Source organism: Gopherus evgoodei, chromosome 5 (assembly GCF_007399415.2).
Source record: "Gopherus evgoodei ecotype Sinaloan lineage chromosome 5, rGopEvg1_v1.p, whole genome shotgun sequence".
Classification (NCBI taxonomy): Eukaryota; Metazoa; Chordata; order Testudines; family Testudinidae; genus Gopherus; species Gopherus evgoodei.
This window is the reverse complement of record NC_044326.1, coordinates 9,286,241-9,358,329: the sequence shown is the minus strand read 5'-3', so window position 1 is coordinate 9,358,329 and position 72,089 is coordinate 9,286,241.

Sequence of the window (72,089 nt, the reverse complement as noted above, 5' to 3'; positions counted from 1 at the left end):
AATCAGTCTTTACCTGTTTGTGGCACAGAGGCCCATTAGTGGTTTGCTACTCTCTCAACTCTTATCAGGCCTGACATACTCACTACACCTAACACACTGTTGTCGTGCTAGATACCCAAGAAGTGGCATGTAATCTCACTGGAAAACTAGTAACTCACTGATTGGTATTCATGTGTGATATAGATACAATGTGTGCACAAAGTTATAAATATGTACTAGAATTATGTTCTTAAAACACATTTGGCAGGCAATGGGTAAGCACAGTCTGGCTTACACAAAGGACTGTATTTGCTTGTCTGACCAGCCTAGTCATCAAGCAGAGACAATGAAGTTATATTTACATAAAACAAAGCCATCAGTCTAACAAATGAGGGAGATGTTATCTCGGGTTTTCAGAACCCACAGCAGTGGTAACTTGCCTGTTTCACTCCAGGTGGTGTCTGGAGTAAATGAATGGGAACACCACAGCAATTCCATCTGGAAAGATTAATGCAAATAAGCATGCTCTAAAATTGCAGTTTATGGGACTTAAGCACACAGATAAAAGCAATAGGTTAGAGCATCCTAAATGTTATCTAAAATTTGGAATGATATTGAGTTATTACCAGCAGGGTCTCAGTGGCCAGTTTCTTACTGGCTGGGGAGAAAAGGTGTCAGGAAAAACCTCTCAAGATAGCTTCAGAGAACTGTTCCAAAGTACATTATATTAGCTAGTCTTTTATAAATAATGTCTACAAAGCACAAGTTATAGTGACCACCACTTTTCCAAACTTTCAATAAACTACTTGACAAACATTCTTAACAATCTTAAGCGAAATACTACTTCTATATCAAAGGCACCCAAACACAAGGTTTTCGTCCACTTCTTTTCTTTCAGTTTCAGTTATTGCCTCTCTCTCCACTCCTACCATTCTGAATAGCAGAAACTGCCAGCTAGTTTTGACCTTGCTTCTGAAAGCCTGCATTCAAATTAACTCTGTGGTGTTCTATTAATTCATGATGACTGAATGTGCACATAATACGGTTGCAATCAGCTTGATCATATTCTGGGGTACACACCCCTCAAATTGAAGGTAACAGAGGGCTGTAAAGACAGGGTCTGAACCTCAAATAATACAATCAGTGGATAATATTTGGAGACATATCTATCTCACAGAACTGGAAGGGACCCTGAAAAGGTCATCAAGTCCAGCCCCCTGCCTTCACTAGCAGGACCAAGTACTCATTGTGCCCCAGATCCCTAAATGGCCTTTTCAAGGATTGAACTCATAACCCTCACTTTAGCGGGCCAATGTTCAAACCACTGAGTTATCCCCCGTTTATATACATTATCACTATTATAAAACTGTTATCAAGTACACTTCTCAAAATGGAGTCCAAAGGTTTACTGATTATAAGAATGGGGGTGGGGGAGAGGAGAACTCTCAGTTATCCATCACTTGTGGGATTCTAGGGCCCAAGCTCTTGGCATCAAAGCACTTTGAGTTCTTCAACCAATGGGCCCAAAGTCCCTGGAACTAAAGATTGGTGAGAAATCTACTGAGGCAAAGATTGTAACTTGCCGGAGTTAGTTTTTGTCTTAGTGTATTTTTACTTTTGCCTGTTTGTAACCATTTCTATCCTTACTCTTTACACTTGGTATCACTTAAACCAATGACTGTTTAATAAACTCATTTTACAGTCACTATAAACCAGTTCAGTGCTGTGACTGAAATGTGTCTGTCAAACCCCAGCTGAATTAGTGAACCATAGCATATTGTCTCTTTAAAGGAGTAACAAGATTAATAACTTCTGTGAGTGTTCCAGGAGAGGTCTGGACACTGCAGGGAGACATCCTTGGAAATTTGGGATTCACTGCTACCCACAAAGCAAAATCTGGACTGGCAGAGCCTTGAAGAGTTTACTGGCAAAGCCGACCAGCATATCCGGAGTTGTCACGCAGCTCAGAACAAAAAAAAACCTCACTTGCTGAGGCTGAGAGGGGTAACACAGTAACTTCCAATTCTGGAAACTTCAGCAGATTGTCATGTTTGCAGGGCAGATGATTTTGGGGAAATTGAGGACAGGAAGGGAGCGGGGGGTCACTTTGCAAAAAGTAACTGGGCATTGATAGCCAGGGCATGGTCTGCAGGCAGGCAGTTGTTATCAAGGCTGGGAGCCACAGTTGTGTAGCATTTAAGACACCCAGACTTGCAGGGCAGGTGGTAACACAACCCCATGCTCATCTGGGTTGAATCCCAAAATGCCACATTCTCCATATACTGAACAAAACAAAAAATACCTCCAGTCTCAATTACCTTTGTTTTTAGATTCATAGAAAGGATAAGCCAAAAGAAAGTGCCTTTGAGACTCCATATGATGGACTTCTCTTCTGTAGCAGCCTGCATTATATGGCAGGGACAAGGCATCTGATGAACTCTGCACTCCGAGACAGCATTTAGTAAGATAAAGACACAGCACACAGAAAACAAAAAGCTTCAGAATTTCCTAGCTACATTCCAGGGTTAAACATGTCCCTATTGGGAAACCAGTAGCACCTGGCAAACAGATGGCTTACCGTACAAAACAGAAGAAAGACTTAAGCCACCTAATAGTAAATAATCCTTAAGTCTCCACCCACAGGTGCACACTTCACCATGATCACAGCTATAGTACACCAAAGACTAAACACCAAAATTTGAATTCCCTCAGCCCATCCTTCTCCACAGGGGCGGCTCCAGGCACCAGCATGCAAAGCGTGTGCCTGGGGCGGCAAGCCACTGGGGGAGCTCTGCCAGTCTCTGTGAGGGTGACAGGCAGGTTGCCTTTGGTGGCATGCCTGCAGAGGGTCTGCTGGTCCCGCAGCTTCGCTGGACCTCTCTCAGGCTGCTGCCGAATCCTTGGGGTGGCAGCCTGCCTGCCATGCTTGGGGCGGCAAAATACCTAGAGCCGCCACTGCTTCTCCACATGCCCCCTTAATAAACTATCCTCTCCTAGCACTATTACTCATGGATGTTTATTGTGTTAACAGAGGGTAGTGTAGTAAAGTTATAGAATTCTGGCATCCCTAGAGGGGCACAGTTAAGGTTATGTTGTGTGGTACACAGTAAGCATGGTGATGGGAGTCATGAGAAGTAGAAGGTAATATTGATAGATGGCTTAACATGCCTTTTAATTTGGTGTCAGCTATACTATGCACATTTAACACTGAAGATTGTGTGTATTTCCTAAGCTTCCCCTCCTGCAATATTTATACAGTGAGGAGGGGCTGGTTACATGGCATGGACCTGTAAGGAGACAGTTCCCCAAGTTGTGCCACAGAAGTGCAGCTGGATAAAGTTTTTTCCAGTAGTGCATGTACTTTCCAGGCAAACAAAGTTTTCCCTGGAAGCCACTACACATAAAACTTCCATTGTAGGATGAAATCTGATAGAAAAGTGCAATTGTTTACTGTATGTGGCCAATTGGGGAGATCTGATCCCTAAGCGCCCATTGCATATAAACTTTTGCTTATGATGAATAAATGGATAGGAGCATCCCTAGATATTTTTCATTGCTACCCTTTACACAAGATGTACTCAAGATTCATTTCTCAATCCATTTTTGTGTAAATGGAGAGTTTTTGAAAAGGACGTCAATTGACAGAAGACAAATCAGGCAGATAAGTTTCAGCCACAACTCAATTACAAATACTTATTAAAATTTTATGTAATCAAACAAAAATGACACAGAAAATGCAAAGATTAAAATAAACAAGTCTACTGTGAAATTGTACACTTCACCACCACCTATGTTGAGGTATGCATGACAATAGAAGTGAATATTTCATGCTAAGCATATTTCCCGAACATAAATTTAACTATGGAGCCATGACTAGGATCTGCTTAATGTGTGTTGCAATTAGGTCCTGTTGAAGGTTCAGGGAACAGTTGCTGCACCCTACTCATGGCTGGGTATGGCATAGTAGTCACTGTCTGTGCCACCCTCAGCTCCAGCCACTCACTGGTCTGGTCTCTCTTGTACCTCAGCCCTCCAGCCAAGTCACCAGGAACCTCACCAGTTCCAGGCAAATAGGAAAGTCCAAACAGAAACCCTGAAATCCAGCTACCCCATACCAGGTCTTCAGTCTCAGTGTATGTGCAATAATCCCTGCCCATTGGCTCCCAGAGCTTACAACTCCCCTCCTGTAAGGGGTGAGTGGGTAAGAGGAACCCAGGTTCACCCTCTCCTCTGGGTTCCAGCTCAGGACCTTTGCAATAAGTACCTATGGTGCATTTCTTACAATCCTTTGCTAGCTCAGGAGGGTGGGGGATAGCTCATTGGTTTGAGCATTGGTCTGCTAAACCCAGGGTTGTGAGTTCAATCCTTAAGGGCCATCTTAGGCATCTGGGACAAAATCAGTACTTGGTTCTGCCTAGTAAAGGCAGGAGTCTGGACTTCATGACCATTCATAGTTCCTTCCAGTTCTATAAGATAGGCCCCCTGGGCTGCTTCCTACCTTTGCTTGTTCATAGACATCCATCCTAGAGCTGTAATCTCAACCTACCTTGCCTTAGCATTTCTCTCAGCTTGCTACTGGGATATTTTCTCAGTCACCCTCAGCTGCTGTCCAGCTAGTCAGTCACAGCTGGAAAAGTAACTGTCTCATCTATTAACCCCTTCCTGACTCCCCAACAGGAGGTCTATATGCTCTATTTCAGGTCCCAGGGTTTTGCACCAACCACACAAAATGAGACTGATCCCAGATAATCTATCCTAGGTTTTAAATTTCACCCAGTGCATGCTAGGGCCAGACTTTGAGAATTTAATCAGTGCCGTTTGATTCCCAGAGGTTTAAGGCCAGAAGGAATCACTACATCATCTACTCCGACCTCCTATATAACAGAAGCCAAAGAATCTCACCCTACTGCTCTTGTATTAAGCCCAGCAAAGCTTTCTTTCAGAAAGGAATCCAGTCCTGATTTCAAGACACCCAGGGATGGAGGAGCTATCCACCATTTCCCTTGATACTTAGTTTCGATGGTTAATCACCCTGACTGTTAACAATGTATGCCTTATTTCTGATTTGAATATGTCTGATTTTAACTTCCAGCCATTGGTTCTGGTTATGACTTTCTCTGTTAGATTAAAGAATGCTTTAGCACTCACCAGGCCCTGTTAGAGGTCCACAGAGGCCCGGGCAACTTCCAGCTTCTGAGGCCCCTAGCCATAATAAAAATAAAAAATGATGACACATGAAAACAAAATAAGGCATCAAAAAAAAGTGAGACATAAATTGAATATTGTTTTAATTAATAAATGCTTTTCTAGTCTTTTTCTGTGCAAATGCGCTAATTATTGAAGAAAAATCTAGCTTTTGTGAGCATAAAAACAAGTTGTGAAACTTATCAAATGCCAAAAAATGGATGTGTCTAAATGTGAGAACCCCTTTGAGCTTGAGGCCCAGGCCCAATGGCCCTCCTGCCCCCCTCCCTCCCTCTCCCCCGATTGGCCCACGCACCCACTCTTTTCTTCCCATGAAGAACCTCTCAATCTTTTTGATAAACAAATTAAGCCACTTAAGTCTTTTGTAAGGCATTTTCTCCATCTCTCAAATCATTTATGTGGTTCTTTTCTGTACCCTCTCTGTATGCATGTGGATAAGCATACTGTGGAAACCTGAGCAGTAAAGCCCCAAATATATGTACTGTAGGTAGATTCAGCTCACTATCTAATCTCAGTGTCTTGATTCCTCATTAACTTGGGACATAGCTGTCATAAACAGATAGCTAAGGGTTAATGTCTCTTTCACCTGAAACACCTGACCAGAGAACCAATCAGGAAACTGGATTTTTTCAACTTTGGGTGGAGGGAAGTGTGTCTCTGAGTCTTTTGTCTGTCTGCCTGTTTCCTCTGAGCTTTGGAGAAGTAGCTCTATTTTCTAGTCTTCTGTTTTCTAAGTGTAAGGACAAAGAGATCAGATAGTAAGTTCTATGGTTTCTTTTCTTTGGTATTTGCATGAATGTAAGTGCTGAAGTGCTTTGATTTGTATTCTTTTTGAATAAGGCTGTTTATTCAATATTCTTTTAAGCAATTGACCCTGTGTTGTATCATCTTAATACAGAGAGAGCATTTGTATTTTTTCTTTCTTTTTTATATAAAGTTTTCTTTTAAGACCTGTTGGAGTTTTTCTTTACTTCAGGGAAATTAAGTCTGTACTCACCAGGGAATTGGTGGGAGGAAGAATCAGGGGAAAGCTGTGTGTTGGATTGCTAGCCTGATTTTGCATTTCCTCTGGGTGAAGAGGAAAGTGCTTTTGTTCCAGGATTGGAACGGAGAGGGGGACTCACTCTGCGTAGTTTCACAGAGCTTGTGTCTGTGTATCTCTCCAGGAGCACCTGGAGGGGGGAAGGGAATCAGAATTATTCCCTTTGTTGTGAGACTCAAGGGATTTGGGTCTTGTGGTCCCCAGGGAAGGTTTTTCAGGGGGACCAGAGTGCCCCAAAACACTCTAATTTTTTGGGTGGTGGCAGCAGTACCAGGTCCAAGCTGGTAACTAAGCTTGGAGGTTTTCATGCTAACCCCCAAATTTTGGACGCTAAAGTCCAGAATCTGGGAATAAGGTTATGTCATGGTGGCAGCGGCGGGATATAGACAGAATCCAGAAGCCAGTAGGAATATTATATTTTTCTTTGCTAAGGGCTTTTTAGCAGAGAGAAACAGTTTGGTTTTAAAAGGGAACCAGAGAGAATTTTTTTTTCTGCTCTCTCTAGCAGTTTGTGGTTTGCATGTTAAGCGAGAAGACTGTTAAGGGTCTTTTGTCATGCAATAGCCCTCCCATTAGGAGGCAAAGTACCAGCACTTATATGCATGCAAATAAAGTGGTTTTTCTGGTTTCCCTTAATTGAACATTAGCTAGAGAGAGAAAAGGAAAAAAGCACTGTTGCTAGGCAGACTTCAGGAGGCAACAGAGAACCTGCAGTTCAGAGGATAAACACCGGAGGGCACCCCAACACAAGAAAACAGGAACCATGTCTACCAGGACAAAAACAAAGGCCTTTACCCAACTTAAGGCAACACTCATGTCTGACCCTGTGCTCAGGGCCCCGGACTTTGACAAGCCATTCCTAGTAACCACGGATGCATCTGAGCGTGGTATAGGAGCAGTACTCATGCAGGAAGCAACAGATCACAACTTCCATCCTGTCGTGTTTCTCAGCAAGAAACTGTCTGACAGGGAAAGTCACTGGTCAGTCAGTGAAAAGGAATGCTATGCCATTGTGTACGCCCTGGAAAAGCTACGCCCATATGTTTGGGGACGGCGGTTCAAACTACAAACTGACCATGCTGCACTAAAGTGGCTTCATACTGCCAAGGGGAACAACAAAAAACTTCTTCGTTGGAGTTTAGCTCTCCAAGATTTTGATTTTGAAATTCAACACATCACAGGAGCTTCTAACAAAGTTGCTGATGCACTCTCCCGTGAGAGTTTCCCAGAATCCAGTAGTTAAAAAGTGTTCTTAAAATGTAAAAGTCTGTTAGTTATATACTTAGTGGTATATGTAAAGGTGCATGTGTTGTATTAATCTGTTTATTTTCAAGTTCTAGAAGGAAATTGCCGCCAGTGAGCTTCCCCACTGTCTGCAATTTGGGGGGCGTGTCATAAACAGATAGCTAAGGGTTAATGTCTCTTTCACCTGAAACACCTGACCAGAGAACCAATCAGGAAACTGGATTTTTTCAACTTTGGGTGGAGGGAAGTGTGTCTCTGAGTCTTTTGTCTGTCTGCCTGTTTCCTCTGAGCTTTGGAGAAGTAGCTCTATTTTCTAGTCTTCTGTTTTCTAAGTGTAAGGACAAAGAGATCAGATAGTAAGTTCTATGGTTTCTTTTCTTTGGTATTTGCATGAATGTAAGTGCTGAAGTGCTTTGATTTGTATTCTTTTTGAATAAGGCTGTTTATTCAATATTCTTTTAAGCAATTGACCCTGTGTTGTATCATCTTAATACAGAGAGAGCATTTGTATTTTTTCTTTCTTTTTTATATAAAGTTTTCTTTTAAGACCTGTTGGAGTTTTTCTTTACTTCAGGGAAATTAAGTCTGTACTCACCAGGGAATTGGTGGGAGGAAGAAATCAGGGGAAAGCTGTGTGTTGGATTGCTAGCCTGATTTTGCATTTCCTCTGGGTGAAGAGGAAAGTGCTTTTGTTCCAGGATTGGGAACGGAGAGGGGGACTCACTCTGCGTAGTTTCACAGAGCTTGTGTCTGTGTATCTCTCCAGGAGCACCTGGAGGGGGGAAGGGAATCAGAATTATTTCCCTTTGTTGTGAGACTCAAGGGATTTGGGTCTTGTGGTCCCCAGGGAAGGTTTTTCAGGGGGACCAGAGTGCCCCAAAACACTCTAATTTTTTGGGTGGTGGCAGCAGTACCAGGTCCAAGCTGGTAACTAAGCTTGGAGGTTTTCATGCTAACCCCCAAATTTTGGACGCTAAAGTCCAGAATCTGGGAATAAGGTTATGTCATAGCAAATACAAAACTTGTTATATACTCAGCCAATATTACAATGAAAACTACATTAGGTAATATTGTCTATTGCAATCTCTTATCTTTGCCTTCATAAGCATCTGAGTATCTTATCTCTGGCTGTCACCATAATAAAATGTCACACATCGTGGAAGTGCTATCTGCAGAGCTGATTTAAAACAATAATTACCATTTTATTTCAACCCAACTGGCAATTTAAAAAAAAACAAATTGGCATGTGTTTGCTCATTTGCATTACATTCCTGAGGTGGTCCTGGGTAATTATGTTAATGAATAGCAGCCTTGATTCCGACTTCTGCATTCCCTCCTTAGCTGCTCTCCATGAATTTACTGATTATGTCAAGTTCCTTGTGGATAAGGGGCTGTTAAATGAGGATTGTAATTTATCATTTAGAGGTAACTTCGGCCAGCGCAATCACCCATCTCTTTGTAAGAAGCAACTGTAGCTCACAGCTATGCTGATGCTAACCTGAATTCCATTCCTTTTCTGCATGCTCATATCAGAGCTTAAGTATTCCAAGTGTGTTTATATGACGGATAACTTAACCATGGGCATCCCACAGAGCGAGCCTCATCTTTGGCTTGTTCAAATTTGTCTCAGTTTTAAATGGTCTCTGAGCTTCCAGAAAGCGTTTCAATTGCCATAAAAGCACTGCTCTTATTGTTGCCTCATCATAGCCAATCTGTTCGGATAACAATTATGGGTCACATTTTATACAAATGTGTTTGGCCTGCCGGTATTTTGTGGAAATTATGCAATCAGAATCCAATTCTTCTCTGCAATTTCCTCACCTGGTTCATCAGAGAACATTGTCTCCTCACTGAAGTGGGCACTCATCTTTTAAGCACTGTGAGCTAACTCCAAAAAGGTGACTTTGGCAGGAAAGGAATGGGGGTGGGGAGGAGCTGTAGTCACACACTGGGGAACAGAGGAAAAATGAATTAGAGTGAGTTACTGCAGCTGCAATGCCATGGAGAACCAGGCTGTTCATTGAAGCAATTCTAGAGAGGTAAAATGGGTGTAAAGATGGATGCTTGTGAAGCTGTTTAAATAGATAGTTGCCTATCTTATGTTATCTCACTGATTACTCTGTGCCACAACCTGGTCCCATCACACTCTCTGGATGGACACCAGTCTGTTGTGATTGGATCCAACCACTCAATCCTGCCTCTCTCTAAAACCTATGTGCCTGGGCAGTTAATGATCACTGTTCTGGCTGTGGGTCTCTCAGGTGTACTCCCAGGTGCAGACCCATGTTGGATCCTGTCAGTAGACAGGATACTGGGCTAGATGAACCTTTGGTCTGACCCAGTACGGTCATTCTTATGTTCTTATGTACACCCTTCTTGGACAATGGGACCCACAGTCCAACTGCCTAGACCTCAGAATCAGCGCTTCAGCCCTCCTGAACCCCCAGTTTCTTAGACACATTTCCACACACACACACACACACACCGCCAAAGCCTGCCTGACAAGGAGCTCTGGTTTCCTAGTTATACCCTTCAGGGGCAACATGGCAGTAAAGCAAGGCCCGCAGGCTTAGCAAAAGAATTTCTTATACAAATGCATTTTACTCTTAACAAAGCACAAGAGACTTTCAGATCTATGGAAAACCACAAACTCCTGAACACAATCCCCCTTAGTGTTCTCCCCACCCTGAGTCTGGCCAAATCTGTAGGCAGCTTTGCTCTTCCTGCCTACTTGGTCTGGTCTTCTGCCTGTGATGAAGCAGCCTCCCTCCTTGGAGAAGTGGCTTCGCTACTTAAATAAAGTCTCTCCTCTTTAGTCAGGCAGTCAGACTGGGCAGTGGCAGCTCTTCCAGCCATGTGCTTAGATCGGGGATTCAAGCCCACTCCTGAGAGACTGGTTTCTGTGTAGAGATTCCATCCAAAATTAATGACCCCTACCGGGAGCAAACCCATTGTTCCACTAGGGAAGAGTTGTTCAGACTTGATGGCCCTTTTCAGTGCTTTAAGATGTGTCCCATTCCCTGGCACAAGTCCACAGGAACCAGAATAGACTGTCCTTGTCAGGACTGGCTGGTTTTCAACACCACCTGGATGTCTTTACTCAAGATGGAGGCTACTGTGCAAAGAGAAGGTTACAATCAAAATGATATTCACAGAACAAAATGGAGTTTACAATTTGACGCAGATATGCCTCCAATCTGTCATATCCTGCAGTTGTGATTGTGATATTCAGGACTAAGTTTGTGCACATACAGGTAAACTTCAAAACAAAACACAGCTAACCAAATGTTTGGTTGCAGGCCAGCAGTCTGCCTACAGTACCTTTATCATTCCTGTCACTCTCATCTGTAACCCCAAGAAGGGCAAAAGCATTTAAATGCCTTAGCTCCTTTCTTATTTCCAAGTTACACCCTACATGGGTCATCTTCTGTCAGCTTAGGTTCTCTCCACTATATACACCTCTACCTCGACATAACGCTGTCCCCAGGAGCCAAAAAATCTTACCATATTATAGGTGAAACCGTGTTATATCGAACTTGCTTTGATCCACCAGTGTGTGCAGCCCTGCCCCCCCGGAGCGCTGCCTTAGCGCATTGTATCTGAATTCATGTTATATCAGGTCGAGTTATATCGGGGTAGAGGTGTATTTTACAGGAGGAAATACCATAGTCTCAGGCCATCAGCTCCTTGTACAGGAAAAAAACTTTAAGCATGTGTTTAAATGTTTCCCTGAATCAGAGCCTTAATGGGTGAAATGATAACTACATCTCTATGTAAAATTTGCAAAGCTATTCAGGATCTTTTAGAAAGAAACATTCTACTATATTCATACAAGATACAGTATTATCGCCCCAAACGTAACCATGCATCATGTGTCTATAATGTTGACAGACCACGGTCATCAGCAGGCAGGATTGAACCTGGGACCTTTGTGCATGAGGCTCTACTGCATGTGCTAAAAGCCAACTGGCTGTTAGCTAAGGATGTAGAGTAGACTAATTTTATTTCTCTCTAAGTGGTCTTGGTGCCACTAGATGGGACAGAACAGCACACCCAAAAGGTATGTGGGTTACACATCCACACTAGAGCAATAGACACTTTTTATCAAGGAACCCAGGCTCACATGAATTCATTGGGATTGTGTTCCATTTCATATTCGACATTCAGTTCAGGTGCAGTACAAGATTTGCTAAGTTTCACAGACCGTGAACTTGGAGACAAATGACTGTCTTGTAGAATTTTGTTATAAATTTGGAGAAATCCACTGAGATTGGGCATTTGAACCATACAACTCAAAGGGTTGGACCCCTGGTGAACTGAAACAAATGAAAATGTTTGTGCAAACACTCCAAACTGAAACCACCACTTTTTTTAACAAGTTCCAGTCTTTACCTGCAATGTAATCCTCTTATTATTGGTAACAGCTCTTTATTTAACTTTCAGGAAACTTGGTGCCCAAGGCTAGGGTTTCAATGAAGAAGAGAAATCACTTTAGATATTCCTTCATGATTATTTTAAGGTTTTCCGGCATAGTTGATTTCTACATGCACAAAATGTATCCAGCTATAGAAAGTCAGCATAAGACCCTCTGGATTGCTTACACCTCACCTTGGATAGAGAAGGAATGGTCAAGACTGCCTTTGGATTTCATGTGTACTGCCAGGGGGCGTCTCTGTGCAGCGACAAATAGGCTAGGAGAGAGGGGATTATTGAAAGCCCAGTCACACTACTTATATAGGAGGGAGAATGGTCTTGCAGCTAAGGCATTTACCTGGGCCTCAGGAAATGTGGGTTCAGCTCTGGCTTTTTGTGTGACCAGGAACAAGTCACTGAGGGACAGATTTTTAAAACTGCCTAAAGATGCAGATATTTTTATTCAGATTGTAAGCGCTTGGGTTCAGGGTTCTCTCTCACAGTGCATCTGCACTGAGTAGAGTGACCAGATGTCCCAATTTTATAGGGACAATCCCAATTTATTTGGGGCTTTGTCTTATATAGGTGCCTATTACCCCCGACCCCCATCCCGATTTTTCACACTTGCTGTTTGGTCACCCTAGCACTGAGCTACCTCAGAGGGGTTCTGATCTCCATTGGAGCTTCTGCTCTAGGCGCTTCTTTAATATAAATAAAAGCAGTAATGACTGATCTAATGATTCAACACATCTTTTACAGGGAGTATGTAGATACAGGGTCTGTCTATACTGATTACAGCTCAGGTAGACATACCTGAGATTTAACCTAGCTAGCTCTGGTACTGGTGTGAAGCTTCAGCACATGGGCTAGCCCTGTGAATAAAGCCCCAGGGTTCTGGGTGGGCTTGCACAACCCTCGTTGAAGACGTCACTGCTGCAGGTTCATTGCTCCAGTGCCTGAGGTAGGTAGCTCAGGTATCTCTCCTTGAGCTGTTATGACACCCTATGATTGCCCTATCATAGTGTGCAGTGCTCACTTTTCCAACCTGTAGCTGGAATAGCAGCTGCAGCATGACAAATCTGCTACGCGCCTAATGGGGTGGATTCCATCTTCCTCTGCCTCTCTATTAATTCCCTGTAAATTGTAAACCACATTTCTTTTTGAAGGAGGAAGGTGTTGCTAGTTTAGCCACATTGAAAAAAAGGAGCTGCCTTGATCTCTCAAAAGGCTTTTTAAATTGTCATGAATCACGAGATTAACATTTTTTTTTAATTCACGCCTAGAGAATATGTTTGTTTGCACACAGGGAACTAAAGTGACAGGTTTCTGTTAAATATGTGATATTGCTGGAGAAGCCATAAATATCTCTGGAGATGATAATATGACTGCAGAATGACTCATATTTCCCAAATCATAAAGGTTGAGGGGGAATAATCAGAAGATAGTTTTTGCCATGACTACAGCTCCACAGGTTATTTTTATCCTTGAAAGCTTCAAGCATTTATCTGAGAAGGGGGACAGCTGTGGATCCTTTTAGTGGAAAAGGAAAGGAGTGAGTCCCATATGTCATTCAAGAGGGGGATGATTGGTAGTAGTAGCAACATTTTGTAATACAGTAAAGCCTAATCTAAGGACCAAGACCCAGATCTAGACAGGAATTTAGGCCCCTCACTCCCATGGATTACAATGGAAGTGGGAGGTAGGTACCTAAATAACATTGAGGATCTAGGCCCCAAACCGTTTTGTCATTGTTTCATAGATACCAAGTTTATAAGGGACAATTATGATAATCTCATCTGACCTCATGTATAACACAGGCCCTAGAACTTCCCCCAAAATAATTCCTAAAGCAGATCTTTTAGGATTACAGCCAATCTTGATTTAAAAATTGTCAGTGATGGAAAATCCACCATGACCTAAGTTCCCTATAAGCTGCACAGCCATGCAGCAGGGTATTTAGTGTCACATGAGTGCACAGGGAACCTAGTCCCGGCCCAGATCTGCTGCAGCTGGGTGCCCCTTCCCCAGTCCAAACTCAGCCCTGGACCTGAAGTGGCCAGGGGAGGGGAGACTGGAACCCAGCCCAGACCTACCGTGGCCATGGCTGTGGCACCTCTTGCCCAGCCCAAACCCAGCACCAGCCCAGCCCTGCCACAGCTGGGGGAGGGGCACCTATCCTGTGGCCCCAGTCCCAGAGCTGCTGTAGCAGGGAGACGTGCCTCTCCCTGCTAGCCCAGGTGCTGCTGTGGGAAGAGAGAGCTGGGAGGAGTCCTTTCTCCCTGCTGTAGTTCCAGAGCACCCTCCTTTACCCCCAACCACTCATCCCTGGCCCCACCCCAGAGCCCACACCTCCAGCCAAAGCCCTCACCCCCTGCACCCCAACCCTCTGCCCCAGCCTTGAGCCTCCTCCCACACTCCAAACTCCTCACACATCACTTCCATATTGGTGCACATAACAAAATTTATTCCAGACATGCGTGGGTAAAATAAGAAGGAACACTTAATAAGATGTTTCAGTGATTAATTACTCTCATCGTTAAAAATGTACATATTATTTCCAGCCTGAATTTGTCAAGCTTTAACTTCCACCCATTGGATTGTATTAGATAGAAGAGACCATTATTAAAAAAAATCATGTCAGAATCTGACCATAAGAACTAGATGTCAAAACATACCTGTGACGAAGGCAATATTCCTATTTTACAGAAGGTTTTGGGAGGGTGAGTAATTTGCCCAAGACCACTCAGTGTAAGGGGAACAGAGCTGGGTTTAACACTCAGGGCTCCTAACATCTAGCATATGCGCTAACCACTAGATGACAATGATGAATAAAACTCTGTTCCTTGAAAATTATTTTAAGTCTGAAAATGACAATGTAAAAACTCCCATTGGGGTTAATGGGAGAAAGATTTAGCCCTTGTATCTCAAGGCAAGTACATTGTATTTAATTTGTCAATAAAGTACTATGTACAACGTCACTATCTAGTAACAGTGATCTGTCCATATTGCCTTTGATTTTCCTTATTGGAGGAAATCTTGGCTAATTATGATTTGATTGGTTTGCAGGGTCACACGTTTAAAAAAACAAGTTTCATTTGCAGAGTGGGTTTATGCCACAAATGTCAATCTCTCCCCAGAATGCTGACTCTAAATCCTCTGTTGTGAAGGAAATCAGCATTTGCAATTGTCGGTGAGACTTTTTGGTAACAATGGGCAAAATTAAATCTTGACTTAAAGTTCAATCATCTCAGTCCCAATCCACATGTGAAATCTCTCTCTGCTGGGAGGCTCATCAATGCTTTTTTAAAGCAAGACTGACTGGGGGTGAGAGCACTCCTTTCTGGGTGATATTGCTCTGCAGGCAAATTAAGAGCCTTTGAATGGATAAGAATTGCTCACTGGGTCCTAGATTTTTTAATAGAAAAATATATATTTAATCTACTTAAAACAGATAAGTTACCTTGACTGTTTAAAAGGATGAAGATGACAGGATTAATAAAAATATCTTTTACAATAAAAATGCAGCTAGATATAGGTTCGGGGTTTTGTTTGTTTGTTTATTTAACATAATGTAATTATTTGGAACACCGAGAAATTCCTTGTGTAAAGAGTGGTCTGTGTTAAATTATGGCTCTGAAACGTGGACAAACTATCAATAATAAAGAGACTACAATCTTTTGAATTATAGTGTCATAGAAGAATTCTGAAAATATCATGGATAGATCATGTAAACAAGGAAAAAAGTATTGTAGATGACTGGAACACAAGAAAATCTAGCCAGAGATCTTATGAAAAGAAAAATTCGATTTGCAGAACACAATTTAGGGGATTTAACAAGCAATGTATATTTATCGGCACTGGAAGGAAAAGTTGATGGCACAAGAACACAAGGCAGAAAAAGAAGATCTTGGATGGATTATGTGGTATATTAAGTGGATCAGAAGGACTATTCATCCATTCAGAAATTAGCAGGGCATCATGAAGAATGGGTTACCATGCTTGCAAACCTCCAGTAATGGAGATACCACATAAGAGGAAGAAGAAAGAATGGGACTGAGAAATTTCAGGTGGATATTTGGGAAAAAAAAATTGAGACTTCCTGAGAAACAAAAGACACCCCCTCTCTGCTTCATTAGCGCACTAAAGGGAACGCTACACCTGGGAAAATCTGGGTTTGCCTAAGCAGGAAGGGAAATGCTAAGCTTTAGGTAAGACATGCATGTCCGCCTTTTGATGTTTGAACCCCTTTCTCTGAATGTGATATTCCTCTGGATGGATAAAAAAATAATACTGTGTTTGGAAGAAGCTGTTCCGAGCCACTGCATTTGCTGACTGTAATGATGAGTGCAAAAAGCACCTCCACCAAGAGGTGATGCTGTATATTTAGCTTAGTATTAAGTTGTCGTCTCGTTTAGATATTTTACAATGTGGCCTTGGTTCAGGGGGAAATAAGAGGGAGCTATGAGGAAGTAAGTTTTTCCTATGCATGCTGGAGTTGTTACATGGAGGGTCCCAATACAGTCTTTAATTTCTATAAGCAAGTATTACACTGATGGTCACATCTCCTGAACGGAACTCTCTAGAAGGTGCCAAACTCAGTTCAACTAGCCTGGCTGGTAAATATATGCGCGGTAGCATGGGAACCTGCTCATTAATGGGAGAATTGCAGGATTCCACCATGATGGAAGGTATATTAGAAAGGTGCACTGAGAAGAGGTTGAAGACCAATCAAAGGTGTAGCTAATCCTGTAACTGTGACACATTCAAACATGTTTATTTCTAAACATGTGAATAGTTCCATTAAATTCAATGGGACATACTTACATGCTTTGCTGCATCTTGGTTTAGCAATGTCTATACAAAAGAGGTAGCTAGATTCATATGCAAATAGGGTAGGTAGGCAATCACAGTATTTGACGCTGCAAAAGGTTGTGAGAGTAAATTCAAAGACTCTGTTTTGGGCTGCTGAAAATTTAGCCCACCTGTGTTTACCCATGGATGGTTGCCTCACTTGCTTTCAAGTCATGTTTTATTATTTAGCGGGCCAGACAGTGTGCTCAGTTCTGTACAAAAGAGAGAAAGGCACAGTCCTTGTTCCATAGAATCGTTGAATATCCTGGTTGGAAGAGACCTCAGGAGGTCATCTAGTCCAACTCCCTGCTCAAAGCAGGACCAACACCAACTAAATCAGCCTACTCGGGGCTTTGTCAAGCCTGACCTTAAAAACATCTAAGGAGGGAGACTCCACCACCTCCCTAGGTAACCCATTCCAGTGCTTCACCACCCTCCTAATGAAAATTTTTTTCCTAATATCCAACCTAAACCTCCCCCACTGCAACTTGAGACCATTACTCCTTGTTCTGTCTGTCATAAACAGATAGCTAAGGGTTAACGTCTCTTTCACCTGGAAAGAAGTAATCTGAACCACCTGACCAGAGGACCAATCAGGAAACAGGATTTTTTTTCAACTCTGGGTGGAGGGAAGTGTGTGTCTGAGTTCTTGGTCTGTCTGCCTGTATGCTCTCTCAGATGAGGAGTGATTTCTATTTCCTGCTTTCTAATCTTCTGTTTCCCAGTTGTGAGTACCAAAGATCAAATAGGGATTTATATGTTCTTTTGTATTTACATGTCTATAGTTGCTGGAGTGCTTTGATTTGTATTCCTTTTGAATAAGGCTGTTTATTCATATTTCTTTTAAGCAATTGACCCTGTATTTGTCACCTTAATACAGAGAGACCATTTGTATGTATTTTTCTTTCTTTTTCTATAAAGCTTTCTTTTAAGACCTGTTGGAGTTTTTCTTTATTGGGGGGAACTTCAAGGAATTGGGTCTGCAGCTCACCAGGGAATTGGTGGGAGGAAGAAGTCAGGGGGAGGTTTGTGTGTGTTAGATTTACTAGCCTGATTTTGCATTCCCTCTGGGTAAAGAGGAAAGTGCTTTTGTTTCCAGGACTGGAAACGGGGAGAGTGGACTCCCTCTGCTTAGATTCACGGAGGTTGCTTCTGTGTATCTCTCCAGGAGGACCTGGAAGGGGGAAGGGAAAAGATTTATTTCCCTTGGTTGTGAGACTCAAGGGTTTGGGTCTTGGGGGCCTCAGGGAACGGTTTCGGGGGGACCAGAGTGCCCCAAAACACTCTAATTTTTTGGGTGGTGGCAGCAGTACCAGGTCCAAGCTGGTAACTAAGCTTGGAGGTTTTCATGCTAACCCCCCTATTTTGGATGCTAAGGTCCAAATCTGGGACTAGGTTATGACACTGTCAACTACTCCTTGTTCTGTTAAGAGTTTGCAATGGGAAATAGACAAACAACTGGCAGGCACACAGCACACCAAGTGACCACATGAGCATCCAAGCTCAAGAATGGTATGAATTTTGTTGCTGGCTCTTTTTCCCTAAATGAGAATTGCTCATATGAAGAGGTGTCATTGGAAGGCTTCATGGGAAGAGTTCCATGAAGACCAAGTGATCATTTGTTGCATGGGAAGCTGTAGGGGATTATATTTGCCTGGGGCAGAATGGAAGATGTCTAGAGGATTATTTATAATGTGGTAGCACCCAGGAGTCTGAGCAGGGCCCCACTATGCAAGGCATTGTATAAACAGAGCCCAAAGAGTTTGTTATTGCTGCTGTTCTTGAAGCTTCTGTGTATTCTGCACCAATGGAGACTGCAGCTTGTGATTCAGCAGACACTGATGTTGTGCATAAAGGAATACCACAGGCTCAATTAGGTGGTGAAGCTCACACAGGTTTATTGCAACAAGGCATGGTCCTAGTGCCCAGTCCAGCAGCTTACAGGTACACTAACATATGTATGCCTTGACAAAGAATCAGAGGGGTAGCCAGGTTAGTCTGGATCTGTAAAAGCAGCAAAGACAGTCCCTATGTACAGGGCCGGCTCCAGGGGTTTTGCCGCCCCAAGCAGACCAAAAAAAAAAAAAAAAGCCGCGATCGCGATCTACGGCAATTCAGCGGGAGGTCCTTCACTCCAAGGGGGGGCGAGGGACCCTCCGCCGAATTGCTACCGAATACCTGAACGTGCCACCCCTCTCCAGAGTTGCCGCCCCAAGCACCTGCTTGCTAAGTTGTTGCCTGGAGCCGCCCCTGCCTACGTAAAAGATTAAATGGACACAAGTCAGATATCAGGAATAGCAATATACAAAAACCTGTAGGAGAACACTTCAATCTCCCTGGACACACAATAGTAGATTTAAAGGTAGCCATCCTGCAGCAAAAAAACTTCAGGACCAGACTTCAAAGAGAAACTGCTGAGCTTCAGTTCATCTGCAAATTTGACACCATCAGATCAGGATTAAACAAAGACTGTAAATGGCTAGCCAACTACAAAAGCAGTTTCTCCTCCCTTTGTGTTCACACCTCAACTGCTAGAAGAGGGCCTCATTCTCCCTGATTGCGCTAACCTCGTTATCTCTAGCCTGATTCTTGCTTGCATATTTATACCTGCCTCCTGAAATTTCCATTACATGCATCTGATGAAGTGAGTATTCACCCACAAAAACTCATGCTCCAATACGTCTGTTAGTCTATAAGGTGCCATGGGACTCTTTGCTGCTTTGACAAAGTATAAGGCCAATAAACATAATGTCTTCCCCAGGCCAGTAAAAAGATGCCCCTCCTTTCATATATTGATACAAATATGTTACATATTACATTCCATATGCTCCTTGCACCTAATAGTTTGAACACAACATCCTCCGCTATCCTGTCATCCCATCCTTATTTTTATAAGAGTTCTGTGTGTTCCAGTATCATCCTCTCAGGAATGTGCTTACTTTTATTAGCTGATACCTAGTGTTACTATTCTGACAAGGCCTACTTTGGCTCATGCTTTTAGCTATTTTAGGGCTCCAGCAAGGCCTACAGAGCTTACAATGTTAGTAGAATCTAAGACAAAGATGGAAGCAAGCTACAAAAGGGACAGTTAGATGAGGAGCAAAAGTGGATGAACAAAGACATGAAAAAGAGATATTAGGAGGAATGGAATTGTGTGAAATATTGTAAGTGTAGACCAGAAGTCTGAACCTACTGTGGAAACCAAAGGGAAAATTTAATGAAACAGGGTTTGGATAACTCAGGAACCGGTAATTGGATACACAATCTTCATCCTCTTGTAGGCCAGTTCAAATAAAGCTCAAGTGGGAAGTGAGAAAAAGCTATTACCCTCTGATGGCTGTTCAGCGGTCCAGATGAAATGAACTCTGTGCTCTCAGTCCAGGCCCCAGTGCACTAGTATCCCCATTAAAAACAAAAATATGGTCACAAGTGGCACTCTAAGCAGAGAGGCAAAGCACTGCAACCTATCCCACTAGCACAGATTCCAGACTGGGGAAAACTATAGCATCTTTCACTTGCATTGCCTGTGCTACACCTATTTTGTACATGAATATGTTCTTCAGTCTCCAGGGGTGTCATTCTAGTGTTAAATTAACACACTCTTCTCAAGCAAAAGGTAAATTATTTTGAATTCCTGATTCTGACCAGGATGGGGAAATAATATGTCAAAATAATATAAGAGACTGTTCTTGTAGGCTTTCTAGCCTGAAATACAATGTAAGGAAGTATGGTTCAATGGATAGGGCATTAGACTGGGAGCAAGAATTGCTGAGTTCCCTTTCTGGCTCTTCTATTGATTTCTGGTGTGACCTTGGGAAAGTCACTCAACCCCATTTGTGCCTCAGTTTCCCCATTGTAAAATAGAGATGATAGTGTTAGATAGATAGAACTAGTGTTAAAAAGTTCTCTATAAGCCCCTCGTATTCTATCATTATATTCTAAAACGTGAAGCTAATTCATCATCAAATTTTTTTTAGTGAATGTCTATGAGGCTGGAGATGTATGTATTAGTGTGAATAAGAGGAGAGGCTCAAAGGAACCATAAATCAAGCAGCATCAGCTCAATCCTGCAAGATGCTGAGCACTCTGGTCCTGATAGAGCAAAGCTCTGACATATATCCTTAATGTGAAGATTGTGACTAGTCCCTTTGAAGTCAATGTGCCACAAAATTGGAAATGAGAATCAAAGGGGAAATGAGACACACACAGAATAGACCTAGATTTGTGACTATTTTCATAGCAAAAACTGGTTCTCATGGACTCCCTGGTCTTACAGCTGACATTTAGTTCAACAAATCTGTTTGGATTTATTTCGGAGATAATACAGTAAGTTTAAATTTTAAGCACAAATGGCTGAAAATTTCAAAATATGGACGTTTTGATGGGGACAAAAAGCTGAAATTTGAATTTTTTTCATCACAATTTTAGACCACAAAAAAACAAGGGGACAAAATTTCAAAAAATTTTTGCAAAAATTTCATCCCATTTTTTCCCAAAAAGCTCTAGTTTTCAGGCTCTGCTTGTTTGAATGGAGTTTATTGGTACAGGGTCAATTTTGGTTCACTGGATTCTGAAGTGGGATTCAGTATCAGAACATAGGATATGACCTATGCCAGGTGATCTTCCACAGCAATGCTCCGGTGAGCAGCAGCAAATATCTAATTAAAGCAAAAAAAAAACCTTTGTGTCCAAAGTCCAACAGAAAGTTCATAAATGCGAGCCACAGCTGGTTCCAAACAGAGGATGACTCCCAGTTCCCTTAAAGGTCAAACTGAATATTTCACACTGTCCTAGCATAGAGTGAATCCTAAGTGATCCTTTCAGATTTTGACATATTTTTGGTTGCTCGTTTTTGAGTTAAGTATCCACAGTGGAATCCAAGACAGAAAAGAAACTCTAGATTCCTTGCAGTTACAAAGGGGGTGCTTATGCCCCCTTTTGCAATTCACATTTGTTGCACAGCATGGAGAGATCTGGTTGTAATTGCAGCAGCTATCTGGGCCACTTACCATAGACTGATGCATGGAATTATGTGCTGGCTCAACCTGCTTAGGTGTATTTTCTCCCAGCATTTCTGTGCCAGAGCTCTTGGTAATGAGGAAGGCAGAATATGTTATCAAACATCCGTTTTTGTCATGCAGCGCTGGCTCTGCACTCGCTGATGACCCTGAAAGGGTCAGGGGTTAGAGGTCACCAATTTCCCTGCTGAGCTCAGATCTGCAAGCGTTTGAAAAGAGAGCTCCAGAGTCTCTCTAACATTCATTACTTGTGATTTATTAATTGCAACAAAGGAAATTCCGTTCAATAATTCTTTGAATCTTGGTGTAGCCACCCTTTGTAAGCTCTGCCTGGGCGGGGTCAGCTGAGATCAATTACTGACCTAGAAAGGATTGAAAGGGGATGAAGAGTGGGGAAAACTATTCGTTAACATGACACAAACCTGGCAGAAGAGAATTTTGATGTAGCATTTGTGAAACAATATTTGTCTTGATCATCATCGGAGTTTGAATTTGGGTCCTTCAGTATTAATCTCTGAGCTCTTCTACCTGGCAGCTGTAAAATACTCCTCTGCAAAATGGGCACAGCAGGAGTGATGGAAGGACCGATTTCAAATTTTTATTAAAGATAATTTTAAAAAATTATATAATACATAGGTTGGGAAAAGAGTGTCTGTACATCTGGGTATAGTGCTTAGATTATCCAGACATATGATTAAAAGACATATGATATATAGAGTGCATAATCAGAAATAATCCAGATTTAGGTGGATAGATTTAACAATACAGTGTAGATATTAGAATTTGAATAATACACACAATAAACATTGTCTACTTATCCTGAAGGGTTTACAAAGTTAAAATACCAGCTACAAGATTTTACTCTGGGGTTGTGCCCAAACACATGCTGTTTGGAGATGAGAAGGAAAGTGGCTTACTTTTCTCATTTAAAATCTATCATTTTCCTTCCTTTGCATACTTTTTCATACACTAGTGTATATTTTTAAACCACAGGATCAAGTTTCTGCAACTTAAACTTTTTCACTGGAATGGAACTTGGTAAGACAGGACAGGGCATAAGTTACTGTGGTATGCTAACCAGCCTCTGACTTGATTCTCACCCAGAATAAGTTATGTATCTAACCGGATCGGTGGGTAATAATCGATCTATCAGGGGTCAATTTATCATGTCTAGTCTAGATGCGATAAATCGATCTCTGAGTGCTCTCCTATCGACTCCAGTACTCTTCCACCACAAGAGGTGCACGCGGGGGAGCAGTAGCAGTCGATTCAGCACCATGAAAACGCTACGGTAAGTCGACCTAAATATGTCGATTTCAGCTACACTATTCTCGTAGCTGAAGCTGTGTATCTTAGATCGATCCCAACTCCCAATGTAGACCAGGGCTAATTTATTTCACACATGGCTTGTTCATAGATCCTTTCCCTAGTATACTAATTGGACTGCATGGTAACCTTGAGTGCTACTTCTGTTATTAAATCATAATGAAATATGAGTACAGGAGGACCATTGTTGCTTATGGAGAGGTGTCCTTCACTCCAGTAGAACATAAAAGGTCACAATAATCAGGACATATTTCAAAGACAGGTTGTGACTGACTGCTGTGTGGATGGGTGGTAACTTCCTTCACCTTCGGCCAAGAGTTTAGCAAATAGGCCTAGTAACAGACAACTTGGTTTTCTCCTAGTGCCTTCCAGAGGCAGAGGAAGGAGGCTGGACCAGGCATGGTGTAATGGATTTAGCGATGAGTGTGCTCTTCGTGTACCTGGTAGCTATGGGAGGTAGTGCATAATAAGATTCCTAATAGAGCTGTGAGGTTCCATGCATCATACAGAATCTTCTGGGTATGTCTCACTTAATCAATTCCCTGCCAGTGCAGGGGTGTAGGACGTCAGTGTACCTTGGTCCCTCCTGTTCTCTGTCTGTGGCACACAATAGCTTAATATCCTGTGGGCTGTAATACTTTAGCCTAATTCTGGTTGTCGGTTTGATGTGTGGGTGCTGGGTGGTGATAGTGACCTGTGCTCTTCATGGGTTCAGACTAGATCTGGTGGTCTCTCTGGCCTTAAACTCTATAGATCATATCACTGCCAAGTCAGGGCCAGTGGAGAATGGTCACAAAATTAAGCCCATGATGGTACCAAAAGAGACCTTTCTAGATTTAGATCAGCAGTTGTTTCCCTACATAAAACCAAGTGACATCAGCTGGCAATTCAGTGTCTTGGCCCAACTGTACTCATAGCTTTGCATCACAACACAAACAATCATGCTGCTGTTACAATTAAACATCTGTTATTGCTCACCCAGAGTTCATTATTGTGTCTGTCACTGGTATATTTCCTTTAAACCCAATTGCATTTTGGCTTCCTCCATTTTGTCAGCTTCTGGTTGCATGCAGCCCTCAAAGCTAAGTGAGAGGTAATTAAATGTAGTGTTTGTAATTTATTGGCTGCCTCCATGTCCCACATCAAACTAGAGACATTAGTGTTATTGGACAGCTGTGGTTTTCATATGTGTTTACCTAAGTGCAGAGGAAAGAGTGATTTGTAATGTAGATTTTACACACAAAAAAAAGTTTCAGTTTAAAAACTAATGGCATGAATCCATTTACAGAATTAGATTACACCTAGCAGGCTGCAGAGAAGTAAACTGTTATATCCTTGGGGGCAGCCGGTTTAGGAAGAAATCATTTGAGGCCAGAGAGTAGACAACTAACGAAGCTACCATTTATTTACAGACACGGAGCTCACCTGACCAGCTGACCAGGTCAGCTGACCTGAAGCTGGCTGGGCTATCCCCTAATAATCTAACTCAGTTGCCATAGGAACAAAAACCATGACAACCAAATACACAACATAAACAACATGCTGTTTCGTGATGAGGTTTGCAAGCCTGGTGTAATACATCTTTTAGGTCACCGTTCCAGTCATGTTAATTGCAATGATCAATTTTGGTTATCAGATTGGATCAAATGTGTGATTCCATAGGGAGTTTATTACACTGTTTCATTTATGAATGTCCTGAAGCATAAGGAAGCATTATTGTTCTTTATGAAATAAATATTATCAGTTGTTGCTCGGCTGTGTAAACTGGGAAGTGAGAAAGGGCAGCGAACGTGCTTTTCCAGCATCATTGGAGGGCTCGACCTAAAGTTGAGGAAATCTATAGTAATGCTTCTCATTGATTATTTTTGCAGGTTCAGTTAAACCTTGTTGTTATAGGTTGGCTATAACATCACCTTTCATTCAGGATGAATGGGAAGAAGTGACTGAAATAAAAGTAGCCTTCAAATCCAAAACACGGTCACATCGCTCTGCCCAGAAATTTGAATGACCCAGTGGAGGAATCCTCTGGGTATTTGACCAGAGGAGGGTGGGTGGAAAAGAGAAGCAGGAGACAGCACACAGAGAGAGACGGACACAGCCTAGACAAGCATAGTGTGAGACTTTGAGAGAAGTCTAGAGAGGTGTGGTTGGGTCTGGTGCTGACTAAAGAGGCTTGAGGCTGTAAGTGAAGAGGAATTTAATGTGCTTCCTTTCGGGCTGAGAAATGCACCCGCCACCTTCCAGAGGCTGGTAGATGGTCTACTAGCAGGTCTGGGCGAATATGCAGTTGCCTACCTCGAAGATGTGGCCATTTTTTCTGACTCCTGGCCCAAACACCTAGAACACCTGGAAAAGGTCTTTGAGCTCATCAGGCAGGCAGGACTAACTGTTAAGGCCAAAAAGTGTCAAATAGGCCAAAACAGAGTGACTTACCTGGGACACCAGGTGGGTCGAGGAACCATAAACCCCCTACAGGCCAAGGTGGAGGCTATCCAAAAGTGGCCTGTCCCAAAGTCAGAGAAACAGGTCCAATCCTTCTTAGGCTTGGCCGGGTATTACAGGCGATTTGTACCACACTAGAGCCAAATCACTTCCCCACTGACCGACCTGACCAAAAAGACCCAGCCGAATGCAGTTAAGTGGACTGATGAGTGTCAGAAGGCCTTTACTCAGCTTAAGGTGGCGCTCATGTCTGACCCTGTGCTAAGGGCCCCGGACTTTGACAAACCATTCCTAGTAACCATAGATGCATCTGAGCGTGGTATAGGAGCAGTTCTCATGCAGGAAGGACCGGATCACAACTTCCATCCTGTCATGTTTCTCAGCAAGAAACTGTCTGAGAGGGAAAGTCACTGGTCAGTCAGTGAAAAGGAATGCTACGCCATTGTGTACGCCCTGGAAAAGCTACGCCCATACGTTTGGGGACGGCGGTTCCAGCTACAAACCGACCATGCTGCACTAAAGTGGCTTCATACTGCCAAGGGGAACAACAAAAAACTGCTTCGATGGAGTTTAGCTCTCCAAGATTTTGATTTTAAAATTCAACACATTTCAGGAGCTTCTAACAAAGTAGCTGATGCACTCTCTCGTGAAAGTTTCCCAGAATCCACTGGTTAAAATTTGTCATTAAAATGTAGAAAGTCTTGTAGTTTACATACTTAGTAGTATATGTAAAGGTGCATGTGTTGTATTAATCTGTTTATTCTAAAGTTCTAGGAAGAAATCACAGCCAGTGACATTTCCCACTGTCTGCGATTTGGGGGGCGTGTCATAAACAGATAGTTAAGGGTTACTGTCTCTTTTACCTGTAAAGGGTTAACAAACAGTAAACCAAAAACACCTGACCAGAAGACCAATCAGGAAACAAGATACTTTAAAACCTCGGTGGAGGGAAGCCTTTGTTTGTGTGGTTTTGGGTTTTGCTTTGTTCTCTCTGGATTCTGAGAGGGACCAGACATGTAAGCAGATTCCTCCACTCTTTCTGAAAAAATCTCTTCTGTTCTAATTTTAGTAAGTACCAGGAAAAGGCAAGTTTAGTCTTTTGATTGTTTTCTATATTTGCAAATGTGTAGTTTGCTGGGAGTATTTTAAATTGTATTTTCCTGGGGGGAGGCTTCTCTCTATAAGCTGAAAGACCCTGTAACTTTTACCATCTAAATTACAGAGACAACTTTTACTTTTTTCTTTCTTTTTATTAAAAGTTTTGCTTTTTAAGACCGGTTTGATTTTTTCCCCTTGTTGAGGCTCAAGGGAATTGAGTCTGTACTTACCAGGAAATTGGTGAGAGACAGGGAGAGAGAAGGGAGGGGGAAAGGTGGAATCCCTTTGTTTAGATTCACAGAGCTTGAATCTGTCTCTCTCTCCAGGATAGCCCAGGGAGGGAACACCTGGGAGGGGGAGAGAAGGGGGGGGGGAAACCTGATTTCTCTGTGTTGTGATTCAAGGAGTTTGAATCACGGTGATCTCCTAGTGTATCCAGGGTGGGAAAGAACTGGGAGGAAGAAAGGAGAAGGGGGGAAATAGTTTATTCCCCTTTGTTGTAAGACTCAAGGAATTTGGGTCTTGGGGTCCCCAAGGAAGATTTTTGGGGGGACCAGAGTGCCCCAAAACACTATATATTTTTGGGTGGTGGCAGCCTATCAGATCTAAGCTGGTAATTAAGCTTAGAAGAATTCATGCTAGTACCCCATTTTTTGGACTCTAAGGTTCAGATTGGGGAATTATACCATGACAGACACACTCTGTTGTTTGTGTAATGCCAACAGACCCCTTCGCTCAGGATCAAACCTGGGACCGATGGTGCTTAATGCAGGAACATTTACTTTATGAGCTAAAAGCACAGCTCTGTTAGCCGAGGCTACAGCAGACCCATCAATCTCTAGCTGCCACTACAGTGGGGACAAAGTGTCACACGACGCAGGCTTGGGTTACATTTGGTTCCTACATTATACCTTCCTAGATTGATGGAATCAGCTATTTTCTTCACTGCAATTTCTCTTCCTACGTGGAACAACCCAACAGCACCTTGAACTTGGCTACCCACTCGGGTTGAAAGGGGTAATGTTGTTTCTGTAGTGCTGGGCATATGACACAACAAATAGAAAGACAGTCTCTATTGCAAAGAGCTTAGAAAGGCCCCAGTCAAGCTGGATCTGCAGGGGTACACCCTTATGCCTGTGTGGAGTCCTGTGGAAACCAGTGGAGCTCTGCCTGGGCGGAAGAGTCGATCTTTATGACTCCAATGGCAGGACTGGGGCATAATTTTAGATGTGACTTTAAGTAAAGGGTAACAAAACTGTACATGGGGACAGAGTGGGGGTAACAGAAATAAGTGTATCTGGCTTCACACTAATTAACGAATAAAAATACAGTCAATTGTAGCAGTGTGACTCTCCAGCTTAAACTAAATAGTTGATTAAGAAGTCATAATATTATCACAGTGTCTAGAGGCTCCAACTGAGATCAGGTCTACATCATACTATGCATTGTGTCTACACATGGTAAAAGAAAGTCTCTGCCTGCAAGAGCCTTAAGTGTAAATCAAATCCTGTATGAGAAGAATTACTCAAACAGGTAAAAGGCGAGATTTGTGGAGATGCTACTGGGAGTCAGGCACCCAACTGCCATTGGTGCCCTTGAATCTCCATGATGACCTCTAATCAGTCCTGTAGTGTTATCAGATTGTGTATTGAGAACATGTGATCATTAATCAGGATGAATTGTTTCTTAGGATATATATATAATGGTACTTATCTCCTGAGCACTTTGCAAACGACTTATTTCAAAGGCTGGTGAAGTATTGGGAACACTCCGCTTTTCAGGGCATGAGCCTTTTCAGCACACGGGGATAGTAAAGCATGGAGATGTGATTTTTATGAACAATTGTATTTGTGCACAAGACGTCAAAACAATGCCACACATTTTATATCTGAAACTATCAAACCTGAGTAACAGATTCTAGTTACTCCATTGTTAAATTGTTGCCTTATGCGTGGCTGGGATAGTCTGTACATAGTGATGTTTCTATACGTAATTTGTCTCATCGGTGCTCGGTCATGCTTCTTCTATTTGGTGGAATGTCTCCTTGCCTTATTAGGACTTGCAACCAAATGGTTTTTCCCGTTTTCTCAGAAAAAAATATTTAGCTCTGCAGTGAGAATTTAGTCATAAATGAAATAAGCACTGCATAATGTCTCACGTAGTTCCAAACATCTCAGAGACCTTCAAAGATGACATGTGGCTTTTGGTTGATACTTTAGACACCCGCGTTCTACTCTTTGTATGGCTTTAGTAGCCAGCCAGTCAGGCAGCGGCACAGACAGCTGCAGTGGCACAGGAGCCAGCAAACAGAGCTGTAAACAGGGGAGTTTCAGAGGGAGTTTCCAGGGGGAGGTTGCAGGGGAGACTAGGACAGAAGAACCAACAGGATAGTTAAGGGATTGGGGGTGGTCTGGTGCCTGCTGGGGGTTTGTGTTGTGTTGTGTTCTGTTCCGTGGACTACTAGGCTTTAGGTGGGAAGGCTATGACTGATACAGAGGTAGCACTGAAAGACACAGTGAGCATGACTGGATGTGGAAGCTGCGGCATGTACATGATCCTGGAGGGGGTACCTGAAAAGAGTTTTGTCTGCATGAAATGCCGCCTGATAGAGCTGATGGAAGAAAAGATCCGAGGACTGGAGATGCAGGTGCAAACTCTGGTTGAGTTTAGAAGGGGGGTTGAGCAGATGATGGAGCACAGACATGAGGGGGCTGAAGGGATAAGCTGAGACATGCAGATGGAAGCAGGACCAAAGAATTCAGAAGAGAGACTGCAGGGTGAGGAAACTGGACGGTGGAAGCATGTGACTAAGAGAACCAGGCAGAGGAAAAGACGGGCCAGTGAAGGAGAAATAGAACTCAGGAACAGGTTTGCAGAGTTGGAAATGAAGAAGGGACACAGCAGGTGGTCACTGAAGGAGAGAGGGCAAGGAAAAAGAGAAGAGCTGATAGTCCTGCAAGAGGAGGGGAGGAGTCAATGGAGGCAACACCAAATATAAGCCCCAGGAGGATTGCAAGGGTGAATAGGAATCGAGAGGACTTGCAGACAGTGAGTGCAGGGGATAGACTGGAGAATCACACTGTCACTAGGAAAAGGCAGGTCTACGTGATTGGAGACTCCTTACTGAGAAGAATAGACAGGCCTGTAACTAGAGCTGATCTGGAGAACAGAAGGGTGTGCTGTCTGCCGGGTGCTAAGATACAGGATGTGGACCTGAGGCTGAAAAGGATCCTAGCGGGAGCGGGAAAGAATCCTTTGATTGTCCTTCATGTGGGAACGAATGATACAGCTAGATACTCTCTGGAATGTATCAAGGGAGACTATGCCAGACTGGGGAAGACGCTTAAGGAAATCGAGGCTCAGGTGATCTTCAGTGGGATTCTGCCGGTTTCTAGAGAAGGGCGACAAAGGTGTGACAAGATTATGGCGATCAATAGATGGCTCAGGCAGTGGTGCTATAAGGAGGGCTTTGGGATGTACGGCCATTGGGAAGCATTTACAGACAGAAGACTGTTCTCTCGGGATGGACTTCACCTGAGCAAGGAGGGAAATAGACTTCTAGGATGAAGGCTCGCTGAACTGATTAAGAGAGCTTTAAACTAGGAAGTTGGGGGAGATGGTTGGGAGATGTCCAGGAGATCTCCACGCCGGAATGTAACCTTGAGAGGGAAGTAAACAAAGTAAGAGAGGATATAGCCATGGACAGAAGATTTGGCATAAGGAGGAAGGGTAGTGTAGATAGCAGACTAACAGGTGATGCTGGTGGTAAAATGCCTGAGCCTAACAGGGTAAAGAATGTCAGTGAAGCCAAACCACAAAAATTAAGATGTTTGTATACTAATGCGAGGAGCCTAGGGAACAAAATGGAGGAACTAGAGCTACTGGTGCAGGAAGTGAAACTGGATATTGTAGGGATAACAGAAACATGGTGGAATAGTAGTCATGACTGGAGTACAGGTATTGAAGGCTATGTGCTGTTTAGGAAAGACAGAAATAAAGGCAAAGATGGTGAAGTAGCATTGTACATCAATTAGGAGGTTAACTGTAAAGAAATAAGAAGTGATGGAATGGACAAGACAGAGTCTGTCTGGGCAAAAATCAGACTGGGAAAGAAAGCTACTAGAGCCTCCCCTGAGATAGTTCTTGGGGTGTGCCACAGACTGCCGGGATCTGATTTGGATATGGATAGAGACCTCTTTAATGTTTTTAAGGAAGTAAACACTAATGGGAAATGTGTGATCATGGGAGACTTTAAATTCCCAGATATAGACTGGAGGACAAGTGCTAGCAAGAATAATAGGGCTCAGATTTTTCTGGATGTGATAGCAGATGGATTTCTTCACCAAGTAGTTGAAGAACCGATAAGAGGGGATGCCATTTTAGATTTGGTTTTAGTGAGTAGTGAGGACCTTATAGAAGAAATGGTTGTAGGGGACAACCTTGGTTCGAGTGATCATGAGCTAATTCAGTTCAAACTAGATGGAAGGATAAACAAAAATAGATCTGGGACTAGGGTTCTTGACTTCTCGAGGGCTAACTTTAAAGAATTAAGGAAATTAGTTAGGAAAGTGGATTGGACTGAAGAACTTGTGGATCTAAATGTGGAGGAGGTCTGGAATTACTTTAAGTCGCAGTTGCAGAAACTACCGGAAGCCTTCATCCCAAGAAAGAGAAAAAAAAACCATAGGCAGGAGTTGTAGACCAAGCTGGATGAGCAAGCATCTCAGAGAGGTGATTAAGAAAAAGCAGAAAGCCTACAAGGAGTGGAAGAAGGATGGGATTAGCAAGGAAAGCTACCTTAGTGAGGTCAGAACATATGGGATAAAGTGAGAAAGGCTAAAAGCCAAGTAGAGTTGGACCTTGCAAAGGGAATTAAAACCAATAGTAAAAGGTTCTATAGCCATATAAATAAGAGGAAAACGAAGAAAGAAGTGGGACCGCTAAACACTGAGGATGGAAAGGAGGTTAAGGATAATCTAGGCATGGCCCAATATCTAAATAAGTACTTTGCCTCAGTCTTTAATAAGGCTAATGAGGAGCTTAGGGATAATGGAAGGATGACAAACGGGAATGAGGATATGGAGGTGAATATTACCACATCTGAGGTAGAAGCCAAACTTGAACAGCTTAATGGGACAAAATCGGAGGGCTCAGATAATCTTTATCCAAGAATATTAAAGGAACTGGCGCATGAAATTGCAAGCCCGTTAGCGAGAATTTTTAATGAATCGGTAAACTTGGGGGTTGTACCGTACGACTGGAGAATTGCTAATGTAGTTCCTATCTTTAAGAAAGGGAAAAAAAGTGATCCGAATAACTATAGGCCTGTTTGTTTGACATCCATAGTATGTAAGGTCTTGGAAAAAATTTTGAAGGTGAAAGTAGTTAAGGACATTGAGGTCAATGGTAATTGGGACAAAGTACAACATGGTTTTACTAAAGGTAGATGGTGCCAAACCAACCTGATCTCCTTTAAGAAGGTGACAGATTATTTAGACAAAGGAAATGCAGTAGACCTAATTTACCTTGATTTTAGTAAGGCATTTGACACGGTTCCACATGGGGAATTATTAGTTAAATTGGAAAAGATGGGGATCAATATGAAAATTAAAAGGTGGATACTGGTTAAAGGGGAGACTACAACGGGTAGTGCTGAAGGGTGAACTGTCAGGCTGGAAGGAGGTTACTAGTGGATCTGTTTTGGGACCAATCTTATTTAACCTTTTTATTACTGATCTTGGCACAAAAAGCGGGAATGTGCTAACAAATTTTGTGGATGACACAAAGCTGGGGGGTATTGCTAACACGGAAAAGGACACGGATATCATACAGGAAGATCTGGATGACCTTATAAACTGGAGTAATAGTAATAGGATGAAATTTAATAGTGAAAAGTGCAAGGTCATGTACTTAGGGATTAATAATAAGAATTTTAGATATACATTGGGGACGCATCAGTTGGAAGCAAGAAAGAAGGAGAAGGACCTTGGAGTATTGGTTGATCACAGGATGACTATGAGCCGCCAATATGATATGGCCATGAAAAAAAGCTAATGCGGTTTTAGGATGCATCAGGCGAGGTATTTCCAGCAAAGATAAGGAGGTGTTAGTACCGTTATATAAGGCACTGGTGAGACCTCACCTGGAATACTGTGTGCAGTTCTGGTCTCCCATGTTTAAGAAGGATGAATTCAAACTGGAACAGGTTCAGAGACGGGCTACTAGGATGATCCGAGGAATGGAAAACCTGTCATATGAAAGGAGACTCAAAGAGCTTGGTTTGTTTAGTCTAGCCAAAAGAAGGCTGAGGGGGGATATGCTTGCTCTTTATAAATATATCAGAGAGATTAATATTAGGGAGGGAGAGGAATTATTTAAGCTTAGTACCAATGTAGACACAAGAATGAATGGGTATAAACTGGACACTAGGAAGTTTAGACTTGAAATTAGACGAAGGTTTCTAACCATTAGAGCAGTGAAGTTCTGGAACAGCCTTCCAAGGGGAGTAGTGGGGGCAAAAGACATATCTGACTTCAAGAATAAGCTTGATAGGTTTATGGAAGGGATGGTATGATGAGATAGCTTAATTTTGGCAACTGATCATTGATTATCAGCAAATAAGTATGTCATGTGGGCGGTGATGGGATGTTGGATGGGATGGGATCTGAGTTACTGCAGAGAATTCTTTCCTGCTGGCTGGTGAGTCTTGCCCACATGCTCAGGGTTTAACTGATCGCCATATTTGGGGTCCGGAAGGAATTTTCTTCCAGGGTAGATTGGCAGAGGCCCTGGAGGTTTTTCGCCTTCCCCTGCAGCATGGGGCATGGGTCACTTGCTGGTGGATTCTCTGCAGCTTGAGGTCTTCAAACCACAATCTGAGGACTTCAATAACTCGGACATAGGTTAGGGGTTTGTTATAGAAGTGGATGGGTAGGATTCTGTGGCCTGCTTTGTGCAGGAGGTCAGACTAGATGATCACATTGGTCCCTTCTGACCTTAAAGTCTATGAGTCTATGAGTTTAGGCACTTTGGACCAGATTCTGCTCTTTATTATGAATTATGCCACATTTACATCATCAGGTGTCTTCAATGGAGTTATTCCAAATCAACATGGAGGTAACTTTTAGCAGAATCTTGCTCTTGTATCTGAATCATAATTCGTTACATGTTTATCATCATGACTCAGTTTTTCAGACAAACCTGGTGCACCCTTCAACAGTGTAGAAATTCTTGTTATTGCTCTTTAGAGATAAGCGGTTAGCCAATATTTGAGACCTTGCGCTCGCAGGAAGACTACTTTTGTTAGGGATCTCTGAATCAAAGCTTCACAAAGGAAGCCAAAGTCACAGGATAGAACTCCTTACTGATCTGGAGTAATTCCCCCAAAATGTCACAAGTGGCTGAAATATTCAGCTATTTTAAAAGTAAATATTTATGGGGGGCATTCAGACTTATTTCATACAGTTTCACCAACTCTTTTGTAAAGCAGCATTGCCAATCCCTGGCATCCAAATATGAGCCAGACACCCCAAAATCATCACATTGGCTTTAACAATCATGGGGGTTTTAGACATAAGAAATGTGGATGCTTTTAATTGGTTTCCTAGTTTCTGAGCCTGCAGTGATCACATTTGCAAGCACTTCTGCAACCACGCAGGCTAGAATATATATATTTAAAAAAAGCTCAGATTGCAATGTAGGAAAAGCACCAAGTATGACTCACACTTACTGTGAGAATTGGAAATGCTCATGCTGTAATATACATTGGTTGTAACTTCATATGTTGCTCTAGAGTAATTCAGTCCCCTGTAGTGCATACATTTTACAGTAGTGCCAAAATCATGAGTCAGGTATCTAAATCATGCGATTGTCTTAAAAACAGGAGATTTAAAAACCAAACACACATTTTGTCTCTTTGTCTTTGCCTGGTTTCTGACCCTTTACGTCAAATTTGGGTCACATTTTCAAGCTTTTGTCTACAACTATATGGGCTAGAAATGTATTGGTTCTTTTCTAGTTTGTTTTTGGATTAAAGTTTACATTCTGCATAGTATGTGCAAATAACAGATTATTTTTTTTTGGTGTGCTGGCAATTCCCCTCCCCCCTTCTTTTAAAAAAAAAATTTGGTTTAAGTTGGATTGAAAACAAAATCTTTCAAAATTTTCAGCAAATCAAAACATTAAAAAAAACCTAATATATTTTTGACCCGAAAGGATTTTTTTGATTTTCCAAAATCAGTGTTTTGGTTTGATTTTGACCCTTTTAAAACATTTTTTTTAAATAAAGGAAAATTTTAAATTGAAAAGTTGTGTTTCGAAAATATCAACACAATGTTTTAATTTGTCAATTTTATTTTAGCTTTAGGTTTGTTCCCTCATGACCCAAACAATTCAGCAAAACCAACATGAATTTGCAAAAAATGGTTTTGGTGTGGCCGAATCTGCATTTTTTCCAAAAAGTTGCATAGGAAGAATTTCGCCCAGCAGAATATAGATTATGATCAGCTCTGCCCTGACTTGGTGGATAACCAAAAATAAGCCTACATTTCATAATCTATTCTGGAAACTAATTGCATTTTGTTAGCTTTGATAGATAGTAGAAGCCACGTTCAGTGTAAGTACAGCATCCTTTAAATTTTATATCTAGTAACTTTGCTTGTTTGAAAATTCCACCCTTTATTGAAACAGATTCTTAAATAGTTGTGAATATAAAAGAGAAGCTAAGACACCCAGTTGACAGCCAACCAGATGTAATGTGGAGTTGTTTGTGTGCAGTTTTCCTGATTCACTTAAGTTTAGTGTAACTCTACAGTTAAATGCATAATTCTACCTCTAGAGGGCTCTCATGACTAAAATACAGTTACTAAGCAAAAGTGTTCAGGTTTCATAGGAGAGTTTTCCTGGCAAATCTATTAATCACTTTATCTAAAAAGAAACCATCTGGTTTGTGTGTGTGTGTGTGTGTTGACAAGACACGAGGTGTGAGATTCCCTGGTTTCAAACAGAGCTTGACAAATCTTTGAGGGTTTGCTATGAAAAAATTCTTGAGCTGCGGGAGACTTTTATGAAACAACAAACACGGGTTTCAAATAAATGTTGCAAATATGGTGATATTTTGATGGGTTGCATTAACTGATCACCTCTGATAACCTTAAAAAAAACTACAAATTATAAAATCTAGAGGCAATATTTTAGGACAATGTATTTTAGGACAATGTGGTCTTGCCTTCATTCTGATACCCCTGATGCTACAATGGGCGTATATACAAATATGAAATCTATTAAAATATCATTAAGGATGTAGAGGTTTTCAGAAATATAATACTGTTAAGTAAATGGAAACACAAAACTTCAATAAAGAACTAATAGTGAGATTTTTCAACAGCAGCTAAGTCATTCAGACTTGTGTTTCTAAGGGATTGTGTACACACACAAATTGTACCACTTTAACTATGCTGTTATGGGTTGAGTGAAACACTCACCAGTTTCCATGATGTAACAGCCACCTTTCTCTCAGGATAAATGTAAGAAACAATCTAGGCCTCAAACTGAAGTACATGTCACTGCCCAAACAAGGCACATGAGTCTGCTCAAGAAATAGAATTATGTGGGTGGAGGGTTTTCATGGGGTATTTTTCGTGGATGTGTGGGTGTGAGAGAAAAGGTGGAAATATCGGGAATCGGGAGGAAGACCGCAAGAAAGCAGCAGACACAGGCTAAACAAGAACTGAGAATGTGATCCTGAGAAAAGTCTTAAGAGAGTTTTTAGGCTGAGTGCTATGACAGTTTATTTGCTCCCAGTTCCAAGCATAGCTTCTGTTATGTGATTCCTCTTCCTCAGAGAAATAGGACTTCACACTCCATCAATTTCTCCTCCTAACATAAACAACAATGACCTTTTTGGTCAAAGTCTGGGGCTCTGACATTGGTATATGTAAAGCAATATGACCTCCTTAGTGTGGATGCAGTTATATCAGCATATACTGGTATAATTATTCCAGTATGGGAAGCAGAATACGTTGTACTGATGTAAGGCATTGTTATACACTATAACTGCATATACACTAGGTGTTGTACTGCTATAACGACAGTTATTAAAATTCAGACCAAAATAGTTACAGTAGTACAAAAACTGTGTGAAACAGGCCTCCATCATGAAAGTGCATTTGAAAATTACCTCCTGGAGGAAGAGATCCAGAGTGAAAGAACCTCAGAGTGTCTGATATGAGATAGATGGTGGAGGCCCAACTTGCATATAGTTATTAAGGATACTTAGGAGAGTTTTTGAATACTCGGTATTCTTACAGATAAAAGAGGAAAATTTGCTCTGATTTTCTCTTTTGGGCCCTCCTTATTTTAGTAGCTTTTGGTGCATCAAAGTTATTTCAATAGAATATAATTTGCCTTTGGCCAATTTAAATGTCATATTTCCTATTTTTTTTTAAATCCCCATTAACATCTTCCAAACTATATATGGATTTTGAAGCCTATGTTTCTGCTATTTTGTCCAAAGTTTTCAACCTGAATGCCCAAGGTTAGACTCCCAAATCTACATCTATATTATCTATATCATATCTCTAATATGATTTAATATGCTATATTATATCTATATAGCTGCTACACGGTATCTATAATTAAACTCTTGAACCTAGCAGTTCCCTGATTAGGGAAAGTCTTATGTAGAATTAAGAACACTTTAGATTAAAGGATTTTCAAGTGAGCAATTATATGCAAATAATTATAACCACAGTGAAGACATAATGTTCTGCTCTCAGCAGCTGCAAAAAAGTAAAGCCCTGACATCAGCACAGAACTAGTTGCAGACTTTTATTTTTCAGAAGTTTTAATTATATGAAAAGAGCAACAACAACACAGCATTTCTTGCATCTTATTGGCAATTCCGTTTCTTTAAGGAAAAGGTGTTGAGAAAACAGTAACAGCAAACCCCTAACTCCTCAGTTTGGATTTCTAGAACGAGAGAGAAAACATCAAGTCTAGTCATGCAACTTTGAATCAATTACAGGGCTTGGCCTGCACAGAAAACTGGATGAGAATATGCTCAGAAACACCACAGAATGGCCAAACGTTCATTTGGACTGGTGTCACAAAACCCCCAAACCTGCAGAATAAAAACAAACAATTGTATTTCTCTAGTTGGACTTGGGTTTTATGAAAGGAGAGCCTGGGAACAAACGTCAGATTGCGGAAGAGTAAGACTATCCCTTTGGAACAAAGGCCCATCTTGTTTTTTAGACACTTGAGATAAAAAATATTCAAAAGTGCCTTAGCATTTGAAAACTTTACCTTGAGTTATTAATGTAACAAGCACAGTGTATTATGTAACAATAGTAAAGAATAGTAAAGTATTCTAGTACAGAACAAGGGACTTCAGTAAAAATCAAGAAAATCATATTATTCCCAAAGGTACCCCTCCTCTCTCTAAATCCTTTTACACTGTCTAGACTTTCCTAGCCAACACCTTGCCTAGCTTCCTGCTGCAGTTTTAAAGAAAGAGCTTGCAGCATAAATATCTAGCACTTAAAAAAATGTGAACGTTAGAAAGTCAGACACTCGGAAGGTAGGAAATGCCTCTGCACCCTTAATTCAGAATATGCATTATGATACAGTCTTTAATCACATATTTTTCCTTAGGACATCTGCCTCATTCAGTGCACAGGATGGATTTTTTGGGATATAAAAACTAAAAATTATCTTCCTCTTCCCTTTCCCCTGCCCCCCATCCCACACACCAGCCTGACACACCTGGCCCATAAGCCTGACACCCACCCCCTCTGAAGATCTTCAGTTCCCAATGGAATCCTGCTACTCTATCCTCCTCTCCCAAGAGCCCCTGCCTACCTCACCGTGGTCCTTGCTTCTTACTCCTTCCTGCTAGGTGGAGCCTTGGGTCCACCTGCCCCACTCCTCAGGCCCCAGTGATGAGAAGAGCAGGAGCCATGGCTTCGGCATGTTGGGGGCCCAGCCTACAGAGCAGGACCCAGCTGCCATCTGGCAGGGCTCCCAGAAGCCATGGGACCTGGCATGGTACTTACGAGATTGTTGTATGGTCACACATGTGTGCAACTTACAAGAGAGGGGAAAAGGCACATTTTCACCAGCAACTGCCAAGGCTGTAGAAAAACCAGCCAGGCCAGTTAAAAGCTGGCCAGGGAACAACGCTACTTGGGAATAGCAGGTTCCGATCCAGGCTCCAGAGGGAGTGTTATCTAGCGGTTACAGGCCCTCTATCCCATCTCCCAATCTCTCCCTGTCCCATTCTGCTCCTGACCCTATCTCGACACTCTCCCACCCACTCCAGCTCCTACCCCTCTCCCCTACTCCTGTGCCTAACCTCACTGGTCATCTGTTCCCCCCCCAGCCTGTCTTCTGTTCCTATCAACTGTCCTCCTCACACTCTGCTCTGGCCTTCCTGCTTTGAATCTGATTATCCTCCCACATCTTCACCCCCCTGCATTTCCACCAGGCTGCAGCCTCCTTGTGCTTCACACTGTCTGATTGCCACTCACTTCTGCTGCCTGGTACCATCCACAGTGGCCACTGGCAGCCAGAGGGAGCGATTGCAGGGAACATCCTGCTCAGTTCCTCGAGCCCGAGCCTAGATCATGCTCAGTCACTATGTAGGGAGTCCATGAGTAGTCTGGCCACACACAGGAGCTGTGTGGGGAACGGAGCTTGCATGGTGCAGATAAATTCTCCAAAGGATTCAACTGTCAAATACTAACAATTCTCTGACGAGCATGTGTGACCTGAGGATTTTTTTTTTTGGAGGCTTATAACTTGTCCAAACAGTGGGGAGGGGGGAATGGATTTTCCTGCTAACAGCAAGAGGCACAAGGTTACCCTCTGCCAAATTTCCACTCCCTGCTGCGGAGCATGGAGGTATAAGGGCTTCTCAATGAAATGGCTGTATGATTTTTTTTTCTTTTTTCTTTTTTTTTTTACATAGGCAAAACAGCATATTTTCTCCCAACTTCATTCTTGGAAACAGCTGAACCATTTTAGCTGAAGTTTTCCACACACAATCAGCCAGAAGCAGACACCCAGCATTGGAAATCTCAGTGCAAACAGTTTTAAGTCTGGCAAAGTTACCAGCAATTCGGAACAGGGTCTTATCACGGCATGCATCAAGAAAGGATCCGATGCTGGTCTCACTTTCTGGTTTCAATCAGGTGAGTCTCCATTGGCTGCAGAGGAGCTGTTTCTGGTCTACACTAGTCTAATCCAAATTAGCCTGACTGTAAATTGCCATGCTCATATCTGGAGCTGAATGCATTAGTATTACTATGATAAAATGAATATGACATTTCCAAACTATCTTCATTCTATACAACCTGCCTCAAAAAAATCCACCATATCTTTTGGCCCAGAACAATCTCAAACCAAGATCTATTGACCCAGTGCAGCCAAGAGGATATGAGCACCATCATTGCCAGGAGGCACTGGAGATGGATTGGCCATGTGCTTCGGATGGAAACTGATTCCATCACCAGAGTGTCAATAATCAGGGCCGTCTCCAAGCACCAGCTCAGCAAACAGGTGCTTGGGGTGGCCAAGGGGAAGGGGCGACATGTCGGACTCTTCGGCGGCAATTCGGTGGAGGGTCCCTCAGTCTGGCCACCTAATTGCCGCTGAAGAAGAAAGCGGTGTGGTCGAGCAGGCACCAATCGCAACCTTTTTTTTTTTTTTTTTTTTTTGCCACTGGGGGCTGCAAAAACCCTGAAGCTGGCCCTGTCAATAAGATGGACACCTGAAGTCAAATGAAAATGAGGCCACCCAAAAACAACATAGCGAAGAGCTGTGGAAGCCGAGCTGAAAAAACCTGGGGCACCATTGAAACAGTTGCCAGAAACAGACAGGAGTGGAGAAGCTTCGTCGCTGCCCTAAATGCCAGAGGCATAATGGGAACATGATGATGAACAGATGAAATTATTTTTATCCCACTTCCCCTACTTCAGAACATTTGGAGGACATTTCTGCACCCTCAAGTGCTGGTAGAAACCACATTACCTGGAATTTAAGAAAACAATGGCTCATTATTGGATCCCTGTGCTATCTCAGAGGATAAATGGCTTTAGATACAGAAACAGGAGGTTTCTCTTTCTCACAAACAATATAGAGCTGACAACCACATTCAGATACAGCCAAGGGTTCTCCCTCTTGGCACATATTGGTTGGGATGCTAGGAGTTCTTCTGTTAGCTTACTGAGCTGGGATCCTCCATAAAGACAAGGGCTCGCAGGTTTGGCCTGACAAGCAGAGAAGAGGAACAGACCATGGTCTGGGTGGGGAGGGTAGCCTTGGGCTGATGTGAAGGGTTACCAGAAAGATCTTATGGCAAAGTCAAGCATAGGGATAATTACAGCCAGCTACGGTGTTCAATGTGCAGAATATCTCTTTAAAAGTTGCAGAAACAGATCTCTCCCATGGGGCTCCCTGCAGCTGCCTCAGCTCTGTCAAAGCCAATGGCTGTCTTGACCCACATGGTCTGCAGGTCACAGAACAGTTAAGAGATCTTTGCTCATTCTGGAAGAAATAGTCACTGACTAGGGGCTACAGCTAGCCAGCCCTGAATTCCAAATGTCTGCAGTGTCAAGCCTCTTATTTGCAGCTTACAGAGGCATGAGGGTCTAAGGAAAGGCAGAAGAGAGAAGAGCAAGGGTCTTGCGGGTAAAGCATCAGAGTGGGAAGTAGGAGAGCTGGGTTCTTTGCTGTGCCACAGATTCCCGGCATGACCATGGGCAAGTCATTTAATCTCTCTGTGACTCAGTTCCTCATCTGTAAAATAGGAACACTAATCCTTCCTTTGTCTGTTTACATTATAAGCCATGAGGGGCAGGGACTCTTATTATGGGTATGTGTAGAACCTAGTTCAACAGGACCTTGATCTTGGTTAAGATTCCTAGGCACTACTATCATACAAATAATGTTTGATAAGAAAATACTACACTGAAAAGACCACATATTAATATCTTATATTTCCCTTGGAATCATTTCCTCTCCTTTTATATGCACTTGCTTTTGCAAATTATCTTTATAAAATGTTTTAGGAAAGTTTGGGGAATTAATGAACACAAACGATATTGCAAACTAAAGTTCCCAATACAATAGCCCAGGTAGCTTTGTAAGGGAAATGAAACACACAGGTTAAATCAATCAGCTGTGAAGTTCAGCCACTAGAATGAAAAATGAGTCCCTGGACCGCTTTCCAATGCCAGTCAACCTTCTGGTTTGGTATGAAGGTCTCTCAAAGTGCATCCTTTACTTTCGTGTTATTACCCCTTAAAGAACCAGTGTAAATCATGATAGCTCCACTGACTGTCAATCTACACCACCTGAGGATTTGGCCCAGAGACTGTGCTTTTTAAGAGCAGACCTCTTAGATTTCAAACTGCCAGTGAAAATTAATTTTAAACTGTTTTTACAGTCCCTTGCAATGCATAGCCTTCCAGGTTTATATGGACTCTTTTTAAAACCATCCTTACCTTTGGGACCTGATTTTTATTAACATTGTTCTCTAGTCCCACATCAAAGAGCTGGAGAGAGACGATGAATAAATACCCTAGCTATAAACAATGAGTTTATTCATCCTGCTCAAGTGCAGGGCAGTACAGTTCAGTTCCTCTTTCCTCTACCCCCTTAGACTACTCTAGCCCTACTCAACCATCTGCTCGCTCCCTCCATTTTCACTAGCACAATGCTGCCCTTCCTTCCTTCCTCCTGAATCAAATCTCCAGTCAACTGCCCTTTTCTAGAGCAGACATTTCCCTCTCCAGATCTCATCACTCTGCTGCATCATGGCTTCCAGCCAGCTCTCTCATTGATCTCTATCTTGGCTTAGAACTGGAGATATGAGCTCCTCCTGTAAAAATAGGAATCCAAAGACCCAGTACATTTCCAAATTCTTGAATCCAAGTCAATATAATTTAAACCTCTTCCCTCTATCCCCTAGGTGCCTGACTTCCTGTTCGGTAACATATTTAGTGTGGGGACCTAGCAACAAGAATTTCTGGATTCTGTTCTAAACTCTACCACTAACTTCCTCAGTGATCTTGAACAAGTCACTTACGTGCTGTGTGCCTCAGTTTACCCACAAGTAAAACTGGGACGATAATAATTAGAGGAGATGGGGTTCTAGTGTGAAGGGGGTGGAGAAACAGTCCCAGCAATATCCAACCATCACACCCTCAGTTGCCATCCTCATTCTCCCAAAGCCTACCCTATTCTTTAGAGGTGAGGTTTAAGGACCTAAGAGGAAAAAAATCTACCCCCTATTGCACTAAAAAAAAAGAATTAATTCATGTTTCAAGAGTTTATATGATGAGATTTTTAGTATTTTTCCCCTCATTTGCAATTCTCAAAAAGCCAAATTCTGCACTGACTAAAGCTCTCATGCACCCTGACCACCTTCACACAGCACAGAATGGAGTTCCAAGAGGACTATTATAGCCAGCATGCCAGCAGTAATTTTGTCAACTCTCACAATTTTATTGCTAAAATCTTGTGATACTTGAGTTTTTACTCAGAGCTCCAGCAACCGCCGACTGTTGGGGAAATGAAACTCCCAGCTTTTATTTAAAAATAAGGTTCTAGCTCTCAACGGCGCAGAGAAAAGTTTGAAAAACTGAGTGCATCATAAAGGCTAAATAAAAAGCAACTAGAAAGAGCCTGCAGTAGGGCAATGCCTCACTGGCATGGTGCCTCCTGCTGGTCATCCTGGGAATTAGCTCTTCCAGCCCAGAGCACCCTCTGCAGGCTGGTGTCTCACCTGCCACTGGCCCCCATGTCTCTCCAAGACCTGGTGCCCTTTGCCCAGGGGTTCTGCTCACCACAGTGCCCCTTCACTCTGGGTATCCCCTCCCAGGAGAACCCCTAGCCACCTAGCCCCACCTTGCCTCAATGGCTACTTCCAGTCTCCATCTAGCCCCTGCTCACTGGGGCAGACAGCAGTCTGTTAACCACTCATCATCGGCTGGGGGGTTGGACCAACTGCCTCTGCCTATATCTGGGCTGCCCATCTGCAGCCCTGGTACCCTTTTGGGGGCCCTTAACTCGGCCTGCAGCCTGGGGCTTTGCTAGGCTGGAGCTCTCCAGCTCCCTCTGCCCTTCCCCAGCACTGCTCCACCTCAGATACCCTTCTCAGCTTCCCAGGCAACCAGGTCCTTCTCCCTTCGAGGCTAGAGAGAGTCTGCCCACTTCTGCCCCACAGCCCTCTTAAAAGAGCCAGCTGGGGCCTGATTAAGCTGGCCACAGCTGTGACTGCTTCTCCATCAGCCTAGCTTTTCCCATCCACAGCCCTTTCCAGGGCTGCTTCTAACCACTCTTTACTGGAGAGGGGGCAGCTGCTCCATGACAGAGCCCAAAAATGTATTTTAAAAAATAAAAATCTCATGATTTTTAAGCTAGTTTCATGATCTTTTGGGGCAGGGTTCATGATTTTTGAACTTTCGGGGCCGACGATACTATGGTAGTGAGTATAGGAAAAGGTGCTCTTTGTTTAAAAAAATAAAAAGCCAGGCAGGAACTGGGGACTAGGAGTTTCCAGGCAGAAACTCCATAATGAAGCAGCGAGAGAGAAGTAGTTACAAAAATTGGGCTATTGGGAATCAATGGAGGAGTAACTCAGTGAAATTCTATGGCCTGCCTTATATGAGAGGCCAAACTAGAGGGTCCAGTGGTCCCTTAAGATTCATACTTTTTTTTTTTGATGAACACTAAAATAATAATAATCTGTGCACAGATCTGCAAGATACTTTTTGAAACTGTTTGTGGTAGCGGTTGGCTTTGCTGTACTACTCACATTTCAAAAGGCACCCTGTACAGTCTGATACAATTTAAGTGACCCATACCTTAAAGTATGATGGATAACTTGCTATATACCCATGTGAACAGCTGGTTACTCATCACCTTTCAGAAAGGTCCTGGTATATTGGACTGGATGAATTTCATATGATACATTCTGACTGGGACCTAGGTTTAGGGGGAGCTCTCCAGCTAGTGTAAGTCTATATTGCTCTGTTAACTTGTAAATTTCCAGAGATCTTGTCATAAGCAGATAGTAGGAGTTAATAGAACAGAAGTACTTTATATCTCTTTTGCCTGTAAAGGGTTAACAAAATCAGTGAGCCTGGCTATCACCTGACCAGAGGACCAATCAGGGGACAGGATACTTTCAAATCTTGAGGGAGGGAAGTTTTTGTGTGTGCTGTTAGTTTTTGGTGGTTGTTCTCTCTGGGTTCTGAGAGTGACCAGATGTGCAACCAGGTTTCTCTCCAATCTCTCCGATACAGGCTCTTATAAGTTCAGAATAGTGAGTACTAGGTAGATAAGGTGAGTTAGGCTTATGTTTTTCTTTATTTGCAAATGTGTATTTGGCTGGGAGGAGTTCAAATGTGTATTTGGCTGGAAGGATTTTAATTTGTACTTGTATACCTAGGCTGGGAGGGTATTCCCAGTGTCTATAGCTGAAAGACCCTGTAACATATTCCATCTTAAATTTACAAAGATAATTTTTACTGTTTTCCCCTCTTTAATTAAAAGCTTTTCTTGTTTAAGAACCTGATTGTTTTTTTATTCTAGTGTGAGACCCCAGGGGAAGGGGTCTGGATTCACCAGGGAATTGGTGGGAAGAAAGGAGGGAAGGGGGAGAGAAAGGTTATTTTCTCTTTGTGTTAGGATTACTTTCTCTCTCAGGGAGAGTCTGGGAGGGGGAGAGAAAAGGGGGGGGAAGGTGGATTTTCCTCTCTGTTTCAAGATTCAAGGAGTTTAAATCAGAGTGATCTTCCAGGGTAACCCAGGGAGGGAAAGCCTGGGAGAGGCAATGGTGAGGGAAAGGGTTTACTTTCTTTGTGTTAAGATCCAGAGGGACTGGGTCTTGGGGGTCCCTGGGCAAGGTTTTGGGGGGACCGAGTGTACCAGGCACTAGAATTCCTGGTTGGTGGCAACGCTACAAGTATTAAGCTGGTAATTGAGCTTAGAGGAATTCATGCTGGTACCCCAGCTTTTGGACGACAGATCTAAATTCATTTCTTCCAGCTCTTTGTCTTGCTTTGGCAACAGAGTAGGTCCTTCTGAGGGTTATCACTGCTGCCTAGAGGGGCTTGCTGAAGAGACATGTCATTTGCTGGAATAGCATGAAAGAAAGCAGCCACAGCCTTGCGCTCTGTGCTGAAAGCAAGTGCACCCTCTTCTGTCAAGGGCAGTGTCTTGAGCTTTCCTCCCAGCAGCATTGAAAAGGGACTCTTAAGCCTGGGGAGGGGAAATACATGCAAGCAGGCATAAGAGCCAGATCTTCAATGTCTACACAGCCATTTTTAGTGTGCCAGTATAACCTATGCCTGCTTGGCATGGCACTTTGTTCCGCTCTAGGGGCAACTAGACCAGGCAGAGCTTGATTGAGCCTGCTACAGCATTGGCTGAAAGAGATGTGTCTTTTAGCTCATACAGTAGAGACTCCAGCATTAAGTTCCAGAGGTCCCAGGTTTGATCCCAGCCACCACCAACTGGGGTCTGTAGGTGTTACACAAGCTCTGAAAGCACAAATCTGGACCTGGGCTGCAAGGCTTGCACCTAAATGCAGAGAGGTCAAGATCCTAAGACTACTGCATCTAAAAAAAAAGTTAGGGTATATTATTCCATATGCATAACAAGGGGATGCCCTTTCCTGAAGGCTGATATAATTAAGAAAACTAGCTGTTGCTCTTCATTCAAATGGCCTCTGATGCTGAAGTGAAGGATCACTGTGAGAGCTCTGGAAGTCTGAGGTATTAGCCTGTGCCAGGGAGTATTCCCTATAGACTCTGAACTTAAAACAGTGACTGGATTCTACCCAGACCTAGTCAGCTTAAAAAACATGTGGGGCATGGTGGTTGGGTCCACATGTGACAGTACAGAGGGAGACAGTACAGACAGTACAGCATCCTCTGACTTGAAGTGGTTTCCATTACAGGGTTTGCAGTTTGGTTAAATGGCTCTCGGCACCCTCGCTATAAAAATGGTTCCAGCACCCCTGGTTATGGGACTTGACTCAGTAGACCATTTTCAAGAGTGTCCTTTATTTGTAATTGCCTGTTTCATAGATTTTAAAACCAGAATATGATCCTCCAATCTGACCTTCTGAATACCACAGGCCATAACATTTAACCTAGTGATTCCTGCATCAAGCCTATCTGTGGTAGATGAGCCAGAGTGTATTCTTCAAAAGGATATCTAGTCTTGATTTAAAGACTTCAGGTGCCAGAGAATCCAACATATCCCTTGGTAAGTTATTCCAATGACTAATTATCGTCACTGTAAAAAAAATATATGCTCCTTATTTGTAGTCTGAATTTGTCTAGCTTCAGCTTCCAGACGTTGAATCTTGCTCTGCCTTTGTCCACTAGATTAAAGAGCCCTCTGCTATCAGCTGGTGCTCATTTTGAACTCCTTGAGCTTGGATTTCAGACTTGTTGAGTACCGGCAACCCCATCCGAGATGAATGGTTCTGCAGATGGAAAAAAACAACCCAGAGTGTATCACGTCCCAGAAGCGAGGCATCCATAATTAGTAGACGCTTTTGATGAAAAAGCTGAGAGATCCTCTAATGGAAGTGCTGTGGAAATGCAAAGTATTGTTTGCCTTATGTTTTTCAATGGCACAGCATGAATTATTCACTGGTTTGAAAAAAAGAAAATTCTCATTGACGCATTGCAAGAACCAGCAAAGGGTTGCAAAATCTAATCTGAGGAAAACTGCTGACATGAATAGCTAATTGTTGAGTCTGGAGAAGGTTTGATCTGACCTATGTTCATATACATTCCGAAAGGATAACACTTTTTAATGGTGTCATAAGGTTGCTAAGTAACCACAGGGAATCACTTGCAAGACCCAAACACTTTAAAGGAAAGATGTGAAGTTAAGGCCATGATAAATCTGACACGTCCTGCAACATAAACAAATACATTATTCTTAAGTGCAAAAAATAATGCATATTTAATTACTAAAACAAATTTAGCTCTAACCCACTTTATGACCTTGAATATAGTATATTAATATTATCACTTAAAGAATGCTGTTATTAATGGGCAATAGGGTATGCGGGTTGTGTGGCTTTTTTTGAAATACATGTAATTGCTGTTGAGAATAATGTTAGACAGGTGAAGAGCTTGTTTTCTTTTACTAGAGCAGGTTCACAGGCTGGTAAAGAGATGCCACTATCAGACATTTGAAAGTGTAGTAACAGGCCACTCATTCTGAGATACTAGTGTCCATAGGAGAACACTGGCTTAGCTAAACTGGTATGAATTATATTGGTGTAGCTATGCCAGTAAATTTCCCTGTGTAGACAGGCCCCAAGTATAGGATGCCTGAAGACAAGATCTTTGCATCTTTACAAAGGGTAATTAAATATATCACCCTGCCCACAAAAACCACTTGACAATTGTTGTCCAAACATAGCAGAAAAATTCGTCTTTGCCCTCAAAATAAATCTGGCAATTTTCCAGCCAAATCATTTTCCAAAACCAGTTAGAGTGGAGGCTGAAACCGGGCATTCTAATAGAAGCAGTTTACAACGTTAACTGTGGAGAGGCTAATGCAAGATTTTTCCAACCAAAAGATCACCACAGTCCACAATTCAGGAAACCACTTCAGGATGTATTTAAGTCTATCCCTATTCCGGACAGTACTTAAACACATCCTGAGTAGAAATGCTTTCCTCAGTTCTGATTATGGTGCAAAATGTCTATATATGAATCTATTCACAGACACAGCTGGGGTGAAACATCAGGAAATGTGTAAAAAAGACAGGTCGACATTGCATAACACAATAGGAAGTGGATGGTACAATTTCCAAATGCAACTTCATGGGAAGCTTAGGCAGAATATAATTGGAGTTTAGCCAGGACACTGTAGTTAAAACCTCTGTTCTTTGAAACATGTGCTAAGATCTTTAATGCTCGAAGGTGCTGTATTCACCATCTGTTCATTCCATCTCATCCACAGGCGGTATCTTCTGCAGCCGGCTGCTCTCTAACACCAGGGTTGGATACTAGTTTAATAGTGATTTGGGAAGAGAAACACAACCAGCCATTCACCACTAAAATTTCTGCTAGTCCTTGAGTTTTCCCTCCAGGTCTCCCATCCAAGTGCCAACTTCAGTAGCCAAGCAGACCTCACAAGCTATTCCAAAACAAATTGGTGACGTTAAGTGGAATTCCCCTCCAAGGAAATAATGCCACATGGGTAAAGCAGATCCATGTATGGGAGAGAACTGTTCAGTTTCCATCAGGCTTTTTATCAGCAAAATTATTCCTCTAAACACAAGCACAGAGAGGGAAGAAGAGAAGCAGTAGGTCAAGTTATCCCAGCTCTCAATTCAAGGAAAGGATCTTTCATGTAATAGAAAGAAACAAGGAAATTTGTTCTAACAAATATAGAGAATTTTGCAGGGTATACCAGTACACATGCTCCATCAGAGTCCCAATTAGCTATGGGCTCTCTCGCATCTAGTTTAATCCCTTTAGGGACAATGTGGCAGGTAGGCAAGGAACACAGGCTTAGCAACGGATTTGTCTTAACCACTGTCACTTTATTCTTCAAACCACTAGAGTTACATATCTTTGCAAAATAACAAAAGTCCTCAGATTGCTCAGCATTTTAGGCAAGGCTGAGTCCCTCTTTCCTCTCTAGCCTCTCCTGATTACATGTGGTGATGGTCTGTCTTGCTCCTCAGAAAAGCACCCCTTCTTAAATAAAATCTCTCTCTTTTTACTGTTTGATCATGCTGAGAACTTGCAGTTCTATCAGCCGTGCCGGTGCCCCTGTGTAGAAAACCAGTTGTTCCATGGAGTTGGGCCAGCACCTGAGAGACAATCAAAGCTGATGGCCCTAGATTGCTCTAGTGTGGCTTTGCATGGATAGACCTTCAAGGAGGCATCAAGCACCTTTCCTGGGCACGGTCACTGTCTGGAATATATCACCATAGACTTACATTTGGCAAGATTAGACATGTGTTCAGCACATAGCACAATATGGTAGTTGCAATAAAAACATGTAGTTCACAATTTGGTACAAACTTTTCCTACTCTGTCAACATACCAAGGGAAAAGTGAGACGGTGTATTCAGGAAACTCTTAAGTTCTCACAGGCCCATGAATAGAACTCCTGACTCCTACTTCTGTGTTTTATCCATAAGGCCATATTAAAAAACAGAGTTAAAATAATGTGAAAGCTAGAGAAAAACTGATAGATAAGGGCATTCTGAGTTTAGGATGTCACTCTGCCTGCCTCCCCACTAGCTGTGCCTAAATTTTGCATGCATAACAAGCACTGTTCTGAGGTTATTACAATAGTACCTAAAAGCAGCAGAGGCTTAATTTGGAATGTCCTGGGTTTGGATTTTCAGATGATGTCTAGGTTTAGCCTACTGCCATTTAAAAGGAAATAATACCTAGATATAATGGGAAATTAAATCGACTGATACTTTCTTTTTCATTGACCTCATTCCTTCCCCTATCCACAGATGGTTGTGTAATACACTGGTCAACTGTGTGTTGTGCTATAGAGGATGGAAGTTTGACTTCCCTGAGCTTGAAGGCCTGGTTCTTTAGCTTGAGCTGTAGTAGCTCATGGTTGTAGTGCTGGAGGTCCCCCCATTCAATCCCTTGTTGGTCAGCCAAGATGGTGGTTGTCACAGTTTACCATCTTAGCTGTGTGTCAAAATCTAAGGAGACTGTGTCACAGGAACTCAGCAAACGATGATTTTCCGAAGTGTTTGCATTGGTCTAATAAATACTTGTATACCAGCCGTGCCTGTGTCACGTGTCACCACAGGGACTCCTTGTCCCTGTAGTGACACGTGACACAGGCATGGCTGGTATACAAGTATTTATTAGACCAATGCAAACAAGTGTAAGAACCTGAAGGGAATAGCAGTGGCTAGGCTATTCAGCATGGTATACATATTAGATGAACATAGTGGAAGGACTTTTTGCTATGAATGTTAGCATAAAAATGTAAAGAGGAACACACTTCCAGAAATGACTGGGGTAATAGGTGCCTTTGTGAAATTTTAGATAAAATGAAGTTAATCCGTATAAAATACAAGCAAAAGAAGCTGACATGTCTTGGTCTGTTTCTTTTATCTGCGTCTAGATAGCTGCTGCCCTATGTGGACATAGATTTGTGAGTGGTGATGATTACAGGATCAGAGATATTAGAGAAGAACAAACTACTTGCTTCTTGTACTCATCTGCCTTGGAAAGTAGGATAGCTCCAATCTCAATATAGATCATTTCTGAAATGTTATTTGTATTACCATAGCACCTAGGAGCCCCAGCCATAAACCAGGACCCCACTGCACTAGGGGCTGTAGAAGCACAGAACAAATAGACAGTCTTGCTTCTGAAGAGCTTACCATTTAAGGCCTGGTCTATACTTAATAGTTGGGTGAATATGGCTACCTTACTCAGGAATGTGAAAAGTCCAAAATAGCTATGCCAACCCCCCCCACACACACCACCACATATACACACACACCCTTCAGTGTAGACACAACTAGGTAAATGGAATAGTTCTTCCATCAACTTAGCTACTTGTCCTTTGGGGAGGTGGTGTTCCCACAGTGATGGAAAAAACCCTTCCATTGGCATAGGCTGCATCTACCCTATGGGGTTATGCTGATATAGCCTTCGCAGTGTAGACATAGCCAAACTGCAACACCAGAGACAACAGATGGATCCAGACCAACTGAGGAGTACAGGAAAACAAAGAGAATAGGGTAGTGAGTGTTCTTTGGCAGAGTTTCACTGTATCAAACTTCAGTATGACTCTCTATGGACTTAAAGGAATTCTGTTAAATACTTTAAGACCTCAGATTTAGGTTCTGGATTTGTAATGTGAACAGAAGTGTAAGTAAGATTTGAAGCTGTTCTCCCAAGGAAAGGCTGCTGGACAAGACTGTATTAACATGAACACACCTACATTGCATTGGTATTCAGCAGACAGAGCTTATTGCCCAAGTGATCAGTTGTGGCTGGTGTTGGTTACAAATCACTTTAGTGTTGAATACATGGTAATGACATGTTGTTATCTTTATCGTATGAGTAAAGGGCAATGGAACAGTACTTAGCCTGTCCTGATTGAAGGGGCCCCTCAATATGCCGGGGGTTCAGATGCCAGAGCCCAGTGAAGTGAGAGGGGGTGGGGAGAGGTGTTCCTGCCTGCAGGTATGGGACCTTCCTAAGAGTCCTAAGCACCATTTTACCTGCCTCTCTCCACTGTTTAAAACCAGAACTAATTAGTATTTTTTTTTGGTAAGTGATCACTAGAGTTTAAATCACTAATAATCCTGTCTCAGTGCTGCTTAGATCTACTGTGGGACAGCGTTTCTGCGAAAGACACAGCCCAGCATGCACTAGCAACCCCCGAGAGCTGAAATTGCTGAGAGACGGGTGGAACCTCAAGAGACCAACTCACAGATCAGAGGGGTAGCCATGTTAGTCTGGATCTGTAAAAAGCAACAAAGAGTCCTGTGGCACCTTTAAGACTAACAGATGTATTGGAGCATAAGCTTTCGTGACTTCGTCTGACGAAGTGGTTATTCAGCCACGAAAGCTTATGCTCCAATACATCTGTTAGTCTTAAAGGTGCCACAGGACTCTCTGTTGCAACTCACAGAGGTCACAGTAGAGAGGCAGAGGGCAGCAGAAAGTCACGGCACAGGGCCATCAGCGACAGAACAGATGATGGCTTGGTGGAGTGAATGGTGGCCCAATGAATAATAGTAGGGGAGTGAATGATGGCGCCGTGGCGGCAGCAGGCAACAATGCAGAGAGAATGGCGGCAGTTGTGAACCAGTTGCGACAGCAGCAGGGAAGGCATTGCTCGACGGTAACTTGTGTGAACACACCTCTGAACTCTGTGGTGTTTTCGCTGACACACGACTTGTAAAAAGGGAGGGAAGAAACCCAGCTGCAATTATTTCATCTACCCTGAGGGCAAACTACTGTTGAGAGAATGGAGCAAACTAAAACTGATTCCAGGAGTGCTGCACCAAATCACAGTAGATCGTTTACAAAATCAAGTAACACAAGTGCTACCAAAAAAGTACAGAGGCCTGGCCATAATGCATGATGACTTTGGACATTTAAGAATGGAGACCACCCTGGAACTTATTTGTAGTCGATTCTGTTGACCCCAGGTGGTTGAGGATGTTTGCAGCAAATGTGAGACGTGGTCAGTTTGTTCAAAGGAAAACTCTGTCCCCTAGAGCTGCATATCTGAAGCATATCACCAGCGGCAAACCTTTGTAGCTGGTATGTCTTGACTTCTTGTCTTTAGATGTGGACAGAGAGAATTTTGGGACCTTTTAGTAGTGACTGACCACTTTACATGGTATGTGCAGGCATATTCCACGTGTGACCAGAAGGTGACCACCATCACTCGAGTGTTGTGGGAGAAATATTTTTCAGTGTATGGATTCCCAGCTCGGATACACTCTGACCAGGGATGGAACTTTGAGAGTCTGACCCTGCTGCGGCAAACTGGAAGGTATCCAGAATGCATTAACATAGGCCTGAGCCTATATCACTATGCACTTTTAATTCATCTCAGCAGGGCAACATAGGGCTATTAGAGTGTTCTGCAATTCACACCCCTGTAGACTGGTCTGTGGCACTGAGTAGAAAACCCATAGTAATGTAGAGGCATATTGAGGGGTGAAGACCCTTTTAACTACTGTATATTAGCCAGACTCAGCCCCTCTTGATCATGAGCAGCACCTTAGGCCCTGATCTTGCAAGTACTTATGTGACCATGGCCTTGTCTACACTTACCTGGGATCGACGCTGCTGTGATCGATGCAGCAGGGGTCGATTTAGCCTGCAGAGCGCTCTCTGGTCGATTTGGCACTCTATCAGAACAAAAAGAGTAAGGTAAGTCGACGGGAGAGGATCTCCCGTCAATGCAGTGCAGTGTACTCACCGTAGTAGGTCGACCTAAGCTACGTAGCATAACTTAGGTCATTTTACCCTGGTAGTGTACACAAGATATGGAGAACTTCTCTCACAGAAGTGGTCCCATTGAGTTTACTGGGGCTAATCCTGTATACGTGTTGGAAGGTGAAGACAAGTAGATGTGACAATAGAGCTAACATGCCAATGAAAGGGTGTAATTATTGTAGGCACAGCTGTGGGAGGAGACATGATGAGAATACTCAATAAGGAATAGCTGTTATAGATTGACTATTTTAAGCTCCCTCTTTTTCCCCGTTCCAGAGACACAATTGCCGAAGCCTGCCTCAGAGTTTTGGCAGGGAGGACCAGGGCCGCCCAGAGGATTCAGGGGGCTTGGGGCAAAGCAATTTTGGGGGCCCCTTCCATTAAAAAAATTGCAATACTATATTCTCATGAGGGCGCATGCAGGGCCCAGAGCAAATTGCCCCACTTGCTTCCCTCCTCCCTCTCCCCTACAGGTGTCCCTGGGAAAAATAAACCTTTCGCATCTTGGCACAAACCCAGTTTTAAGAAAACATCTTTACAAGGTATCACTGGTTCTCAGCATCAGCTAGTGCTAAAAGGCACTAAAGCTCGTTAAAAGGGTTGGGCAAATATTTTCCATCAAAACTTTTTTTGGATCGAAAACTAGGGGGTTTTAAAAAGCAGAAAAAAATCACAGACAATGTCTGCTTTCCTTCAAAATTTGTTGTGTTTTTTTTAATTGAAAAGCTGAAATTTGTCTGCCAAAACCTGAATATGATTTGAGGTTTTAGAAGTGTGTGGCCAAATATTTGCTGCTTGCTGTGTTTGATTGTTTAAAGAAACAATAAAAAATTCTGCTTAAAAAAAATCCAAAACTTTTGAACCACCTCAGCTTGTGACCAAATGCCTGAGCCCATCCAGTAAGATATTTTTCCAGGTTTCTGATACTCTGCTGGCTTCCTTGACTCGTATCTGTCTCCATAGCTTTGGGTTCATTTAGGTTAGAACATAAGAACAGCCATACTGGGTCAAATCAAAGGTCCATCCAGCCCAGTATCCTGTCTACGTACAATGGACAATGCCAAGTGCCCCAGAGGGAGTGAACCTAACAGGTAATGATCAAGTGATCTCTCTCCTTTCATCCATCTTCACCCTCTGACCAACAAAGGCTAGGGACACCATTCCTTACCCATCCTGGCTAATAGCCATTAACGGACTTAACCTCCATGCACTTATCTGTTTCCTAGAGACTGGCTCCATGGGGTCCTTCATAAACTGGAGACGGTTACTGTAGGTTTGTCTTTAGTATAGCTTATGTACATACTCCACGAACTGAGCATTTGAGCTTGTTCCAGAATCTGGGATGAGCCTATGTTGTGAAAACTGAAATACTCAAAATAGCACATGCATGTGAATGGATACAGGGTGCTAAAATTAAATTAACCCAGGGGTTCTCAAACTGGGGGTCGGGACCCCTCAGGGGGTCACGAGGTTATTACTGGGGGTCATGAGCTGTCAGCCTCCACCTCAAACCCCGCTTTGCCTCCAGCATTTATAATAGTGTTAAATATATAAAAAAGTGTTTTCAATTTATAAGGGGAGGGGGTGTCACACTCAGAGGTTTGCTATGTGAAAGGGGTCACCAGGACAAAAATTTGAGAACCACTGAATTAACGCCTCTGGAGCCTCAGGGAATGCAGGGGAGAGGGGGTCTCCCTATGATATTGCTCTTCTCATGTGATCCCTCCCCTAGTGACTAATTTTAAATGAAGCTACCCTCCCCTGACATGAATCTCCGTATGGCACTGAAATTAAATATAGACTATAATATGGCATTTGAGAAGCGAAAGGGATGGCAGCCCTAATGGAAAAGCTAACAGCTTGGCTCTTCTGCAAGCCTCAAACTGCTGAGTGAGCTTTAGGGTAGGGAAGGCTGTGCCTCCCAAACAGCCTGGCCCTGCCCCCATCCAACCCCCACCCACTTCCTGCCCCCCAACTTCCTGCCCCCTTCAGTATCCCAACCCATCATACTCCTTGTCCCCTCACCATCTCCCAAAGACTCCCATCTCCACCCCTCACCACCACTCTGGGACCCCACCCCTGCTCCCTGTCCCCTGACTGCCCCGACTCCTATCCACCCCCACTGAGTCCAGACAGACCCCGGAATGCCCACAATCCAACCCCCCCACGTTCCCTGTCCCCTGACCGCCCCCCCACCTCTGCCACCTCCCTGTCCCTGGGACTTCCTACCCCATAGCCAACCCCCATGGCCCTGGGCCCTTACCCCTGGCTCCGCCCTCACCTGGAGCCTCAGCGAGCTGCATCCAGGAGCTTCGCTCAACAGCTGCAGCGTGGTTCCAGCGGGGCCCCTGAGCTCTGCCCTGCTCAGAGCTGCGTGGTAAGGGGGCAGGGCTGCGAGCTTAGCCTGGAACTCGCAGCCCCGTCCCTGACCACACGGTTCTGAGCGGGGCAGGGCTCAGGGGCCCCGCCGGAGCCACGCTGCAGCGCTGTTATGGGACGCTCCTGGGTGCGCTGATGCTCTGGGTGAGGGAGAGGAGGGGGAGGGGGGGAGCCTCAGCTGTTCTCTTGGGGGCCCCTGTGGAGCCCAGGGCTTGGGGCAAAGTGCCCCACTTACCCCTCCCCGGGAGGCCCTGGCGAGAACAGAGATGAAGGTATGCATTTAAGAGATGTTGTAGGGGGCCAATCTGCACTGCATTCAAACAGTACTTTCCATTGTAGTACAGGCTGGAATTCAGAGCAATGCAAAGATTTGCTAATGATGGCTTTCATGATTTTATAGCAAGCTGTTATCATACGTAAGTGCTTGGCTGACAGACCCCAATTTATCAGTCTAACAAAGCAAATGCTGTGTCATATGCTTGCCCAGAATTCTGAGGCTCGGTATGCAAATCAACAGTCCTCCAGACAAGAAATATTTGCCTTAAGTTGCAGCCAAATGCCCAATAATGGGTACTGAGTTTGCTGAGTGTTATGGCCATATAACTTGCTGTCTCTCACATCCTACTCCAGAAGGACTTATCCCCAAGGTCCCTGACAATCAGACCTGGGGGTAAATTCCTTCTTCACCCCACATATGGCCATCAGTTAGACCCTGAGCAGGTAAGCAAAGACCAGCCAGCCAAGCATGTGAGGAACAAATTCTCTGTACCATCTCAGAGCACTGGCCCTCTCTGTCCAGTGTCTCCTCTTCAGCCAGGACGTTTCAGAGGAAAGAGGCCAAAAAGTCACATGTACACCTCAAACAGAATACACTGGGGAGAGAGATTCCCTTTTTGACCCCTACAGTAAGCAGCTGAAACTCCAAACATGATTTTTTAGGAACATAACATATGCATCAGAAGGGACTCCCAGAGCTACCGAGGCCTGCCCCCCAGTCACAGGGCCCCGGTGGCAACTCTGTCATACAATCCCACGGTTATAGTACATCCTCCCCAGAACACCCCCTTCCAGCATGGCACAGTGCAGCACAGGAACCACTCAGCCTCAGTTTCCCACCAGGTCTTCCAGTGCTCTGCCCACTTTCCAACACCTTTGGGGTTGCAGAGACTTTGTCCTCCACCTAGGTCACTCATGGTTCTGTGCCTCCTACCCGCCTGAAAGGCACTCAAAGCCAAAACAAATGTACAGCAACACAAACTTACACTGTTCCCTTTCCTCTGGGCGGTCTGCAGTGGTGTGGGAAGGCTTTTTACAGTAGGTGTGCTGAAAACCAGGGCTTCCCAAACTTTTTACCTCAGCAGGAGGGATAGCTCAGTGGTTTGAGCATAGGCCTGCTAAACCCATGGTTGTGAGCCCAATCCTTAAGGGGGGCACTTAGGGATCTGGGGCAAAAATCAGTACTTGGTCCTACTAGTGGAGGCAGGGGGCTAGACTTGATAATCATTCAGGGTCCCTTCCAGTTCTATGAGATATAGATAGATAGGCACCTCCACTTATCCATGTCTGTGTCCCCTTTTCCCAGAGCTGGGTCCAGGAATGGGATCATGGCTTGGGGGAAGGGAGAGAGGTCATGGATAGGGGTAAGGAGGCTGCAGCTGGGACCACAACTGGGGGTGGGACTGAAGCCCTAGGTGTGGGGCTGATGCCAGCTGGGATCCTAGATGCAGGGCCTGGAGTGGAGCCTTAGGCACAAGGCTGTGAGCTGAGCTCCAGACATGGGTCCTGCTGCTAGGACCTTGGAAATGGGGCCAGAAACACAGCCCCTGGGGTGGGGCCCAGTGGCAGCTGGGACACACCAGGAGCATAGTTGGGTAATCTAGTCTAGACATGATAAATCAACTGCTGAGCACACTCCTGTACTCCACCAGAGCAAGAGGTGGAGTCAATGGGAGAGCATCAGCTGTCAACTCACTGAAGTGAAGACACTAGGGTGAGTAGATCTAAGTATGTTGACTTCAGCTATGCTATTCACATAGACGAAGTTGTGTAGCTTAGATCGATCCCCCCCAGTGTAGACCAGGTTGAGAGCTCTACATCTGCTCTTCTCCAACTAAGCAGGGCTCTTCCTTTTAAGTCCCTCTCTGATCCAGCTGTCAATTTGGGCTATGTGAGCCCTCAGCGGGCCATCAGCTCCTTCCACCCTTGCATGGATGCTTCTGTGCCCCCATTACACCTACTCATAAATTGATCGAGCTCCATCTTAAAACTAAGTAGTTTGTTTGCCCCAACAACTCCCATGGGGAGGCTGTTCCAGAACCTCACGCCTCTGATGGTTAGAAACCTTCTTCTAGTTCTTCCCCAACCGTTGCCACAAAATTTTGCGTTGTCATGATGTTCAGTAAAATGACAGCCGTGAAGCCTTATGCAGCCACAGAGTGGTTGCATTTCGCTCAGAAGTTATCGTTGCTAGTGATTTTCAAATCGATCGTGAGAACTGTGAATTTTTAAATCCAGTGTTAGATGTACTGCCACTGATGCAAATGCTAAACTGAACATCATCTCTGGATAATGCCAAAACCCTTGAGTAATTATTCTGAAGCACTCTTTCCTTCTGTAATGCTATTTTGCTAATAGTTTACATAGCTGAAGGATGTTATAAATATTTGCAGAACTGTAAGAGAGAGTATTTCGCTGTAGGGTTCAGAGCTCCTTGACTCACCCCCCCCACTCCTGAGTGGTTTGTTTCTCCTTGTTCTTTGAAGATGAAGAGTATTAATGAAGTATGCATGAAATGGGAACATGCTGGGACTGGGGGTGTTACGTGATGGCTGTTTTCTTTCCATCATTCATGGAAAAAATGTTATTTACAACTGCCATTTCCACACAGGTCAAATACCCAATCAACATCACGTTGAAATGGCTACTCTGAAATGGCTACTCTGAGTCAAATACTGAGAGAACGAAAGTTCAGATGATACAACCTGCATAGTTCCTCTTAAGGTCTGTTGACTACCTAAGGTCTCAGCACTGGTTCCCATCCTTCCCATTCGTGTAGCCACCTATCACACATATTAATAACCACTACGTGTCCCCTATGTATGGAATGCATTTCCCATCCTGGCTTGCATAGCCATCACCACAGCCTATTAAAAGTCACCTTCCCAATGAGAACCGCAAGAAGTACTGTGTGTGTGTAGCTGCCCTATTAATAAGTTTGCCCAAGACAACCCTTTAAACGACCCATTAACCATTGGGGCTGACACTTTACCTACAAGGATGAATGAGTGCTTGATTTTGCAATTTTAATAATGGTCCCACCACTAGCTCCTTGTTCCAGTTTCCCCCTCCCTGGTTCCTTGTCCCACTCCTTTTGCTCCGACAGTCCCAGTTCTCCTGACTTGCCAGCTCCTTATCCCTATTCCCTCCACACTGGTTTCTAGTCCCATCTCCTTATTCAGATAGGCCCCTGTCTTCCCCATCCCCCCAGGTCTTTGTCCAATCTCAAGTTTCCCCCTACGGCTCCCCACAACCTCCCAGGACCAATTTCTCCATCTTCTCTAGTCCCAGTCTCTTTGTCCCAGAAGTCTACTTCTTTCCTCCCCCGACCCGGTCTGTCTCTTCTCTTCACTGCATTCAAGTCAAGCAGCAGTCTGGGCACCAGCAGCGTATTTTGGGAGGCAGTGCGTAATTTGTAATCAAAGAAGTGCTAGGGCTCAAGCAAATTTTTAACTTTCATAACTGATGCAGCAAGCCCAGAGGTGCCAGGGCTATGAACCGACGAGCCTAGTGGTGCTCGGGCTCAGCCCAGACACAAATTAAGCATCGGGGACGATGGTCATTGACACCACAAGAGAGACAGGCTCCGGGCTCTCAGTTCTGGTGCCCAGCCCAGAATAACTGGGAGATGCCATTACAGGGAAAATCCAGCTTCACTCTTGTAGACCTGGGATCCAGGAAGCATGTTCAGCCACTTGGTGGGGATGACACCTGCACAGTCCAGTCATACACAGGAGCTGAAAGGGGATGAAGCATGCTCGGGAGGATGGAATCTTCACAGATTTTAACTGCTAAAAGGTACAACCTCCACTGCACTATTTCAAAGTCTTATCATTTGGCCAAATTTGGGCAGATTTACATGCTGCATTCTTTAGGGCCTCTTGACCCTCACAAGGCTGAGGTTTCATGTAGCAGCAACCCAGTAGGAGACAGCCCAGGTTTGCAGCCATCTCTAGAGTCTCACCTGTCCCATTGCACTTCCTGCTTTTTTCTCCAGTCCACAGAGTTACAGGAGAACACGGGATTCCCTGTGCACTGCCCTTTGCTGACCTAACACAGGAGAACTGCTACCCTCACTGAATCTAACTGAGTATCTAACAATCTAACTGGATCTAAAACAACAAAGCAGGAAGGGGAAAGGCGGGTTAATATAGCACTCGTATTTGCTTCACATCTGGCCAGCATGGAGGTTGTCCTTTTTAGTTCTTCAGAGAGAGTTTATCCTTCTTTGTAGGTAAAACCCGCTGTTGCTCCTCTGTGATGGTTAGGACCCCTAATTCCTCCCCAGGGTATACACAAGTTTATTGTAGGCAGTTGGTGGGTGGGGAGGCAGAAACGCAAATGTCAAGGCTGTGTGTTACAAAGCACAGAATCTCCAGCATGTTTCTGGCAGTCACTGCTTTGTTTGTCACTCCATTAAGGCTGCGTCTTCTCCCGTTTCCCTTCCTTCTGCCCACCTGCTTAGGTGAGAGGTGATGGTGAGTAAGAGTTGACAAACCTGCCTGGATCTCTGTTATACGGGGGGGAACGGAGGGGAACACAAATCCCTAATGAGGATGCTTTGCGCTTTACTCATGCATTGCTTTAAAATTGGTTTCTGGTTTAAGAAAACATGTCTATTACTCTACTTCAGCAGGAGGTTACAGGATAGCATAGAAAATTACCAGGGCCTGGTGAGTGACACCTCCGTAGCATCTGAACAACCGCAGAGCTAAACAGAGGGGGAAGAGGTTGGGAGGAAATTATGAATTGAGCTATAGAAAGAGACAGAGGAAAAGCCTTATTCAGGCAGCCAGTGATTCAGTGGAAAGAGCTCTGGCCTCAGAGACCTGGACTCTATTCCTGGCTCTGCCACTCACTTATTGTGTAACTTTGGATCAATCTGAGTCTCTGTAAAAAATTAGAAAAATGGGACTTATTGCTGTGAGATCTACGGATAAAAGAAGTGACCTTCTGAATGAACAGTGGGCGAGGTGTACAAAGGGCAGTTAGACTCCTAATTCCTATTGAAAGTCAACTCTCATTTCTGCCTTTGCAGTCTCCCCCGATGGCACCCTTGTTGAATATACCTCCTCTGTCTGTCTCTCTCAACTGTTGCATCTGCCTATTTTGCTGGCTCCGGTTGGAATCATCGCAGTCATGACCCCACTCCTGACAGGCAGGCTGGGATGGAGCAGAGAACCAACAGTTCTCTATGGCATCATCCTCTGGCCCAATGTACGTCTGATTAGAAATACAGTGGGGATTATTAATGCTGCTTTCCACAGCAGTCACACCCACTGAGTGCCCTCTGCAACTGCTCATGTCTGGATGCTGACAGACAAAGGAAGGTGTGAGGGGAACAGAGTAGCAAATATGGGTCATTCTTGAAAATTCCAGGGCTCCATGGTGCACTCCTTTCTTATGAAGCCCTATGCCCTTGCCAAATGGATTGTAGGAAACCACATGTTTAGCTTGCTAGTTAGACTGATAACTCAGAAACAAGATTCTCCTCTTTCTTGCACTAATGTAAATCAGGAGAAACTCTATGCCCAACAATGGGATATGGCTGTAAAACTGTATTAAATGAGCCCAGAATCAGAGTCTTGATGTGTGAAGTTTGCAGGGTGCAGCATCCTGCCTCATCCAGAAGGCACACTGGGCACCTCCTAGTTTCCCGGACCCCTGCATGCATCCTATGAGATCACCGTGGGAGGAGATGATGTGGCTCACATGGACGGTTTTATTCCTCTTGGACCATGAAGCCATAACTCAGACTGATGCAACGTGGCTCTTCGTTCTATTCTAGCGGCTACACATTGCACAGAGATTTGAGTTTGCAACCAGCTGCAAGCCCCGAGTGATAGGTCTTTAGCTCAAGCAAGAGAGTCTTATGTTTTAGATTCAGAACTCATGGATTCAATCCCTGCAGCAGACCTAACCTGGAATGTTATAAGACAGATGTGGGAGAAAGAGCTAGGCATGATTCTGTCTCATGCACCATCAATCAAATTGTCAGCTAAATTCTACAGTGTAATAAACAAAATACAGTTGTTTCCCAAGCAAAGTTCCTCCTGTCAGCTCCCTCTTGCTTTCAATTTCCCGTCTTCATACAAACCCAGCCTGCCCTGACAAGCTGGGCTTCATCTTCAGGTAGGCTTTATCCATCCCTGGCTCTGCTCCAGGTGTAGCCTATGCAGCTAATTGGTCCTTTTTAACCTACTCAGCCCCTGTAAGTGGTAGAAAACCGACCCCAGGACCTTAGTTGGAGTTTGCACTGAATAAGATAATAGACATTTGTGCCTCCTCTCAATTGGTGTAAACTCGTTTGGCCTTTCCTGTCCTCAGGGGTCAGCCTGAGACACATATACACAGATTACAGGGGTGTGATGTCCGAGTCAGGGGAATCGTAAGTGTAGACAAGACTTTAGCTGTGCCTTCTGGCTGGCCCGAGGATGAGGAAGCCACAGACATGGCCCAGAGGCTCTCTTGCTATCTCTGCTCCATCCCTGTGCCATCCACAGCTTGGCCAGAGCAGAGTTTCCTAGTTCAATGTTTGTTCTTAAAAGGAAGGCAAAATGTCCTGGCATAGCTTGCACCTTGCTCCACAGGGAGACCTTTAAACCAGCAGCCAACCTAGGGAGTGCATCAGCTTTATTACTACTGCACCTCTGCTAGTCATGGTACATTTGCAGAGATAGTTTGCTACTGTTCAGGGCATGGGCATAGTGCAGTCATTCCTGAGTGAAATGCGGATGTGACACAGGAATGCTGTGCTTCAGGGAGAGTAATGAATATTCACCAGAAAGGCTGTTCAAACCTTGCTTCCTGAAACAGCGGGCTGTGAAAACCAGGATATGAAGGAAAAGAAAGATTCAGATATTTCACTGGGACCTCCTGTATAACACAGGCCATAGACTTCCCCCTAAATAATTCCTAGGACCTGATGCTGCCTAGAGAATGGTAAAAGTCAAGAGTGGCTGAGAATAGATCCATGGGTGTTGACTGGAGAGAAGCCTCAGGCTATGTCTACAATACCGCAATAAGTCGACCTCCACTACGCAACTCCAGCTACATGAATAACATACCTTAGGTCGAGTTATTGTGGGGTCTACACCACGGGGGGTCAATTGGAGAAATTCTCTTGTCGACTTACCTTACTCTGCTCATTGGGGGTACAGTACAGGAGTCGACTGGAGAGAGATCTGCTGTCGATTTGGCAAGTCTTCACTAGACCCGCTAAATCGACCACCGGTGGATGAATCTCAGAGCGTGGATTCCAGCTGTAGTGTAGACACAGCCTTAGTCAACAGGAAATAACTAACTTGTGGGGATTAGATGGGACTGGGTGGCGTGAGAGATTTGGGTAATCTTTCAGTTTGCAGACAAATGCGCAGTAGAAGTTTTAAGGAGTTTTTCAACTTCAGAAAGAGACTTTCTGACTAAGAACCACCTTCCAGTGGGATTTTAATCCTGGGGTCACAGTGATCCTTACATCACTGCCATTCTCTCCAATGACTTTGCTTGCTGTCTTTCTTTCTAATGGGAAGCAATTAAAGCTATATAGAAACAGAAGATGTGGTTGAAACTTGCTTCCCAGTCGAGTTGTTTAATGTCTGTTGCTGAACTTCCTGTGGCAAAAACTGAGTTATACATCTTACCACTCCTGCCCTCCATCTCCTTCAAATACAGTCCCATTCCACAAATGCCTGATGGCTCCCCTGCCAGCTCTTCATCCCCAGACATCTGTGAAGTAAAGGTTAAAGACAGCATGATAGGCTCTCGCCCACTCACTGCAGAGTACAGCAAAGGTACCTCTAATCAACAAGAAAATCACTGTGCTTGTTCCTGGCCAGGTTATATTGATCTGTGGTTGCTGTGCAATGCATTGTGGGGGTCTGATCCCAAGCCCATTGAAATCAATGGAAAAACTCCCATTGGCTTCAATGGGCTTTGGATCAGGCCTTATATCAGGTGGCAGTCCTTGCGTATCTGAATAGTTGCTGTGAATCTGAAAATCAAAGGGTACAGGGAAGGGTCAGTTTGTCTTGAAGGGACAGGTGTCCCCAGGAACTTCCTCTGCATTTTAAATATGTGACCAGTGAGAAAGGTTAAATTCATTTACATCTTCTGTGCCCTGCTTCTCCCCACTTGTAATTAGCCACTGACGTACCAAAAGGCCCTATAAAATGAAATAAATGTTGCCAAGCATTGTATAGATATTTTAAACCATCCTATGGAAATGTATTGCATTAGTATGCATCATAATTCTAAAGATGATGCTAATAGTTCTTTTGTAGTTTTCATACCCTACAAAATCCCATAGGCTCACAGAATAGTCTCTGTGGAACCTTATTTCATTTCCATAAGACCTTATTGGTTTATAGATTCACAGATTGCAAGACCAGATGGGACCACTGTGATCATCGAGTCTGACCTCCTGCATAACACAGGCCACGGAACTTCCCTGAATTAATTCTTGTTTGACCCGGAGAATATCTTTTAGAAAAAATCCAATCTTGATTTAAAAGTTACCAGTGACAAAAAATCCACCATGGCCCTTGGTAAACTGTAACAATGGTTAATTACCCTCAAGGTTAAAAATGTGTGCCTCATTTCCAGTCTGAATTTGCTTAAGTTCAACTTCAACCCACTGGATCTTGATACACTTTTGTCTGTTGATTGAAGAGACTATTACAAAATGTTTATTCCTCATATAAGTACTTATGACCTTCCCTCAAGTTACATCTTAACCTTCTCTTTGTTAGGTGAAATAGATTGGCTTCCTTGAGTATCTCCCTATGAGGCACGTTTTCTAAGGCTTTTATCATTCCCGTGGCTCTTCTCTGAGCTCTCCAACTGATCCACATCTTTCTTGAATTGAATACTGGACACAGTATCCCAATCAGCAGTCACACCAGTGCCAAATACAGAGGTAAAATTACCTCTCTACTCCTTCTCGAGAAGCCCCTGTTTACGCCTCCAAGGATCGCATGACCTCTTTTTGCCCCAGAACCGCACTGGGTGCTCACATTCAGCTGATTATCCATCATGACCCCCACATCTGTTTCAGAGTCACTGCTTCCTGGATTAGCATTTCCCAGCCTGTAAGTGTGGTCTACATTCTTTGCTCCTTGATGTATAACTTTACATTTATACATATTAACATGCCTATTATTTGCTTGCACCCAGTTTAGCAAGCAATCCACATTGCTCTGGATCAGTCCTCCTCGCTATTTAGCACTCTCCAATCGTTTATATAGTAGAGCCCTGTCTGAGATCCTAGGTACATACTTAGGTGGCTATCCCAAGCCAGCATGGCCAAACTGCTATTTTTAAACATGCCAGCTCAGTCAGGGAGAGTGCTAGTATGTCTACTCATAATGGATATTACATCTCCCAGCTGCAGTGTAGACGTATCAATGGTGAGGTTCCACTCTGAGACAGGTAAAGGCAAGAGGCCAGACACCTGAGGGGGTGCACTCAGAGACCAGAAAGAGGACAGAGGTGCAACTAGCCCTATAACCGTGACAGCTATAATGTGGAGCATCTGACAGTGGCGGACAAAGTGGACAGATGCTCTCATCTATTCCTTACAATGATTTGCTCTGGTTAAAGTGGGGTGGTGTGCTTGTTTCTGCCCATGTGAGTCAGACATTTGAGTCATGATGAATGTATACTTTCAACACAATAAGGGATGTCATTATAGATAATAATGATGGCTGAAATCCCCTTCAGCAACATCATGATCCATAAGCAGTCATATCCCCTTAATTATTCCAGTAGGTGGGTCATCAGAACTACTGATCAGAGTAAGATCTCATAGGATAAGCCAGGTCAGTTCCTGTATGGGAATGAAAGGCCGTGGTGCTGCAGGAATTGCTCTTACAGTTCATTAGGTGGCACACGTCTCTCTCATTCAGCGGAGAAATAATAGCTTGGCTAGTTTTATAGCACATTGTGATGTCTTTCAGATGAGACATGAAGATGAGGTCCTAACCACACATTATCATTTTAAAATCTCCTAGCACTTTTTGCATCTGTAGGGATGTTAACCTCAGCACTCTAGCCAAATTCACTGGTGCAGTTTTGGTTTGCCTATTTAAACTTCCCTTGCAGAAGCAATTGGATGCAGTTCTCTTCCTCCCTTTCTGCTCTGCATTACTGCAGGTTGTGGCTATTCAGTAGCCAAGGTGCATGCAGGAGAGTGGTGGTCAAAGCAGTTCTCAGATAGATAGTTTGCCAAGTGCTGTGGCATATTTGCATTGAAACACACATGATCAATGTAGGTTTGCTATTATGTAGCCTGGCAGAATGACAGAGCACTATTTAAAAGGATTTAGATGAGGGAAGTGTGCCTCTATTTGTGATGCAACACACCTAGTCTATAAAGAAACACAGTGAAATACATATGAAACCCTAAAGCCATCTTTGTGTCTGATGTTTCTTCATTAAACATAAAACTCAGCATTTGCCCATCATGGTTTTTCCATTGTTGAGCAACTTTTCACTTTGTATTAAATATAAGACTTTTGACTGTCTGTTAATTAACTTTTAATCTTCTTTTTCTAGCAATAGGAAATGCTCCCTTTTTCATTAGCTTTAGATTTAAACTCTACACTAAACTCTTTTCATTGATACTGAAATTCAGCTTGACTTTAATTGACTGCTTAACCAGTTGATGATTTTACTGTCAGGATTTTTCCCTCTCTTCTATTCACTAACTTTAATTAAGCTGATTTATATGCTAGTAACCCAAAGACTTGGGTCTCATTCTTCTGGATCTGAGAAACCAAAACTTTGTTAGTAAAAACAACAACAAAAAAAAACCCAGCAAAACAAAAAACCCAGTCCCCAACTCCGCAAGCTATTACACATTTAAACCATTTAAGTGTTTATTAGAAATCAATATAATCTTTTATCTAAAAACTCTTGATACTTAAAGTGAGTCAGACCTAAAAGCACATTTCTAATTTCACAGGCTTTACAAATAAAATAGTATGTATGGTCTGTGTTTGTAGTACATGCTTATCAAGAATCCAACCAATCTCCTTTGCAAATTTATTAATACACCTGACATGATGGTGAAACCCACAAAGTAAATGATAATTTCTTATTACATTTCCACCTATAAACATATTGCACTATTTAAGATTTCATTTACACTACAGAGTTAGGTCAATGCAAAGCAGTTTATGTCGACCTAACTATGGAAATGTCCACACCTAAATTTCATTCCTGCCAATGTAACTGCCTTTCTATGCTGACTTAACTCCACCTTCAGAAGCAGCGTAGAGTCAGGGTTGATGTAGTTAGACTGACACAGTGTCAGTGTAGACACTGCATTGTTTACGTCGACTGTTACTGGCATTTAGGAGCTATCCCACAATGCCCTTCGCTGACCGTACAAGTGCTTCTGGTGAGGACGTGCACTGCTGACACAAGGAGCAAAGTGTGGACATGCACAAGTGATGTAATCACTGTGGTGGCTGTATGCTGATGTAAGTTAGGTAATTTTGTAGTGTAGATATGGCCTAAATTTTAGCAATTCTAAAACTGATGCTCTTGCCACAGTAAGTTGTCCTGAATTGCTTAATCCCTATCTCATAGAACTAGAAGGGATCCCAAGAGGTCATTGAGTCCAGCCCCCTGCCTTTATTAGCAGGACCAAGTACTGATTTTGCCCCAGATCACTATCCCTAAGTGGCCCTCTCAAGGACTGAGCTCACAACCCTGAGTGTAGCAGGCCAGTGCTCAAACCATTGAACTATCCCTCCTCCTGGATTTACAATTTCTTTGCAGGCATTTCTCTGGATGAAAATGATGTTCTCATTCCACCCCATGCCCACTTCTGTATTGATTGGTTTGAACCCTCCCACTTAGAAATGGGAAATTGGCTGACCCCATCACTCCTTATTAGGAGTGCCTAATTGGAAATTGGCTGACCCCCATCACACCAAAACTGCGGCCAAGCCTCCAGCTACCCCTGCACTGGCCCGTTGAGCGAGCTGACTGAAATGAAGGTGCACACTCTGGTCTCATGGAATGCATATGCTACTTTCTTGGGGGAATTCTGGAGGAATTCTGGCTGAGTCAGCTAAATTTCCTCCTGGGGTTTCCCGCTGCAGCATGGCTTCCCTGCTCCTTCAGCAACAGCCACCTGCTCAAACCCTACAATCTCTCCCACAAAGAAGTGGCACCAAATATTCCTTATTACACACATATTTTTATTTGCAAGTATTCCATGTTTGCGTTTCAGCCTTATTCACATCAGTAAAAATCAGGCTAACTCAAACCGGACAGTATTTTCCTGAAGCATCTCCCTTAAAATTAGATATAAAAATGTTTAGAAATGGCATAAATTCACCTGTTTGTTTGGTTTTTTAATTTCATCTTAGGTGAATGAACAAATCATATTACTCCCTCTGATCCTTAGCATAGTCATTCTTGGTAGGGTGTCCTTCTGCTTGGCATGGCAGCCTGGTTCTTGGTGCCTCCGGCAGCGTCCCAGTAGCATCTGTTTCCTAAGGCCAAGAAGCTGTCATTTCTGCATGACAAGGAATTCTGAGAGCATATGTTCAACTACTGCTGCACAATGGACTACATGGGTGGCTTGTGTTTATTTATCATGTGTTTGATTTGCTCATGAGATTTTACAAACATGCCCTGATTGGCTGTGTTCTACAGCTTTCATTTTTCTAGTATTTCCCCCTGCATCACTAGGAAATGCTGCATCCCTTTGTGCTTGGGCACTGCAATAAACTGAATAATTTACAATCTCCTTGCCCCATTGTATGTATTTTCTGGTAATGTCGGAGTGCCAGGACACACACAGTTAGATAGTCACGGTGATGATCACCAACTACCAGGCCAAAGAAATACAATTCAGGCACTTAAACCTCTTGTCCAGCTCCTGTGTAAAGATTTACATGTGCAAGAGGTTATCATGGGGGTGTAAATCTGCACAGAGTGGCAGCAGTGGATAGGGCACTGGATCAGGGGCACTATTCTTGTTTCTGCCCTGACTTGCTGGATGACCTGCCTGTGCCTTTGTTTCCTTACAACCATTTATCTGTTTATATTGTAAGCTCTTTGGGGCAAAAACTCTCTCTCAGAAAGTGTTTGTGGAGTGGGGTCCTGAACTCAACTGGCACCTCTAGTTATTGTAATATAAACAGCAAAAGAATTATAACTGCATGATCAAATCAGCACCTTGGAAATAATGGAGAGAGTTGAGTTTGCACTAAAACTGATGGTGGTGATGTTTCAGTGCTTCCCCACATTGTGGACCAGGAGCAAGGGGTACAACAGAGCTGCCCACACTTACCCAGTCCAAGCTCTGGGATGGAGAATGGCTGGTGGAGGGATTTTTCCAATGCAAATGAAAAAGTCGCAGAAACTTGGTGTAGGCAAGTGCCATTCCCTTGTAGCAATTCTTGACAGTTGAATCCCATGAATAAGAACCTAAATTGCCTCGAAACTAACAGAGTACAGCTGGGATAGCTTTGATTTATACAAAGGTAAAAGTGCAATTCTCCCTGGATGTATGAGTCCTGGACAGTATTAAAAACACAAATACTATAGCAAGTCAATGACAGCTCATGACCAATGGTGCCAAAAGCAAGTAAAAGATCTAAAAGCATCAGCATGAACACCTGCTTCCAACACATCTCTGATTGCCAAGATACCCCTAGAGCAGTGGTTCTCAACCTATTTACCTTTGTGGGCCGCACTGAGAGGTCATCGAGTCCAGTCCTCTGCCCTCATGGCAGGACCAAATACTGTCTAGACTATCCCTGATAGACATTTATCTAACCTACTCTTAAATATTTCCAGAGATAGAGATTCCACAACCTCCCTCAGCAATTTATTCCAGTGTTTAACCACCCTGACAGTTAGGAACTTTTTCCTCATGTCCAACTTAAACCTCCTTTGCTGCAGTTTAAGCCCATTGCTTCTTGTTCTATCCTTAGAGGCTAAGGTGAACAAGTTTTCTCCCTCCTCCTGATGACACCCTTTTAGATACCTGAAAACTGCTATCATGTCCCCTCTCAGTCTTCTCTTTTCCAAACTAAACAAACCCAATTCTTTCAGCCTTCCTTCGTAGGTCACGTTCGCAAGACCTTTAATCATTCTTGTTGCTCTTCTCTGGGCCCTCTCCAATTTCTCCACATCTTTCTTGAATTGCGGTGCCCAGAACTGGATACAATACTCCAGTTGAGGCCTAACCAGCGCCGAGTAGAGCAGAAGAATGAATTCTCGTGTCTTGCACACAATACACCTCTTAATGCATCCCAGAATCACGTTTGCTTTTTTTGCAACAGCATCACACTGCTGTACTCCTTCCTAGACAGTCTCTTCCCATTCTGTATGTGTGAAACTGATTGTTCCTTCCTAAGTGGAGCACTTCACATTTGTCTTTATTAAACTTCATCTGGTTTACCTCAGATCATTTCTCCAATTTGTCCAGATCATTTTGAATTATGACCCTGTCCTCCAAAGCAGTTGCAATCCCTCCCAGTTTGGTATCATCTGCAAACTTAATAAGCGTACTTTCTATGCCAACATCTAAATCGTTGATGAAGATATTGAACAGAGACAGTCGCAAAACAGACCCCTGCGGAACCCCACTTGTTATACCTTTCCAGGAGGATTGGGAACTATTAATAACTACTCTGAGTATGGTTATCCAGCCAGTTATGCATCCACCTAATCGTAGCCCCATCTAAATTGCATTTGCCTAATTTATCGATAAGAATATAATGAGAGACCATATCAAATGCCTTATTAAAGTCTAGGTATACCACATCCACCACTTCTCACTTATCCACAAGACTCGTTATCCAATCAAAGAAAGCTATCAGATTGGTTTGACACTATTTGTTCTTTACAAATCCATACTGGCTATTCCCTATCACCTTACCAGCTTCCAAGTGTTTGCAAATGATTTCCTTAATGTAGCAATCCACCACCACTCGGGATCTAAGAAACTTGGGGGCTTCAAACACACACACTACGTATTTGGAATGTGGGGGGGAAATCTCGTTATACATAATGTCCCAGCAAGCATGGACAGCACGCAAAAAGAAGCAGTCAAAACTAGCTGCCCCTCTGATTTACAGCTGGTGGAAATTATCCTTAGTTAATGGGCATCATGGGCAAAACCTTTGCCAAGTTTATATTGAGCTTCAAAGTCTATGGGGACTTGGTATGATAAAAGCAATAGCCTGAATGGCACTTATCAAACATATTGTCAACAGGTGCATTGCCAGCTTGCTTCCCCAGCTCACTAAGCCAGTGCACCACAGATAATAATGCTCTGCACTCACATAACACTTTTCAGACCAATATTTCAATATGCTTAGGTTAGTGCCTGCCTGTAGTATAAATTGTAAGCATGTTGTAACCAATTCAGATGACACCCATATAACTGGGAGCCCTGGTTGTTATATTCAAAGTGCAGGTGGCAGAATTCTGTTCTTGGCATTCCAACTTTCTAGGTGGCATGTCATTAGGGATATTGAAGGGCTATACTTTGTATTCTCACTTTCATGTAGAGAATGACACATTTCTTCCATGAGAGAAGAGTCAAGCCATCCCACCTTGCTTGCTTAGATCTTGGGTCACTTCCTTAGATCACTGGCTTTATCTGCCAAGATCTTAAGAAGCTGTCATAACCAGACAGTTAAGTGTTAATGCCTCTTTTACCTGTAAAGGGTTAAGAAGTTCACCTAGCCTAGCTGAACCTGACCAAAGGAACCAATGGGGGAACAAGATGTTCCAAAAGAAAGGAGGAAAGTTTCCTTTGTTTAGAGTGAGTTTCAGTTTGGCCGGAGTGGA